This window comes from Chiloscyllium punctatum, chromosome 36 (genome assembly GCF_047496795.1).
Source record: "Chiloscyllium punctatum isolate Juve2018m chromosome 36, sChiPun1.3, whole genome shotgun sequence".
Taxonomy (NCBI): Eukaryota; Metazoa; Chordata; class Chondrichthyes; order Orectolobiformes; family Hemiscylliidae; genus Chiloscyllium; species Chiloscyllium punctatum.
Genome location: NC_092774.1, coordinates 67,333,984 through 67,406,072, shown reverse-complemented (window position 1 = coordinate 67,406,072; position 72,089 = coordinate 67,333,984). Strand labels below are relative to the sequence as shown.

The 72,089-nt window shown below is 46.6% G+C and overlaps 5 non-coding genes across 5 annotated transcripts; 4 read left to right on the top strand and 1 right to left on the bottom strand.

Annotated features, from left to right (window-relative positions):
• The first annotated feature begins 41,426 nt into the window (after window positions 1–41,426).
• On the top strand, window positions 41,427–41,498 carry trnae-uuc (transfer RNA glutamic acid (anticodon UUC)). The gene has a single exon. It is a non-coding gene; the product is annotated as a tRNA-Glu (tRNA).
• Window positions 41,499–57,737: 16,239 nt separating this feature from the next.
• Window positions 57,738–57,811, top strand: trnan-guu (transfer RNA asparagine (anticodon GUU)). Its single transcript has one exon. It is a non-coding gene; the product is annotated as a tRNA-Asn (tRNA).
• Window positions 57,812–60,255: 2,444 nt separating this feature from the next.
• trnae-uuc (transfer RNA glutamic acid (anticodon UUC)) lies at window positions 60,256–60,327 on the top strand. The gene has a single exon. It is a non-coding gene; the product is annotated as a tRNA-Glu (tRNA).
• A 5,652-nt stretch (window positions 60,328–65,979) lies between these two features.
• Window positions 65,980–66,051, top strand: trnaw-cca (transfer RNA tryptophan (anticodon CCA)). The gene has a single exon. It is a non-coding gene; the product is annotated as a tRNA-Trp (tRNA).
• A 4,973-nt stretch (window positions 66,052–71,024) lies between these two features.
• Window positions 71,025–71,096, bottom strand: trnae-cuc (transfer RNA glutamic acid (anticodon CUC)). The gene has a single exon. It is a non-coding gene; the product is annotated as a tRNA-Glu (tRNA).
• Window positions 71,097–72,089: the final 993 nt, after the last annotated feature.

Here is a 72,089-nt window from a genome sequence, read left to right as displayed (position 1 = left end):
AAGTCTCAGAAAGATGTCTGCAGCTTTTCGATAAAGTTGAAAATGCTTTCATGATGCTTCTGAATATATCATTTTAGCTATTCTCAATTTTAAAGATCAGTCATTTCTCTTGAAGCCATGTCTACCAGGTCGAGTCACCAACATCCATTCTCTTTCTCTCTTCCTAGAAGGGTTTGATACAGCGATTAAAGAGGTCTTGAGATATCCTCAAGGACAGGGAGTGGGTGGAAGAGAAGGAGAGAGAATGGACGGAGGGGCAGAGTGTCAGGGGGTGAGAGTGATAATTGATAGGGGGATAGAGGGTGGGGAAATGAGAAAGACTGGGTGGAGCAGAGGGTGATGGGAATGGAGAAGATTGTGGGGACCGATGGTGAGGGAAAGTGAAAGACTGGTGGGCAGAGGTGGGGAGGAAGAGAATGCAGGGCAGAAGGGTGGGGGTGTAGAGAGAATGGACGGGGGACAGTGGGTGGGGAGTGATTGGACAGGGGCGGGGAGCAGAGTGACTGCCCAAATCCCACTTTCCCAGGACCGGTGTTGATATCTCACGAACTGGAGCCCACTCCTCCCACAGCAGACTTTGGTCAATCATTTCTCAATATATACGTGGCGAAATCAGTAGAATCATAATTCTGACAGGCAATTCGGCCCATCGAATTCACACTTACATTCCAAATAGCATCCCATCCAGACCTACATGCTGACCCTTTAGCCTGGGAGTTCCTCATGGCTAACCCACTCTAATCTGTACACTTAAGCATGGCCAATCCACCCTAAACTGCAGATCTTTGGACTGTGGGAGGAAACCAGAGCACTGGCAGGTAACCTACACAGACACAAGGAGGAGGGCGTGCCAAAGTCCACATAGACAGTTGCCTAAGGATGGAATCAGACATGGACCCCTGGCACTGTGAGGCAGTGGTACTAACCACTGAGCCACTGTGCCATCCAGAGTTAGCTTCTAACTTTTCACGCACCCTCAGCAGAGGCTCTCTCCTGACATTTGAGGACCACATCTGCTGTAACCTCCCTTTCCCACATCTTCAGCCCTGAGTACATTGGTTCCTGAATCCTGGCACCAGATAGACACCGATGTCATCTGGCCTCCTGCTACCAACTGCGGAGACCGGAGACAATCCCTGTCACTATTCTGTCTCTTACCACCACCTCCCCAATGTTTTTCGTACTCCCAGCACCCAGCCAGTTCGATCCTCCACTCTCTTGCAGCCCTCTCTCAGATCCCCTTTACCTGCCTGATCCACGCTCACACCTCCTGACCCTGTCCATTGACTCAATCAGAAGGGTCTGTCCGGAGAGGAATGACCAACTCCTGGAATAAAATGTCTGGTTATCTTTATCCCCAAAGGTCTGCAGCCTGGCTTTCAGCTCCATCGCTCTGTGCCAAATGTCCACCAGCATGTGTTTGCCCTGGATCACAGCATCCAGAGCCTCCCACCTTCTGCAAATCAACAGACAAGTCCCACCTTACACTCTCCAACGTGTGTTGTGTAACTGCTTAATCATTTCTGGTGGCCAAGCAGAGGCCAAGTTCAACTTGGATATTGATACCCAAGTTTGGAATCCATGAGGATAGCTTCAAATGGATTTTGGTTTCATGTGACACTACAGGTGACTCCACTACACTTTACAGTCTCTCTCTCTCTCTCTCTCTCTCTCTCTCTCTCTCTCTCACACACACACACACACACAGACAGACACACACACACTCATACGCACACACACACACACTCATGCACACACACATACACATAAGTCAATAGGGTGAATTTGTGGAATAAAGTGCGCAATCTGCAGGCAGTCAATGCATGTAATATTTTATAAATTCCTACTTTGGAAATAGAACCAGTCTGACTCAAGATTGGGATACTGACAGACTCAAACCTCACACCTTCCACGCATTGTCTGAGCTGTCGTTTCTTTTTATAAAATAGAGCCATAGAGTCTTAGAGATGTACACAATAGAAATAGACCCTACGGCCAAATCCGTCTACACTCCAGACATCCCAACCCAATCTAATCCCATCTCCCAGCACCCGGCCCATATCCTTCCAAACCCTTCCTATTTATATATCCATCCAAATGCCTCTTAAATGTTACAATTGTACCAGCCTGCACTACATCCTCTGGCAGCTCATTTTATCCACGTACCACCCTCTGCATGAAAAAGTTGCCGCTTAGGTCTCTTTTGTTTCTTTCCCCTCTCACCCAAAAGGAATGCCCTCCAGTTCTGGACTCCCCGATCCCAGGGAAAAGACTTTGTCGATTTATCCTATCCATGCCCCTCATAATTTTGGAAACTTCCATAAGGTCACCCCTGAGCCTCCGATGCACCAGGGAAAACAGCCCCAGCCTGTTCATTCTCTTCCTATAACTCAAATCCTCCAACCCTGGCAACATCCCTGTAAATCTTTTCTGAACCCTTTCATGTTTCACAACATCTTTCCGATAGGAAGGAGACCAGAAGTGCACGCAATATTCCAACAGTGGCCGAACCAATGTCCGGAACAGCTGCAACACGACCTCCCAACTCCTGTACTCAATACTCTGACCAATAAAGGAAAATATACCAAACGCCTTCTTCACTATCCTATCTCCCTTAAGTTATCTCGAGGATATGACTTAAAAGAAGTTCTAGGATTTGCATATTAATGAACTGAAACCTGCAACCCATTCTAAAAGATGAAAGACTTAACAGCAATCTTGGTTTGTTCAATATATCATTTCAGTTGCATGACGCTGATCTTTTGCATAAATTCTGTGTCTTATGATCCTGCTCCACAGCTACCTGCTGAAGGAGCAGCGCTCCTAAAGCTAGTGCTTCCAAATAAACCTGTTGGACTATATCCTGTTGTTATGTGATTTTTAACGTTGTTTCTCATGAACACAGCCACAACACTTCCGGCTGCTGCCAGTAAACATTACAATGCTGATGAAACGATGCAGTACCTTCAGAGATGAACATCTTAACAGTTTCTAACGATACTTGCTACTGATTCACTGCTCCTTCTGATACACGACTTTGGTAACTTAGTGCTGGAAGCTGAGTGAGCAACTTTAAATTAGAAGCCTGTTGGATTTTATATCTTTCAATATCTGAGTCCGAATTTAGGTAACCTTTCTTGTTGCCCAACTTTATTACGGCTTCCTGATCTCCCCAGCAAAAAAAGATTACGAAAAGTAGCTTTTCTTTTCATCAACAGCTGAAGCTCAAAGCACACACACACACACACACCTGACCTCCCTTGCCACCCCAGTTGCCTTACTATTGGGAAGCACTGAGGTGTCCCTTTGTAACTGAATCCTTGATACAATCTTAACCCGGAGGAAATAATGCCTCACTCAGCAATTTCAACCCATACACTGTATCCAAGTAAGTTTCTCCCCACTCATTCTCCGGGTACAGGGGTGGAGACAGGGGTTTAAAGTCGACCAATATGCTGAGAGTCTGGAGTCATGTGTAGGCCAGACCGGGTAAAGGATGCATCTGGGACGACTGAGTGAATCCTTTCCCACAACAGCAGTTTCCTTCCCTAAAACAAACCATGAGTGAATCAGATGAGGATGCGTTCCCCCTGAAAATGACTTCATCATTAGATTCTGAACTGCACATTTCTGACCAAATTCCAATACCCCCTCTGCCGTGGCGAGATTCAAACCCGGGAGTTCCTAGAGTTGAATCGGTCATCTAGTTGACAATACCACTTGGCCATTGCTCCTTCGAGCCCAGCGATGGCACATGAACTCACGAGTGCCTCCGGAAGTTGTCCACCCAACCAAATCCCTTCTTGCACTCAGGGCAGGAGAACAGCCTCACCCAGTGTGGACCCAATAGTATGTCTGCAGGGTGGATGAACTCATGAACCCCTTCCTGCAGTGACAGTAGGTGAACAGCCTCTCCCCAGTGCGGACCCAAGGATGATTCAGCAGGCCAGGAGAATTGACGAATGTATTCCTGTACTTGGAGCAAGTGAATGGCTTCTCCCCGGTGTAAACATGCCAGTGCATCAGCTGGTTGCAAAGCCAACTGAATCCCTTCCCACACACAGAGCAGGAGAATGGACTTTCCCCTGTGTGAATGCTTCTATGAGTCTCCAGCATTGATGGGGAAGGGAACCCTTTCCCACAGTCCCCACATTTCCACAGTTTCCCCATTGGGAGAGCTTTCCTTGTGTCGCTCTGGGTTTGAAATTACCAACAGAATGGGTACACAGTCTCTCCCCACCGTGAGGGATGAGACTTTGATTCCCCAAACTGAGTAACTGGTTTCAAGCACTTTTCACAGTCAGTGCACTGAATCTCCCTCACTCGGGTATCTCTGTATTCTTCCTGCTAAAGTGTCCAAAATCTCTCAAGCAGAGAAAAGCCAACATTTCTTCTCAATTGGAACGGTTGCTGATATTCAAGTCCCAATGAATCAAGTGGCTCTGTCAGAAGTTGATGTATCATTTGCTTTCAGATTTCTTTCTACATGTCTTCCTGCAAAAATAAATTCACAAAATACGTGATCACAGTCAGTACTGTTAAATGAACATAACATAGGTGACAATTCCTGTAGTTTTTCAGATGCCTGATCGCATATTATCCAGGACACAGAAACCCGAAAACCCTCATGCAGCCAGATAGCCTTAAGTGTGTATGGAGGAAATCTTCATTTCGGTGACAATAACCTGGAACAAGCTGCCTACAAAGGCGCTGGAAATGGAGCTGAATCAAGGACAATGTAATTGAAATGTCAAGGCTACTTGAGAAAGCAAACCAGTAAAGTTGCTGAATGACTTTCTGCTGTCCTACTCAATAAAAAAAAGACAAGAAATACAGAATATAACTTCAGTGCTAAATGAGAATGTGAAAAATAATAGCCACAAAGCTTTTATACCAGCGATTAATATCAGACATATACCAAATGAAGCAACATATGTCTAAATTTTATATCAACGTGCCAATCCCTTAGATTCTGCTCCATCTACCCTTTTAATTCTGAACAAGAGGAAAGAAGCGATCTTTTTCCACAATGCAAATTGTATTTAAATAAATGTGTTAAACTGAGTGGAAAAAATTCATATACCGTTAAGAAGGACAGAGAGCATCTGACACCTTTGCTGAGTCTGCTCCCTCCCTGGATTCACTTCAGTTGCTACAAGTGAATAGAGTTTCCTCCCTCTCTCGCTCCCTCCCAAATGAGGAATGGAAAGGGCGAAGATATTGCTTTGCTCCCACGATTTCTCCATGATGTGGGAATCCTTGTCTCTCTCCAGCTTTGACAATCGGTTGAAAGACCACTCATGTACGGAACGTGTTCCATCTATTGCTGCTGCGAATGGGGTGTTGCTATTGCAGGCTGTGTACCCGCTTAAAGCTCATCCCACAGTCAGTCCATTGGAACACTCTCACTCAGGTATGCATACCTCAGTCTCACTGATGTTTGAAACCTTGTGAAGCAGTACAGGACAGGAGAGAAATAAAAGAATTCGACTAGATTCAAAGGCCGATGATATTCCCGTGCCAATGAATTGATTGTCTCGATCAGATCTTGTTTTGAGATTTCTGGCTGTAAATCCTCCCTTTCTCGTATCCTGTAAAAGGAGATTACAGAAGACATTGCTGTCTAGACAGTATAGAAATTCAAAACAGACAATTCTGGTTTCTGTGGAACATTCTTTCTTTCCTCCTTCCCTCAAAAATGTGAATCTTGTTGCGGCAGTCTCCCTCCATTCTTACTCTGCTGTAGCTATTATCACCCTCATTCCCGTTCTCCTAACAATGCTGAAAAATGTTGACTGACAGATCTATACTCGCCTTCTCCAGTCCTGGACACAGGCCGTAAGAGACTGGGCCAGGAGTGGGCCATTCAGCTCATGGGGCTTGTTCTGCAATTCCACAAGATCATGTCTGTGCTGCTGTGGCCTTAACTCCATTTCCTGCCTGCTGTCTATAACCTTTCAAATACCTGTCACTCAAAATTATGTTCAATTCAGCCTTGAAGACATTCCATGGGCCAGAATCCATTATTCTCTGAGGGGAAGCATTACACAAATTAACGAGAGAATCAAATTCATCATTTCTGCCTGATATTGGGAGAGCCCTGATTTGTAATCTGTGTAAGTGAGCTCTAGACTTTCTGACTAGGAAGCATTTTATCAGAACCTGTGTTGATGAGAACCCTCAGGGTTTTATTGGTTTAAAATGACGTCACCCCTCATTTTTCTCAAAGCCAGTGACTGCTTACCTAATCTGCTCAACCTCTCCTCATAAGACAATCCTCTTCATGCCAGGAATCAGTCGAGTGAACCTTCTCTGAACTGCTTCCAATACAAGTACATCCCTCCTGAAGGAAATGACCCAGAAATTCACGGAATATATTTGAGCTGTGGTCTCACCAATACCATGAGCAGCTGGAACAAGCCCTCTCGTCCTATAAACCCTACCCCACTTTCATCTCCTGCAAAGTCAACAAGTTAACCTCAGAATGAGAAAATAAATGGAAAAGGAGAGGGTGAGAAAAGAGTGTGTGGTACTCACAGAGATCATATAGAGGAAGGAAATTGCAGTCTGGGGTGAAGCTCAATCTTCATTCATAGAGAGCAACAGCTTCAGGAACTCATGGTCCAACTTCTGCAATCAGACATAGGGGGTTCTGATTGACAGGAAGACCTAACAGCCTTCCGGTCCTTCAGGAATTCCAATTGGTCAATCGCCAGGCACATGCGAGGGCGGTTGACCAATGCGAGACAGGCAGTTTAAAACACACGCACATCACTGGCTGGTACTGCGGCTCCAAGGCCCTCAAATTTCTTCCTCCCCTAGGGTCCCCACTGGTACCCCTCCAATGACACACTCATTCATTTGCCTGAACTGGTTCTCACCCTCAATAATTTCTCCTTTGAATCCTCCCACTTCTGCCAGACCAAAGGGGTAGCCATGGGCACAGGCATGGGCACCAGCTATGCCTGTCTCTTCATCAGGTACATAGAAAGGTCAGTCTTCCGCAGCTACACCGGGACCATTCCCCACCTTTTCCTCCATTACATTGATGGCTGTATCGGTGCCACCTTGTGCTCCCACGAGGAGGTTGAACACTTCATCAATTTCACCAACACATTACACCTTGACCTTTAGTTCACCTGGACCATTTCAGACACTTCCCTCCCTTTCCTGGACCTCTCCCTCTAACAGTGACCGATGCAACACGGACATCTTCTACAAATCCACCAACTCCCACAGCTACCTGGACTCCAGCTTCTCCCATCCTGCCTCGTGTAAAAACGCTATCCCTTATTCCCAATTCTTCCGCCTCCACCACATCTACTCCCAGGAGGACCAGTTCAACCACAGAACACACCTGATGGCCTCTTTCTTCAAAGACCACAATTTCCACTCCAATATGGTCGATGATGGTCTCCAAGCGCATCTAATCCGCTTCCCAACCCAACCCACTCTCCAATCTTGGCACCTTCCCTCACCACTGCAAGAATTGGAAAACCTGCGCCCACAGCTCCCCTCTTACCTCTGTCCAATGCCTTAAAGGAGCCTTCTACGTCCATCATAGATTCACCTGCACTTCCCCACACATCATTTACTGTATCCATTGCTGCTGATGCGGTCTCCACTACCTTGGGGAGATAGGATAACTACTTGCAGAACACTTCAGAGAACATCTCCAGGACAGATGCACAAAGCAACCCCACTGCCCAGTGTTTGAATGCTTTAACTCCTCCTTCCATTTCGCCAAGGACATGCAGGTCCTGGGACTCCTCAATCGTCAAAACCTAACCACCCGATGCCTGGAGGAAGAACGCCTCATCTTCCACCTTGGGACCCTCCAACCAGACGGGAGTGGTGTGGATTTCACCAGTTTCTTCATTTGCCCTCCCCCACCTTATCCCAGACCCAACCTTCTAACTCAGCACCGCCCTCATGACCTGTCCATCTTCCTTCCCACTTTTCCGTTCCAAACTCCTCTCTGATCTATCGCCATTACCCCACCTTCACTACCTGTCACACTCTCAGCCACCTTCACCCACCCACCCCCATCTCCACCCCTCTCTCATTTATTTCTCTACCCCCTGGGCTCACAAGCCTCATTCCTGAAACACGAATTCTCCTCCTCCTCGGATGCTGCCTGACCTGCTGTGCTTTATCAGCACCACACTCTCAATACTGCGGCTCCGATTGGCTCCTCCAAGAATTCTCTGCCATGATTATGGACGTCACAACGCAGAAGCAGCCCTATCAGTTTCAGAGCGAAACTCCGTACCTCTGCGTGACATCTGGGTGAAAAACAACATTTCTCCCTTCCCATTCCTCACCCTGGGAGGGAAAGAAAGGGGGATGTAAAACCATTGTTCACTTGTAACAACTGGAGGCCGAGGCTGTGAATCCAAGGGTAGGAATTTCACATTCTCTCTCTCCAGGCTTTAAGATCCTCACAACAATTATCAGTACTGGAACTTAAAAAGGGACACAGATCTGTCTTGTGTTACTGAAGCATTTAATGCGCCATTCGTGGTTCTGTAAGATTAGATGATAATTATTTGTTGTAATATTGTGTTTTAGATATGTCAAAATACTTCCAATTATACTGTTATTGAAGGGGACAGTAAGTGAGCATTGGACGGAGAGTCACAAAGATGTACAGCACGGAAATAGTCCAACACATTCAGTCCAACACATTCATGGCCAGCAGCTATCCTGGACAAATCTAGTCCCATTTGCCAGCATTTGACCAATATCCCTCTAAACCCTTCCTATTAATGTCCCCATCCAGACGTCTTTTAAGTGTAGTAATTTTACAAGCGTTTACCACTTCCTCTGGCAGCACACATTAACCTCTGTGTGAAAAGGTTCCCTCTTTATGCCCCATTTAAATTTTTTCCCCCTCATCTGAAACTTCTGTCCTTGGACAGTTTTGCACACCCCACTCTGGGAAAAGACCTTGTCTAATTGCACTACCCATGCCACGCATGAGTTTATAAACTTCTATTAGGACACCATTCAGCCTCTGATACTTTTGCAATTCTGAGAGCAATCTCAAATGTATTTCATACTGAGCATGTCTCAGGTCGTTCAAGAGGTGTGGGGCATTGGCTGCGTGCGTGCGTTCTGGCTCGTTGGTCTAGGCGTATGATTCTCCTTCAGGGTCAGTTACTGCGCTAACTTGCGAGAGGTCCCTGGTTCAAATCCCGGACGAGCCCGCGTTTTTTAACTTGACTTGTGCAAAACTGCCTGATGAACTTTCTCAAAAAGCACCTTCGTGAAACGAGCGTGGGCTGCCTGGAGAACGAATGAGGAAGAAAACAGAGAAATGAAATGGTTGGAGATCGTGTTCAACAAGCTACTTGGATGCTGCCTGAACTGCTGTGCTCTTCCAGCACCACTAATCCACAATCTGGTTTCCAGCATCTGCAGTCGTTGTTTTTACCATCGTGTTCAACAGGTTGACGTGAGTGGTGCGGTGTTGAGGAATGTCAGCAATCAAGGTAGATTGGAAAATTGGGACAGCTCTCCTCGGAGAACCGAACTTTTCCAAGTCATGAGGGACCTAGAAACAGGAAATAATGTTGTGAAAATGCTCCCACGCCTGAAAGGATCCATAACGATTCGGCAGAATTTTAAGTCACGAGGAAAAGAAGTAAAAATGACATTAGGAAGAACGTTTTCGTACAGGGAGTGGTGAGGGTCAGTAAGTCCCTGTCTGACATTGACAAAGAGGAAGATTCAATGAACCCAAAAGTGAATTCGGTGGTCACGTTCAGATGTACAGATTTACGCTGAGAAGGCGAGAGAAGGAAACGACTGGAGTCACACGTTTACTTAAGTGTAGAATCAACAGAGCGAAGGTGGGCTGCAGAGCCTCCGTCTGCGCTGTGACACATGTTGTGATTTAGTGTGAAATTACAGTTCGACCGACAGAATGTGGGAATTTAGAAAAAAGTTGATATTTACACAGCCTCCATACGTCTGCGAAACAGCATATCACACGACAGCAGTGGAGGTCTTTGACATCAGGCTCGAAGGTGCCTGCCGCGTGCCAGACAAAAACCTGAAGTGTTCTGTGCAACGAGCTCTGCAAGCGGGAGCAGAGTGGCGCAGCGGGAGCGTGCTGGGTCCGTAACCCAGAGGTCGATGGATCGAAGCCATCGTTTACTGTCACCTTGATCTGCTTCTTTCAGCAATCTGCTTTTGCATCTCCTTGCCATGTTCATATGATGATATCAGGATGTAGATATCATCATATCGATGCACTCCACTCCATTCCAGCGACATGGTTTTAGAGGTCTCAGTGATATTCTGTTATTGGTCGGTTTCCTCTGAACTGAATCGCAAAACCAGTTCTCTACGATGCTAATGAGCTGGTAAAGTTGAAACCCATGCCTTGTGGTTTCGGCCATTCCCTGCAGTAATTCGCCACCCTGGTTCAGACGTGAATGACAAGCATGTCAGAAACCGCATCACGACTCAGACATCGTCCCCCACTCTTAGGTCGGATACCACCGATTGTGAATAACCTCAGAGAGAGAGAGACAAGTGACAGACAGGAAACAGATGCAGGACCAGGAAACAGATGCAGTGGAACAGGGAAATGTGGCGCTTGTGATGTCACATGGTTAGGCCAGCAGAAGGCGGCATTGTGTTACTGTCCTTCTCAGAAAGAGAGAGAAACTCTGACTTTGAAAGAATGAATTATAAATGTGATGAATCAAAGTTTGTCCCATTGCAGGCAGGACTGGGCACACACCAACACTCACAGGCACAAAATCAGATTCACAGATAGCTATAAAGAAACTTTCAGACACACGCTTCCGGGACAATGTGTGCCACCGCAGACAGTTTGTCATTCATACACAGACAGACACACTCAAACTTCCCTCCGACATAATCTGAGTCCCATTGCTTGCAGAGATAGTCATATCAACACAGAAAAACAGACATTAACACAGAGATGGAAGCGCAATACGGTCAGAGTGAGACACAGAATCACTGACTTGTACAAACATGTCCAGAGATATACTCAGACAATGTTGTGTTTAGCTGTGTGAAAATCCTTGTTTCCTTGTGAAATAAATTAGTGTCCTTTGGGTGCAGAATTCTGTGTTTTGTTGTCTAAATGAAAGTGTGTGTGGCTGCTGCTGGTTTGAAACTGCAGCTTTGTCTCTGTGTGGATGTTAAGTCTGTAATCTGTGTGTGGGGTGAGGAGACGGGGGAAGGAGGAGAGGGACAGACTGACAGATAGTTTGGACTAAACTATTGAGCTGCTGCTTTCGCTCACACCACCCCCGCCTTCCTCTCAAATCGCAACTTGTAATGCTCCATCCCTGGGGGAGGTATACTCTCGGTCGAAGAGCTGGGTTTGGGCACAGAAGGGTCTTTAAGTCATAGACCTGAAGGTATTTAAAGCAAGTCCTGTCAGCCACACTTCCCTTTGCCATGTGGAAGGAGCAGGAGGTGAGTATCAAAGGGTTTGTGTGTGTGTGTGTGTGTGTGTGTATGTGTGTTTGTGTGTGTGTGTGTGTGTGTGTGTGTGTGTGTGTATGAGTGTGGGTACTGTTAGAGTCTCAGTGTCAGTTTTGATCGATTAACCACCGTCCATCACCCCCACACCGTCCCTGAACCATCCAGACTGACGTAGATTCTAGGAGCAGGGCCTGTCTCTCATGGATGAGAGGGAGTGTATGAAACCACAGAAAAAGCTGGGACCCATTGGAATTGTATCCCTTCCTCAGTCTCTCTATGTTCTTCCTTAACTTCTGTTTTAATGACTTTTCTCCCTTTTCTCGCTCACTCTGTGTCTCTCTTTCTTCTTGTCTTCCACTCCCATCCGTCTGTCCTATGGGTTCAGGAACATAATTGTTTGAAGTTTGCGTCACCTACTGACCCTGATCACTCCCTGTACGCAAACGTTCTTCCGAATATCACTTTTACTTCTTTTCCTCGTGATTTTAAAACTCTGCTGATGGTCCTCGATCCTTTCAGGCGTGGGAGCATTTGCACTACATTATTCCTGTGTCTAGACCCTCATGACTTGAAAAACGACAATCAGGCAGCTTTCCAATCTACCTCCAAGGAGAACTGTCCCAACTTTCCAATCTACCTTCATTACTGACAATCCTCATAAACGGCACCATTAACGTCAACCAGTTCAGCGCTGTCTGCAATCACTTCACTTCCCCGCTTCCTGAAATTTCACGCTCACAATTGAGCAATAATGCAACTGGAGGATTCATTCAGAGTCGGACTGCGCGGGCGAACTACGTGCAATACTTGTTTTCACTTTGAGCAAGTGTTTCATTTTACCATGTTCACTGTAATGGGAGCTCGACCCCACCCCGATCTCGTTTCATTAATGTGCTTTTTGAGAAAATTGCGCTGGCATTTCTGCACAAAGCAACGAGGGCTCGTCCGGGATCTCTCGCCAGTTCCCCCAACTACAGGCCCGAAGCGAGAATCATACCGCTAGACCAACGAGCCACAGGCCCAACAAGGCGCGAGCTGCCTTGACCCCGGACGCTCCAAGTGCCCTCCCCTGAATCAGCTGAGACTTGCTCAGTGTGAAAGACGTTTGAGTTGCTCCAAGAATAGCAAACAGCAAAGGGATTCCACAATATTTGCTTCTCATTCCGTCTCCCTGCGCCCAGGACGCTGCTGTTTGTCCGGTTCCCAGTAACTGGACTCTCTCCACTGGCGGATAATTAAACCATTTTGTTTCTACTTGCAAACTGTTCTGGGGGAGGGTAGAGCCCATCCGATCTTCTGCTCTCTCGCAATCACTTGGGATGGGAGACGTCAGTTCCACTAATGCGTAGGAAATGGGCAAGTTTTAACTACATTACAAAGGTCTGTAATCAAAGAGACAGAAAGATGCTGTGATGGTGGGACAGAGCGAAATGGACACCAGAAACTGTTCCCTCAGGTAAATTCATATGAGTGTATTTGTGTGCAGCCTGCTCGGTGCACAGAATTCGTCTTCACACAGCAATCCTGCAGAATGTCTTTTCTAACACGGGCGTCTGTTTCTTTGCTGCGAACGGGCAGCAGTGAACATCTGAGCCCCAACTGTCCCAGATGAAGTTGAAAATGAGCCATTGTTTCTCCCTCAGCCGCTCTGTCCCAGAGACAGGGAGAGGGACGGCATCAACGCGTGACGTCATTCCGCCGCAGCCTGAAGCCGTTCAGTCCATCATTTCCATGTGACTCTCTGTCACTTGTATCTCTCCGAGATGATTCCCAATCGGTGATATGTGTCCTCATCATGGGAACTGTGTCTGTGTGGTGATGCTGCTTTCGAAATGCTGATCGTCCTGTCATTCACGTCTGAACCGGAGAGGGGAATTATTGCAGGGAATGAATACGACCGCAAATAATGTGGCTTTGTGGCTCAGTGGTTAACCCTGCTGTCTCATAACGGGACCTGAATTCGATCCTACCCTTGTGCGGCTTGTTTGTGTGGAGTTTGTTCAATCTCCCAAATGTCTGCGTGGGTTTCCTGCGGTGCTCCGGTTTCCTTGCACAGTCAAAAGATGTGCAGGTTAGGTGGACTGACCATGCTAAACTGCCCCATAGTGCCCAGAGGTCGGTAGGTTGGGGGCATCAGTCAGAAGTAAATGTCGGGTCTGGGCGGGTTACTCTTCGGAGGGTTGATACGGACTTGTTGAGCAGGAGGGCCTGTTTCCACACTGGAGGGATTCGAATTCGAATTGTTCCAACTTCCCCAGCTCATTCCCATTTCAGAGAAGAGGTGTTAGGATTCAGTTCAGAGCAGACCGGCGGGAAACAACTCAAATCTGCACAAGCACTTCCCCTCAATTGTGTAAATTGGGCCCGTGTTTAGTGACATATTCAGCTCAGATGCTCGAAGATTTGGGAAGCCGAGGCAAAGGCAAGATATAGAACAGAGTCCCGTTACAAAGGGAAGCAATAGCAGACGATAGTTTCGATCGAGAGACATGAACCCAGCACCCTCCCGCTGCGCCACTCTACTTTCCCACACGGAGTGTTTTCCATAGATCCCTTCAGCCTTTCATCTGGCGTGTGACAGGCAAGTTCGAGACTGGTGTCAAAGATCTCCACTGCTGTCGTGTTATATGGTGTTGCTCAGATGTATGGAGGCTGTATGAATGTGAACTGTTTTCTAAATTCCCACATTTTGTTGGTCGAACTGTAATTTCACTCTGAATCGTAACATGTGTCACAGCGTAGATGGAGGCCATGCGGCCCACCTTCGCTCTGATGGTTCTACACCGTAAGTAAACGCGTGTTTCAATTCGTATCATTCTCTTCCCTTTTCCGTGTAACTCTGCGCATCTGAACATGACCACAAGCATTGCCCTCCTCAACAGAGAACAGGAGAAGACCACGCAGACCTCCACGAGTGTGTCACCTCAACTGTGCACATGGGGCCAGTATATCAATGTGAAATATTTATGTTGAGTTTTTTGGGAAGCAGATGAGAAGGCGAGGTGCAGAATAGAGCGCCCTGATACGGGTAAGCTGCGAAAGACGACGTTACGTGAATAGGAGAGAACAGGGCATGGGGGATTTCAGGCCCTAAAGTCATGGAACTCGATATTGAAGACCGGGGGCATGTAGGGTCTTCAAGTGGAAAATGAAGCGTTGTTCTTCCATCTGGAGCTGAGCTTTGCTGGAACACTGCTGCAAGCCTGAGACAGAGATGTTGGCCAGGGAACAGGGTGGCGTGTTAAAGTGGTGGGCAACCCGAAGCTCAGGGCCTTTTTGCGGGCAGAATTGAAATGTTCTGCGAAACAGTCACCCAGTTTATGCTTCTTGCTACTTTGGGGAAACCACACTGTGAGCAGCGAATGCAGCAGACTAGTTTGTGGCAAATGTGCAGGTAAAGTGCTGCTTCACCTGGAAGATATGTTCGAGCCCTTGGATATTCAGAAGGGAGCAGGTAAATGGGCAGGTGTTACACATTCGGCGGTTACAGGGGAAAGTGCCTTGGGACAATGGGAGTTGGGTGTGGGGTGTTGCGAGTGAAGGAAGAGTGGACCCGAGGTGTAAGCCCTGCCCATTTACCTCCTCTCATATATAAATCCGTGAAGTTGAAAGAACATTCCATCCAATGATTCAGTACCACGTGACTCACGAACTAATTCGTATTCATGTTGCGGGACCAGCATCACTATTGTGTGAAAGCAGCTGCAGGCCATCAGCGGGGGCTCGCCCTATGACGTCACGGTATGGCTGTAAGCCCCCGGGACAGTTTACCAAAGAAACCTCCCGGTGGGTCAGGGCAACCCTGCATCGGGAAGCACTGGGATGGTCAACCACTATCAGTCAACATGGGGAACACATCTCCACGTTGAACAGTCTCGAGGCAAATTTCACGTTGTTTCACTTAAAGTTCAAGAGCCCTCAGACCGAAATTCCCCAGGTACGTTTGGAAGAACTTTTTCCAGGTGTTCGCAAAGTATATCTATGAGCACTTTGTTAACGTTTGAATTTTGCGTGTGTTGAACTTTTGCGTTTTTGAGCGAAATCACAGTTCGATAAAACAGAATGTGGGAATTTAGACAGAGTTTATATTTGCGCGTTGGCGATATGTCTGCGGGTGCAAGATAGGAGCATAACCCAGGCGGGAAACCATCTCTCCTATTCACTCAATGTCCTCTTTAGTAGCTTTCCCGTATAAGGGCGCTCTGTTCTGCATCTGCTTCCCAAAACATTTTGACACATATATTTCACATTGTTATACTGGCCCAATGTGCACATTTGAGATGACACACTCGTGGAGGTCTGCGTGGTCTTCTCCTGTTCTCTGTTGAGGAGAGCAATGATTGTCACTGATCACTCAAGTGTCAGAGAAAAGTTTCGAAATAAAAAGGTTAAATTTTCTGCCAGTAGAAAGGGCCCGGTTCCTGAAGACGGGACAAACTTAAGCAGAGAGACAGAATGACAAGCAGATGTTCTGGAAATAGTTTGCTGGACCCCATTAAAAGCGTCCAGTTTCGAAGCCAAGGAAGAACAGCGAACACATCGCCCCTGGGTGGGTTCGAACCACAAACTTTCCGGTTAAGGGCCAAACGCGGGGAACAATTGCGCCACAGAGACAGGCAACAGCGGGCTGGGGGCATCATCACAGTGGGGAGGCTATTAGTGAATTCATAATTCAGCCTGCCCCGCCTAGAAATACAATTGTCGTCTATAAGTATTATTTTTCAAAAATAAAGCCTGGGATATTCATTGTGGAGACACCGGGGACACTCTGATACCACTCTCTGCTGACACATCCATGTCACGAGGAACTACCTTTCTTCCTCTGATGCCGTCGCCCTTCGAGCCTTTCAGTGTTTTGCCTGTTCCCGAGTTCTCTCATTGGCTCGGAGGCGAGAAGGGGTTTGAATTCCTGATGTGCAAGAACGACAATTCTTTCAATGTCTCAGATCAGTTCATGTGCCGAGAACATCAGAGTCAACCTCCCGGCCTCTTCAACAAGGGGACGGTGTCTGGACTGTCTCTGCTCAATCGGACCGGTCATCTTTCATTCTCCTCTAAATCCGCTTCCCAAAGTGTTTCTAAAGGTTCACAAAGCTGGAGACTGGGATTTCTGTTTTGCTTCATGAACATTTGAGCATTTTTCCATTTCCTAACTGACAATATTTTGCCAAAATCTCATGTCCAGGGATGAGGAATTTCCATTCTGGGGAAACATTCCCAAGGTGTTCTCAGGGACATTTACTGACGCGAGACAGTGAAAGGATTCTCATTCCCGCAGATCGGGAATTCAAACCGTATGCCGGCTTCAGGACAATGAGAAGATTAAATGGGGTGTGTGAAGAAGCTTTGAGCTGCATTTCAAACAGGTAGGTGGAGTCAGATGCATCATCCTTTGCGCCCGGCCCGGTGCGTATCTCACGCCACCATGCTGCAGAGTTCTGACGTTAACACGGACATGCGCAGCAATGGGTTCATTCACAAGGTGAACAACCAAAGATAATCACCGTCACTGATTCCCTTCCACAGGCCCAACTTTGTGAAGCAGTATCTTTCACTGGCAATGGAAACACCCTTGTCCTCAGGTGCCTGCTTCATTTCGATCACGATTTCAAGCTCCTCACTCTTCTTGTCTCATTTCCAAACACTTTGCTCATAGCCTCAAAAGAAGCTCTGCGGGTATCTGCTTGTTCCACCCGAGCAGGCAGTGGGTTGCAGATTCCCACCAGTCCCAATTTGAGTGAAATATTTTTCCCCCTCCACTGATTTGAATCTTAAAGAAGAAGCCGGGGAGTAAGCTCCCTTTCTTTTCGACGACATTTCTCATTTTGTACTCGGAAGGGTTCACACCTGCGTGGGGAACCCGCAATGGATTTCATGTACATCGCATCAACCACTCGGCCCACGAATACAGAACCACACTGACAGCTTGACTTCCCAGGTCTGTCTGCCTGTGGAGCTGAGAAAGAGTGAATCATCGCAGAGTTTGTTTGAATCCAATCACTTCACAGTGATTCGAAAGGGTTAAATATCTGCACATGGTGTTTGCAGATATTTAGGTGTTTCACCCCAAAAGATGAAATGAACTTTCAGTTAGAAATTGCAGGATGAACTCAGCAGGTCAGGCAACATCTGTGGAAAGAGAATCAGAGGCAACATTTCAAAATTCTTTTTTCTCTTGCAGGTCCTGTCAAACCTGCCTAGTTTCTCTTTTGGTCTCGTCTTCTCAGCACGCAGTCCCTTACGTTCGACATTAATTCAATTCAGAAACCACTTTGTGGAGAAGATTTCCGTTTGGGGAACATTTTCCTGACCCCATTAAAAGCGCACAGATTCGAAGCCAAAGAACGACGGCAAATAGACCGCTCCTGGGTGGGCTCAAACCACCAACCTTCCGGTTAACAGCCGAACGCGCTGACCAATTGCGCCACAGAGACAGCCGTAAACCGGAGCTGCACCATCGCTTCATGATTTTATAATTCAGCCTCCCCGCTCGGAATTACAATTGTCGTCTATCTGTTTTACTTTTCCATAATCAAGCCTGGGAGATGTGTTGTGGAGATTCCGGGGACAGTCTGCAGACACATCCATGTCACGAGGAACTAGCTTTCTTACTCCGGGGCCGTCGCCCTTCCAGCCTTTCAGTGTTTTGCCTGATCCCGAGTTCGCTCATTGGCTCGCAGGGGAGAAGGGGTTTGAATTCCTGATGTGCAGGAACTACAATTCTTTCAATGTCTCAGATCAGTTCATGTGCCAAGAACATCAGAGTCAACCTCCCGGCCTCTTCAACAAGGGGACAGTGTCTGGACTGTCTCTGCTCAATCGGACCGGTCATCTTTCATTCTCCTCTAAATCCGCTTCCCAAAGTGTTTCTAAAGGTTCACAAAGCTGGAGACTGGGATTTCTGTTTTGCTTCATGAACATTTGCGCATTTTTTCCATTTCCTAACTGACGATATTTTGCCAAATTCTCTTCCCTTGCCTCATGTCCAGGGATGAGGAATTTCCATTCTGGGGAGACATTCCCAAGGTTGAGAATGTTCGCTTTGGAGCAAAGAAGGTTAACTGGAGATTTCCTGGGGCTGTTGGTAATGATGGGAGAAGAAGCGGTGGGAATGGGCAGATTAATGATCAGAAGAACCAATTGCCACTACCAGAGTCAGTTACCTGAGGACAGGGATTGAAGTTCTTGAATGAAAAGCAGCACTTGTGCCTAATAAACACAGAGAATACTGCAGAAAGCCAACAGGTCGAACAGCATCTGTGGAAAGGTAAACAGAGCTGACGTTGTGAGTCTGATACGTTGTTTGTTCAGAACCCGAGTTTCCTGCATGGCAATCAATTCCCAGACATGAGAAAACGGGACTTAATTGAGACGGGTTTTGTGAAGTTTGAGCGATAATGCAACCAACAGAAAGTCATGTAAAATCGCCAGCGAAGAAAGCATAGCCAGCAGGTTAGCACCCTGGGCGGGGAGCCCCAAAGGATCTCTACGCCAACACCTTAAGTGTTCGGCCACAACTATACGCCCAAAATTGTGGTCTAAACTTTCTCATGGAATAGTTCTAACAGGAACGGTAAGTATTGGGATTGTCCTGTCCGCGCCATAGCCCCAATGTTTCCTGTTCCCCTGGATTTGATCAGGACAGAACGCGCTGAACAATTGCGCCACAGAGGCAGGGTATGGGCTGCGCTGCACCATCGCTTAGGGTCGGCTTTTAGTGTATTCATAATTCAGCCTCCCCGCCGAGAATTATAATTGTCGTCCACCGCGCAGTCTTGCGTGTGATCCCCGCTCTCTTAACTTGACTTGTGCAAAAAATGCCCGATTAGTCTTCTCAAAAAGCACCTTCGTTCAACGAGGCTGGGCTCCCTGGATTACCAATGGGATTGGAAGCGTGGAAGTGATATTTTTGGAGACAACATTGAACAGCTTGACGTGTTTGCTTCTCTAATTTTCTTATCCGTATGCCAGTTGGCACGTGGCTTGGTCAGTAATGTTATTACACACACTGGCGCAGTGGGATTTGAACCTGAACCTCAGGGCTCTGTGGGAGACGACAGCTGCACCACAAAAAAATCTCTCGTAAATAGGTCCTCTTCTATTGCATGAGAGGAAACAGCTTCCTCCTCGATATGAGACACGACCACTGTACCCTCCGTGCCCATTACAATAAATTGAGCCGTCTCCTGTTGAATGAATGAGTGGGAACCCCTCTCCGAGCTCCAAGAAGCGGGGGGCCAGGCTGGAGGCTGGATTTGCTCAAGGCTTGTGTCTATTAACTTATTTAAATGGTACCTACTGTATGGGGCTATGGTTTACATTAAAACTGGAGGATCATGTCAGAGTGTTTGTTTATATTCAGCAGTTGTAGTTTGTAAAATACACTCCCTGAAGGAGCACCTTCTACGATGCTGCATTTCTTGCCTTCTGCCCTTCCCCCATTTGTTATCTCTCATCTCGATTTTACATTTTCGGTCAAATTTAATTTCACATTAATCAGCCTTGGTATTCACTGTGTATTATTAATTAATCTGTTGGATTGTTGAAAAACAAGATTAATGGTGTAATTTCAGTTATGTTGTCTGAGTTTGACATTGAATGTGCAGGTGTGAATGCCAGTAAGTTGTAAAAATAAATCAAGAACTCGTGCTTTTTAAACAAAAAGACGAGTTCAAGAGTATTACTGGCATTGTCTCCTTTGAGGATGATGAATATAGTCTGACCAAATAACCATTTCATGCAGTCACCCAGTTTAATTAAAGTCTTTTGGAATATAATTCTGGCAGGCAAAGATTTATACAATCCAAGATACGGTTGGAAATCATGTGTATTCTTATCTTTTAAGCCGTAACAGATGGTATTGCGTGGCGGTTTGAGACTGAAACTTCGTTGGAAAGAATGTAGATTGATGAGGAAAATCAAAGTGGCAGAGTCTGGGGCCACAATGTATCAGTCTGGCTTGATTGCATGAGTGGTGGTTCTTCAAAAGCACCTTCCAATCCATGACCTCAACCACCAAGAACAGACAAGTGTGAACACAGGATTCCGACTGCAAGATATATCGCATTGTTTCTTTGTTATTTACCAAAATGCTGGATCTCACTCCTGAACATTGTTGCAGTCCACATCATATTTATGAAGCAATTTAAGAGGCAGCTCAGCGCCACCTTTTCAAGGTCAATTTGGGAAGGGTTGTTGGCACAGCCAATGATAGTCACATCTCATGAAATAATCAAAGAGCCCAGGGTGTTGGAGACTGTATGTTAGCATGGATAGAGGATTGGCTAACTACCACAGTTGTGGTAAGGGGCATGATCAGGATGGCAACTTGTAACTACTGGTGTACCACAGGGATCAACGCTGGGGCCAACATTATTTACAATATATATACGAATTACTTGGATAAGTAAAGTGAATGTACTATTGCTAAATTTGAAAAAGAGACAGTTGATGTGAAAGCAGATGGTGAGGATGACATTAGATATCTGGAGAGGGATAAAGACAGGTTAAGCAAATGAGCGAAAGCTTGGCAGATGGGAAAATGAGGTAATGCAGTTTGTCAGGAGGTGAAGAACTGAATATTAAATGGAGAAAAGTTTAGAATAGAGGGATTTGGAATCACGTCCACGAATCTCTTCATCCAATTTCAGTGAGTAATAGGGAGGCAAATGGGAGGTTGGCCTTTTCAATAGAGTATAAATGTAGGAAGGTTATAGTGAACCTATGTAAGGCATTAGTCAGGCTACAACTGAATACTGTGAACAGGTTAGGGCCCTTTACCTGTGGAAAGATATATTGGCATTGGAGGCAGTCCAGAGGAAGTTCACCATGATGATACCAGGGATGGAAAGAATGTCTTATGAGGAGAACTGAATAGGTTGGGCCTGTGCTTATTAGAAGTTAGAAGAATTAGAGGTAACCTTATTGTCACGTACAAGATTCTGAGGAGACTTGACAGGCTAGGCGTAGAACAGTGGGTGAGTCTGGGACCAGAGGAAGTAACCTCCAAATAAGAGATTGCATGTTTCGGACAGATAGGAATTTCTCCTGAGGGCAGTAAATCTGTGGAACTTGATATTACAGAGGGCTGTTGAGCCTGGGTTGTTACGTGCATTCAAGGCTGAGATAGTTGGTTTTTTTTAATCAGTAAGCGAATTGAGGATTATGGGACAATGGCAGCAAAATGGAGGAAATGTTTCCCAGAATAATCGTGATCTGAATAAATGGCAGAGTCAACTCAATGGGCTGAATTGAATAGTAAATTGTAAGGAGAAAAAGGATGCAACTGGCAATTAGAGACCAGTCAGTGTTGGGAAGCCTCGAAATTGTAGGGAGTTGGTGGCATTTGGGCATTGTTACTGGATTTAACATCTGGAGTTTCAAATTGATGCTGCTATGGCCCCAATGCAATTTGAAATCAATTTATGTATCTGGAATATAAAGCTCATCGCTGCTTTGGTGATTTAATCAATTGTCATAGGTAATTATCTTGTTCACTAATAACCTTTTTTTTAATGGAAGGAAATCTTCAGTCCTTTCCCAGTTTGGTGAATGTGTCACTCTTGATCCAAACTCATGTGGTTGACTCTTAACTGCCCTCTGAATTGGCACTTGGTTTTTTTGGGAGACAATGTGTCACGTTCCATGAATGAATAAAGAAAAATATTCAGGACAAGGTTGTCAATGTCACTGTCAGTGTAGGGAAGATTGTGATCTAGTGATACTGGTTAAGCAGCCCTGAGATCTCGGTCTTCTGAGAACAAAATTTAAAATCCCATCATGGATGCTCGTGGACTTTATTTTCAACGAATAAAAAGATCTGGAAGTGAGAGTTTGTTTCCGTACTGGCAACCAGGAAACCATTATTGGCTAAGACAATGAATTACAGATGTTGGAGATCAGCAACAAAAGGCACAATTGCTGGGGAAACGCAGCAGGTCTGGCAGCATCTGTGGAGAGAAAACAGTTAATGTTTTGAATACAGCCTAATTTTGAAGAGCCACCAGACTCAAAACAGTAACACTGTCGTCTCCTCATAGATGCTGCCAGAACTGTTGCTTTTATCCAATCATTACTGATTGTTGTGAAAGTGTTCTTTAAGGGAGGGAAATCTGCCATTCACAACCCTACACACGTGTGTGCACGCTCACATCATGTGACTCCAGACCTACGACAATGTGGTTGACTCTCAACTGCCTTCTAGAATGTAGCCAATTGCTCGGTCCAAAGACCATGAGGGATGGTGAGCAAATGTTGGACGGGCTAGCAACAATCCCATGCCTCAAAATATTTTCTTATATTTTATAAAGCATAGGTTAATGAAGGACAAACAAAATAAACTGCTATGGGAATGTCATGCCCAACTAACCTGATTTGCTTGTTGTTATAAGTATTGTTTTAATATCCTCTTCAGAGAGGATATTGGTTCCATCATTGTTGCAATACTGCATGCAATTCTGTGCTTTCTGCTACAGGAAGGGTGTTGTGAAACATGAAAGGGTTCAGAAAACATTTACAAAGATGTTGCCAGGGTTGGAGGGTTTGAGCTACAGGAAGAGGCTGAATAGAGTGGGGCTATTTTCCCTGGAGATTTGGAGGCTGAAGGGTGACATTGCAGACATTTATAAAATCATGGGGGGCATGGGTAGGGTAAATAGGCAAGGTCTTTTCTCTTGGGTGAGGGAGTCTAAAATTAGAGGGCATAGGTTTAAGATTAATGACAAATGGAGTTTAATATAGATAAGTGTGAGGTCTTACATTTTTCATAGTCAAATCAATGTAGGAATTTCATGGTGAATGGTAGGACCTTAAGGAGTGAAGTGGAACAGAGGGATCTTGGAGTACAGGTTCACAGTTCTCTGAAAATTGAGTCACAGGTTGAAATGTTTTGCCACACTGGCCTGCATCAGTCATGGCATTCAGTGTAAAATACCGAATTAGAGTCGAGATAAGCACACATACCAACAAGCACCAAATCTGTTTCATATACAGTATTTCAAAACAAGAGATGTCGGTTTGCAGGTTCATAGCTCCTAGAAAGTGGAGACATGGATAGACAGGGCGGTGAAGAAGACTTTCAGCATGCTTGCTTTCATCAGTCAGAGCACTGAGAACAGGAGTTGGGATGAATTGTTGCAGCTGTCACAGATTCCACACAACAACATCAAGACGTGACCCTGTCCTCCCCAGACTGACAGTCCCTTTGCAGATCAGGGGGAAGACACCCCTTTAATTGTGATGAACAGAAAGCATGCCATCCTTCAAAAAAAGGGCTGTGTTCACAAATATTTGGACAGAAGAAGGAAGTTGCAGTCTGGGTGAAGATCAATCTTCATTCAGAGAGAGAGGAAGAGCAGCAGCAGCTTCAAAGTTCATGGTCCAACTTCTGAACAGACCTTGTCTGATTTGCAGATGTTTCTGCTTGTAATATCGTACTGCAGCATATTGTAGATCTTCAGTAAGAGTGTCAATACTGCACTACAGAGGTCCATTCAACAACTTGAGTCCATGTGAACTCTTCGTGGAGGTATTCAGTCTGCCCAATAACCCTGTTGGTTGACAGTTACATATATATCTACACAAAGATCTTTGGCATTGAGAGGAAATAATGTTCCACAGTAACTAGAATTACGTTCAGATTTTCTATCATGGACTGACTGTGATGACCTTTGCAATCACTTCACAGGAATATTACAAGAGAAGAATTTGGCGGCAGAAATCTCAGACCAAACATCACATCAAAGTCTGACAGTCACTTGATTTACGAGGACGTGGATATTGATGGCCTTGAAAACAAAGGGGAGAAGGTCTGTCTGCTTAGTTAGGTTTTAGACGTCAGTGTGACAGGAAACTCAGAGTCTCACATACCCACACACCAGACTAGTGAGTGGAACAAGCTTCACAGACTGAATGAGAGTATTCCAATTATCAGCGGGTTCACCAGTAACACCACACACATGCTGTAAGCGTGAGCGAGTATTCAACTGATTGTTAAGGTCTGAGACAGACGAGGGCACCTGCCCCATGGAGAAACCGTGGAAATGTGGGGAGTGTGGGAATGGTTTCCCTTCCCCGTCTGCGCTGGAGATTCATCGGCGTTTGCACACTGGGCAGCGGCTGTTCACCTGCACTCAGTGCAGGAATGGCTTCACTCAGTTACACCACCTCCTGGCCCACCAGCGTGTCCACACCAGCAAGAACTCGTTCATCTGCCCTGTGTGTTGGCAGGGCTTCACTCAGTCACACCACATGCTGCCGCACCAGCGGATCCACACCGGGGAGAAATCGTTTGCCTGCTCTGTGTACGGGAAGGGCTACACCCAGTCGTATCACCTGCTGCTCCGATTCCGCGTCCACACTGGGGAGAAGCCGTTCACCTGTCCCATGTGGAGCAATGACTTGTGCGATTCCTCCACCCTGCGCAAACACCAGCGCATCCACACCAAGGAGCGGCCGTTCACCTGTCCAGTGTGTGGGAAGGGCTTCACCCAGTCGTGCAACTTGTGGAGACACCAGCAACTTCACAAGCGAGATGGCGCAGGGATTCGGGTTGGATTCTGCTGTTACCATTGCCGAGAGTCACATCTTGAACGCTGTTTCGTGGGTGAAGTGGGAAGGGCAAGGGGTTTCTTTATGCTGACGGGCCGCACCCTCACCCACTTTACTTCCAGTGGGCGCTGACCCTCTCTGAGCCTGGGATTGCACCTTCCCTACGGAAACAGTCCACAAAAGCGGCTGAAGTGCAGGTAGATCTGAAATAGATACATTTGTCTCTGTCCCATTGAGTCTCCAGCACAGTCGATCCAATTGGGCTCTGTCAGTGTTTATGCTCCACCTGAGCCTCCATCCACCCCTTCATCAGCATACGCTTTACCCCCTACTCCTCCCCGCCCAAGCCTGTGCCAATTCCTAATCCTAACTTAGACCTGCTATTTATTGCCAATGCATGGTTTCGGTCCCTGTCTGCACCCCCCATTCATGTGTCTATCCAGATACACCTTAAGTGTTGCTAAGGTGCCTCTTTCCACCACATCCACTGGCAATGCATTCCAGGCATCTACCATCTGTGTGAAAAATCTTCCCTTTCAATTCTCCCCCTGACTGTCCCCCTCTCGCCTTAATTATACCAGCCTCCACCACTTCCTCTCGCAGCTCATTCCATGCTCGATTCACCCTCGGTGTGATATAGTTGTCCATAAGGTTCCTTTTAAATATTTCCCCTCTCACCTCAAACCTATACCCTCTAGTTTTGGACTCCCCTACTATGTGGAAAAGCTCTTGGCTATTCACCCTATCCATGCTCCTTATGAACTTCTAAAAGTCACCCCTCAGCCTCCAATGCTCCAGGGAAAATAGCCCCGACTTATTTAGCCTCTCCATATAGCTCAAACCCTCCAACTCTGGCAGTAGCCTTGTAAATCTTTGTCAAACCCTTTCAAAGGTTCACAACACTTTTCCTGTAGCAGGGTAACCAGAACTGAACACAGTATTCCAAAAGTGTCCGAATCAATGTCCAGTACAGGGGCAACATGACCTCCCAACATCTGCACGGAAATGCACTGACTTATAAAAGCAAGCATAACATACTACATTCTTCGCTATCCTGTCTACCTGCGACTCCACTTTCAAGAAAATATGAAGCAGCACTCCAAGTTATCTTTATTCAACAACACGCCCCATTAACTTTGCAGATCTGTCTTTCCAAAATCCAAATTTCAAAATGGGGCTGAAAATCTTAATTGACGTGATTGAATGGTCGAGTAGATCTGATGGGCTGAATGGCCGAATTTCAGCACCTATGTCGTATGTTCTCCAGTTGTCCTGGACACAGAGGGAGAGAATTGGGAGCAGAAATAGGTCATTTGGCCGTTCCAGTCAGCACCAGCATTCAACAGTTCATAACTGGACATGAGTATACCTGCATCCAGGTGGATAGGCTGGGATTTTTTTCAGGATAAAGTGAGGACTGCAGATGCTGGAGATCAGAGCTGAAAATATGTTGCTGGAAAAGCGCAGCAGGTCAGGCAGCATCCAAGGAACAGGAGAATCGACGTTTCGGGCATCAGCCCTTCTTCAGGAATGAGGAAAGTGTGTCCAGCAGGCTAAGATAAAAGGTAGGGAGGAGGGACTTGGGGGTGGGGCGTTGGGAATGCGATAGGTGGAGGGAGGTCAAGGTGAGGGTGATAGGCCGGAGTGGGGTGGGGGCGAAGAGGTTAGGAAGAAGATTGCAGGTTAGGAAGGCGGTGCTGAGTTCGAGGGATTTGACTGAGACAAGGTGGGGGGAGGGGAAATGAGGAAACTGGAGAAATCTGAGTTCATCCCTTGTGGTTGGAGGGTTCCCAGGCGGAAGATGAGGCGCTCTTCCTCCAACCGTCGTGTTGCTATGGTCTGGCGATGAAGGAGTCCAAGGACCTGCATGTCATTAGTGGAGTAGGAGGGGGAGTTGAAGTGTTGGGCTACGGGGTGGTTGGTTTGGTTGGTCCGGGTGTCCCAGAGGTGTTCTCTGAAACGTTCCGCAAGTAGGTGGCCTGTCTGCGTTTTGGCTGAAAAAACTATTCCTTATCTCATCCCAGCATTTCTTGCCTCAGAGAACTGTGTGCAGAGTTCATGTATATAATTCCCTGTATGGTATTTTGTAAATAACATTCGTTTGCTGGTTGTTTGTATCGTGTATTTCAGGTTCATTAGCCGCTGTTCAAGTGTGTTGGGAGGTTTATGGGCTACCATGATGCTGAGAGGTTTAAGTTGTCTGGACGTCATTTCACAGATGTATTTAATGTAAAGTAATGTGGCTAGATTTTCTGCAGACGTTGTGTCTACTTGTGTCAGTTTGTTGATGTGCAATCATCACACTGGGTTTATTGGGTAGGCAAAAGTGAGGACTGCAGATGCTGGACACCAGAGTTTAGATCAGAATGGTACTGGAAAAGCACAGCAGGGCAGACAGTTTCCGAGGAGCAGGAAAATCGACGTTTCGGGCAAAAGCCCTTCATCAGGAATAAAGGCAGGACGCCTCCAGGTTAGAGAGATAAATTGGGGGTTGCTGGGCCGAAGGTAGCAAGGAGGACAATAGGTGAATGGGGGTGGGGATGGAGGTAACAGGTCAGCGAGGAGGGTGGAGCGGATAGGTGGGAAGGGAGATTGACAGGTAGGACAAGCCATGAGGATAACGCTGAGCTGGAAGGTTGGAACTGAGGTAAGGTGGGGGAGGGGAAATGAGGAAACTGCTGAGGTCCGCATTGATGGCCTGGGGTTGAATTTATCTGAGGTGGTCTCGTGGTTAGGCTTCGGCGCTCTTACCGCCGCTGTCTGGTTCGATTCCCCGTCAGGGAAGCAATTTATGGGGGGTTTATTGGTTGCCCGTTCTTCTTAAATGCGCTGCACAGTTATTTATTGATCTTCGTAGTTCCTGGGTGCTGCAGTGTGTCGTGGCTCGTTGAGATACTGTCCTAATTCAGATTTGTTTGTATGTGTAGGGATGATTGCTTCTGTCGTTAAGTTCTTGGTTCGCGTGCGTGGTTTTCCTGTAGACGCTGTTTTGAATTTACCATTGACTGTTCGCTCTACTGTGACATCTAGAAATGGCACTTTGTTGTTGTTCTCCTCTTTTGTGAATTTTATGCCAGTGAGGAGATTGTTGATGGTGTTGTAGGTTTCCTCTAATTTGTTTCATTTTCTGATGACAAAAGTGTCATTGCTGTAGTGGTCCCAAAGTTTGGGTTGGATCGTCGAAAGGGCTGTTTGTTCGAGTCTCTGCATTATTGCTTCTGCTCGGAATCCTGATACTGGTGGTTTCATGGGTGTTTCGTTGATTTGTTTGTCGGGTTTGTAACGGAATATGAAGTGGATGGTAAGGCACAGTTCCACGAGCTTGACAGTGCTATCTTTGCTGGTGAAGTTGGTGCTGTGTTTGTATCTTTGGTTCTTCGAGGAGTGTCTTCAGTTTTCTTTGGCCACGTTGATGTTAATGGATTGAAAAGGACTGTTATGTCAAATGACATCATTATTCCATCCTCTTCTATCTCAGTGTCTTTGGTGTTCAGGAATTCTTGGATGGAGTAAATGGAGTGGTGTGAATCTTCGACTTGGTGTTTTAGTCCTCAGTTGAGGCCTTTGACTAGTCTGTATATTGGTGTTCCAAGTAGTGAGACTATGGGCCTGAGGGGGCGGGGGGGGGGGAGCTCCTGGTTTGAAAAGGAGGAGAACAACAACAATTTGCCATTCCTAGATGTCACAGTAGAGCGAACAGTCAATGGGGAGATTCAAACTAGCATCCACAGAAAAACAACACACACAAACCAAATACTTAACCACAGAAGCAATCATCCCAACACCCACAAACGAGGCTGCATCAGGATATTATTTCAACGAGCCGCTACACACTGCAGCACAGAGAAACTATGAAGAACAGAAGAGAAATACATATATAGTGTATTTAAGGAGAACAGGTACCCAATAAACGCAGTCCGCCAATTTCTCATTGATGCTTCCAAGCTGACTCTCAAAAATTCGGTTTTCCCTCCATTCTTTCCTGTTTGTTTTTTGTGGGTTTTTAAAGCTTTCGTAATCCTCCGACTGAGTTGGGAAGTTATGTTGTGGCTGTACAGGACATTGGTTAGACCACTTTTGGAATATTGTGTGTAATTCTGGTCTCCCTCCTATCAGAAGGATATTGTGAAATTTGAAAGGGTTCTGAAGCACAAATGGGTCCACAGAGGGGAAGAGGCCCTTCTGCTCCCCTGAGTGTGGGAAGGCCTTCAGTGATTCCTCTGCCCTGCTGATACACCTGTTGGTCCACACCGGGGACGGCCGTTCTCCGACCCCAAGTGTGAGATGACCTTCAGCAGTTCTTCCCACCTGCTGAGACACCAGTGGGTCCACACTGAGGAGAAGCCGTTCTTCTGTCCCGAGTGCAGGAAGGGCTTTGCTCTTTCCTCCGAATTGCTGGCCCATTGGTGGGTCCACATCGGGGAGAGGTCTTTCAGTTGCCCGAAGTGCAGGAAGGCCTTCAGAAATTCCTCAGCCCTGCTGAGGCATGAGTCCATTCACATCAGGGAGAAGCCGTTCTCCTCCCCCGGGTGTGGGAAGGGCTTTACCCGCTCCTCCACACTGCTGAAGCACCACCTGATCCACCCGGGGAGGGTGGGGGCGGAGGACGGTCGGAGGGGGGAGGCCATTCTGCTGCCGTGAGTACGGGAAGTCCTTCAGCAATTCCTCCGCCCTGCTGAAGCACCAGTGTGTCCACCCTGGGGAGAGACCCTTCAGCTGGCCCGAGTGTGGGAAGAGGTTCATATTTTCCTGCAACTTGTGGAAGCACCAGCGGGGGCACCAGCGCTCCCAACAATCAGATCCCACTGGTCACGCTGCCTTGGGTCTCACTCCAGGACTGAACATTCTGCCAGTTCTGACAGTGAGTGCAGTGGGAGAGTACGTGGGCTGTTTTTGTTTTCTGCTGGACTACAATTGCATCCCCCAAAACCTCACAACCATAACCCCATGGTGGCTCACGGATTGCACTGCTGCCTAATGGCACCAAGAACCCAGGAATAATTCCACCCTTTGGGGTCTGTGTGCAATTTCGGGAGGGTAGGAAAATGGATCTGACTGGGTTACTCTTCGGAAGATCAGTGCAGATGTGTTGGGCTGAAGGACCTATTTCCACACTGTAGGAGTTCAACCGTCCTATGAGCTTTGCTTTCAGTGGACACTGCTGCTCATTGAGCCAGGGACTACACATTTACAAATGAAATGATCCAAAGAAACCTAAGACTGCAAGACCATCGGAGCAGAAGTTAGGCCATTCGGCCTGTCGAGTCTACTCTGTCATTCGTTAGTGACAAAAGTAGCGCAGATGAGATTAGCTTCAGTGTGAGCACAGGCCATTTGTCTCTACAAGTCCACACCAACCCCCCGAAGATTAACCCATCCAGACCCATTTCCCTCTGACTGACGTACCTAACTCTATGGGCAATTAAGCATGGCCAATCCACATGACCTGCACATCTTTGGTTTACGGAAAAAAACAGGATCACCCAGAGAAAACCCGCACAGACGCTGGGAGAAAGTGCAAACTCCTCACATACAGTCACCCAAGGCTGAAATCAAACCTCGGCCCCCGGCACTATGAGGCTGCAGTGGTAACCACTGAGCCATTACATACTGCGTGCCAAAGAAGGAAAGCAGGAGTTTGGGAGAATACAGCAAGCCAGGCAGCACCAGGATGTGGAGTAGTCAGCGTTTTGGGTATTAACCCTTCTTCAGGACTGAAGCGTTGACTTCTCTATGAGAAACGATTTACGGGAATGTTGCTGGGGTTTGGAGGATTTGAGCTACAGGGAGAGGCTGAATAGGCTGGGGCTGTTTTCACTGGACCATCAGAGGCAGAGGAGTGACCTAATAGAGGTTACAAAATCATGAGGGACATGGACAGGGTAATAGACAAGGTCTTTTCCCTTGAATGGGGGAGTCCAGAACTAGAGGGCAGAGGTTTAGGGTAAGTGGCAAAATATATTACATGGACAATATCTTCATGCAGAGGGTGGGATATATATGAAATGAGCTGCCAGAGGATATGGGTCAGGTGTTGTCAAATGGGACTAGATTAATTTCGGATATCAGGTCAGCATGGACAAGTTGGACCGAAGGGTCTGTTTCCATGCTGTACGTGTCTCTGACTACTGGTCCTGATGTAAGTTTCAAATAGAGTCCAAGTAACTTTGAATAGTTCAATCTTGTTGAGCTCACCTCCTGAAAAGTTTCAGATGAATCCCTCTGAGCGATACTGTTTAAACATGCTGAGTTGGACAAAGTATCCCATCAAGTTCAACACAAACCCAGAGTTGAAGAAGTCAGAAGTCAGAACACCAAGGGAACCAGAACTGAGAGAGATCTAGGGTTGCGGGTTATTAGCTCCTAGAAAATGGGGTCGTGGGTAGACAGGGTGGTGAAGAAGGCTTTTGGCATGCTTGCTTTCATTGGTCAGAGCATTGAGCACAGGAGTTGGGACGTCTTGTTGCAACTGTCACACATGCCACACAACAACGATAGGGGTGGCCCTGCCCCCCTCTGACTGGCTGTCCCTTTGAATATCTGGGGGACGATTAGACCCACCTGCCTGTGTTTGGCTCAAACGTACTTATCCAAATAATTTTAAACATTGTAACATTACCTGCATACACAACTTCCTCTGACAGTTCATTCTTCACACGAACCACCTTCAATGTAAAAAACGTTGCCCCCCTCCGTCCTTTTTAAATCTTCTCCCTCTCATCTTAAAAATATACTCCCAAACTTTGAACTCCCCTATCCTTCAGGAAAAGACACTGGTTATTCACCTTATCTTTGTCCCTCATGACTTCATAAACCTCCATAACCTCCACCCCCAACCCTCTGCACTCCAGTGAAAAAAGTACCAGCCTCTACCGTCTATAAATCATTCTGGCAACATCATAGTTTAAAAAAGGTGAGCTTTAAGAATTGACTGAAAGGGCAGTGAAGATTCAACCAGCTGACAGTGAGTCTGAAATCACATGGAGATCAGGTTCGGACAGCAGGAAACCAGATAAGATTTTCCCACAAACCACAACAGTTTCATCATTAGACTCGTAATTCCAGATTTATATTGAATTCAGATTCCGCCATCTGCCGTGGTAGGTTTTGAACCCAGGTCCCCAGAACCTTACCTGGGTGAATAGTCTGGTGACAAGAAAGCCAGCCATCACCTCCCCTGGACACATTGGCATATTGTGTTTAGAGGTAACAAAGGAGCAAGAGGTTTCAGCAGCCGCCAAGGTGTTTGATATTACACAAGGGAACATCAGCACTCTTCGTAATGGCACATACTGAAGCCAGGACCCTGTTTCAGAGGTAAGGGCTCGGGAACCATAAGAAATAGGAACAGGAAAATGCCATTCAACCCCTTGAGCCCGCTTCTCCATTCAATTGGATTGTGGCTGATCTGACATTCTCCACATGCACTTTCCTGCCCTTTTCCTGTGACATGAAGGCTGTCAACAGAGTTACTTGGATGGCGGAGGGGGGAGTTCAGGTCGAACTTGGAGACTAAAACAATGGCTTCACACTTCAAAATATTTAACTCAGGGAATGTTTATAGTTTATAGTAAAAGATTCCTGAAGAAGGGCTCATGCCCGAAACGTGGATTCTCCTGCTCCTTGGATGCTGCCTGACCTGCTGCGTTTTTCCAGCAACACGTTTTCTGGTCTGATCTCCAGCATCTGCAGTCCTCACTTTCTCCTAGAGAATCCCATGGAGTCTCACAGAGTGACACAGATGTACAGCACGGAAACAGACCCTTCGGTCCAACTCGTCCATGCAGCCCAGTTATCCTAACCTAATCTAGCCCCATATGCCAGCACTTGGCCCAAATCCCCATAAAACCTTCCTATTCATATACACGTCCAGATGCATTTTAAATGCTGTAATTATACCAGCCTCCATCACTTACTCCAGCAGCTCATGCCGTACATGCATCACCCTCTGCGTGAAAAGGTTGCCCCTTAAGTCCCTTCTATATCTTTCCCCTCCCCTCCCTAAAACTATGCCCTGTAGTTCTGGACTCCCCCATCCCAGTGAAAAGAACTTGTCTATTTGCCCTCTCCATATCCCTCATGATTATATAAACCTCTATAAGATCACTCCTTAGCCTCCGACGCTCCAGAGAAAACAGTCTTATTCAGCCTCGCCCTATAGCAAAACCCTCCAATCCTGGCAACATCCTTGTAAATCTTTTCTGCATCTTTTCTAGTTTGACAGCATCTTTCTGATAGGAAGCAGACCGAAATTACATGCAATATTCCAAATGTGACCTGACCAATGTTCTGTACAGTGGCAATATGAGCTCCCAACATCTATTCTCGATGCTCTGACCAACAAAGGTACGCACACCAAACGCTTTCTTTACTACCCAATCTGCCTGCGTCTCTACTTTTAAGGAACTATCAACCTGAACTCCAAGGTATCTTTGCTCAGTAACACTTCCAAGGAACTTACCATTAAGTGTAAAAGTCCTGCTCTGATTTGTTTTTCCAAAATGCAGCACCTCATATTTATCTACATTAACCTCCATCTGCCACTTCTCAGCCCATTGGCCCATCTGATCAACGTCCCGTTGTAATCTGAGGTCACCTTCTTTGCTGTCCACTACACCTCCAATTTAGGTGTGATCTACAAACTGACTAACTGTACCTCCTCCGTTTACATACAAATCATTTTTATAACTGACAAAAAGTAGCGGACCCAGCATCGATCCTTGTGATACACCATTGGTCACATGCCTTCAGTCTGAAAAGCAACCCTCCATCACCACCCTCTGTCTTCTTTCTTCTCGCCAGTTCTGTATCCAAATGGCTAGTTGTCCCTGCATGCCATGAGATTAAACCTTGCTCACCAGTCTCCCATGAGGAACCTTGATGAACGCCTTCCTGAAGTCCATATAGATCACATCCATTGCTCTGCCCTCATCAATCCACTTTGTACTTCTTCAAGAAACTCAATCATGTTCGTAAGACATGATTTCCCAACCATAAAGCCATGCTGACTATCCCTAATCAATTCTTGCCTTTCCAAATGCATGTAAATCCTATCTCTCAGGATTCTCTCCAAAAGCTTGCCCGTCACGGATGTCTGGCTCACCGGTCTATAGTTCCCTGGCTTTTCCTTACCACCTTTCTTAAATAGTAGCACCACGTTAGTCACCCTCTAGCCTTCCAGCACCTCACCTGTGCCTATTGATAATACAAATATCTCATTGCGAGGCCCAGCAATCACTTCCCCAGTTTCCCATAGAGTGAAAGGGTACTCCTGATAAGGTCCTTGGGATTTATCCACTTTTATGCATTTCAAGATATCTAGCAATTTCTCATCTGCCATATGGACATTTTTTCAACATGTCACCATCTACTTTCTCACATTCTATATCTTCCATGCACTTCTCCAGAGTAAACACTGATGCATAATATCCGTTCAGTATTCCCGCCCCCCACCCCGCCACGATCTACTGCAGCTCCACACAAAGGCCGCCTTGCTGATCTTTGAGGGGCCCTATTCTCTCCCTTGTTATCCTTTTGTCCTTAACGTATTTATAAAAAAAACCCTTTGGCTTATCCTTAACTCTATTTGCCAAAGCTATCTCATGTCCCCTTTTTGCCCTCATGATTTCTCTCTTAAGTATGCTCGGACTGTCTTTATTCTCTTAGGATTCACTCGATCTCTCTGTCGATACCTGACGTATGCATCCTTCTTTATCTTAACCAAAATCTCAATTTCTCTGGTCATCCAGCATTCCCTACACCGACCAGCCTTTCCTTTCACCCGAACAGGAATATACTGTGTGTGGATTCTTGATATCTCATATGTGAAGGCTTCCCATTTTCCAGCAGTCCTTTAACCTGCGAACAACTGCCCCCAATCAGCTTTTGAAAGATCTTGCCTCATACTTGAGTCTTCCTCCAATTTAGAACTTCAACCTTTAGATCTAATATATTATTTTCAATCACTATTGTAATGTTATTAGAATTATTGTTGCTGGCCCTTAGGTTTTGCACCCTCGCCAGTATGTACATCCTCATTGTGAATTAGAAAATTTCCTTGTACACACTTAACAAATTTCTCTATTTGGCGGATAAGTAAATGAGCAGGAGTTATACCTTGGGTCAACTCTTCCTTCATTCCTATCAACCCTAACCCAATATTCCAACGGCACTTTACCTTGCAACTGCCGAATGTGTGACACTCGCCCATTTACCTGCTCCCTCCTCACGATCCAAGGGCCCAAACTTACCTTCCCAGTGAAGCAGCACTTTACCTGCTCTTCCCACAACCCAATCTACTGCATTTGCTGCTCACAATATGATCTCATCTACAATGGGGAAAACGAAGCCTAAAACTGGGTGACTGCTGCACAGAACATCGACGTTCTGCCCGCAAAAAGAACCTGAACTTCCAGTTGCCTGCCAATTCCACACCCCACCCTGTTCCCTGGCCAACATCTCTGTCTCAGATTTACTGTAGTGTTCCAGCGAAGTTCAGCACCAGCAGAACGAAGAGCACCGAATATTACACTTGGGGACCACACATCCTCCGGTCCCAATATCGAATTCAATAATTCTAGGGCCTGAAATCCATAGTATCCTCGTCCCTTCCACACACACCAAGCCTTGTTATCACACAGTCTGTCATTACACACTACCTATTATTAGCCACGAACAGTCTCCATTCATCCTCCCACGCAGATCGTTATCAACTCCCTTTCCTGTCCAACAGTTCTTCCCTCGCTTTGGGCTCAGTCCTGATCTATCATTTACTGCATCCGCCTTCCTCCCACAATATCTCCTGCAGATAAACCAACGTTTTCCCAATCACCATCAGTTCTGTGGAAGGGTCACCGGTAACTCTTATTTTTTGTTCCTGATATACAGCAACCGCAGTTCTTTCAGATTTTTATTGAGAGAGAGTTGGAAATTGTTTCGAGAGACAGAAGGAGACGGGGGATAGACAGAACAGACATAAACTGTTGATCTCCGTTGTTATTCATAACGTAAAATCATTGTAGTACGATCATTTCCCTGAAGCATGAACGTCTGTTCGGGAGCTTCTGGCGCAACGGTAGCGCGTCTGACTCCAGATCGGCCAGTTGCGTGCTCGAATCGCGTCAGGTTCACTGACGTCAGCTTCTTACATTTCAAATCAAGAAAGGAGAACGATCACTCCGGATATCTGCAAAACAACGTCTTCTTTTCGGAAACTTTCGATCACACTTGAAGCTTTGCTGTCAGTTTGATTTGTGAACACTGTGTCAGGGAGGTGGTGTGCCCATTGTTTGGGTAAATGCTCAGCTCCCTCAGTTCATCACGGGATTTAAACAGAGCCGTCTCCCTCTGGGCAGCCGCTTCGTTCAGTTGGTGACAGCGCGGTGTGAATAACCTAATACCAAAACTTGTACAACATTATCCAGAGACTCCCAGCTTTATGTTTCAATCTATCAGGAGAGTGACAGCGAGTTCAGATAGAAATGTTTCCCACCAACAGCAAATCCTTTCCTCTCACTGGACACAGTTAAAATTGTCTTTATTCAACAGAAGGAGCGGAAACTACAGTCTGACGGCCCCTCTCCACATTAACGGTGAGCCTGAATTTTATAAACGGTGTCAGTAAAATCCAATGGTGTACACTGATTTGGTTCAATCGTTTTTTTTTGCCAAGCGTAATTCACTGAGAGGATGCTGCTGTGTGAAACGGCGTGGGGAATTACTGCAGGGCCTCCTGCGCATGGAACACACCACAACTGATGAGTTTCACCTTCACCAGTTTATTCCTATCTCGGAGAAGAGAGGTTTGATGATTCGGATCATAGCAGCCAGACAGAGAACAGGAGAAGAGCACTCAGCCCTTCACAAGCTTGTCACCACAGCTGGGTCATCGTGGCCCGTGTATCAGTATGGGATAGTAATCTGCATCTACTGACTGGAAGCACAGCAAATTGGAGTGCTGGTGGGACTGTCACACAGGAGAAAACGGCTTCGACCTATCAACTGGAGTGGCTCCCAATGCGCAACTCCGCTCACCTCAACTGATTAACTGTAAACAAATTACTCAGTGATTCAAAGGGATACTCCGTTTTGAATCTGCATTGTGGCATGTACCTTCGAGAATGATGTCAAAACACCTTCATTGCTGTGATGGAGTATCCTGTTGGGCAGAATATATCCGTTGTCAATTTTCCACGTTCTGTTGGTCCAACTCTGATTTCACTCAGACTCACAAAATGTGTGACAGCGCAGACTGAGGCCATGCAGCCCACCTTAGCTCTGCTGGCTCAACACAATATGTAAATAAGTGTCTCATTCTGTCGCCTTATCCCTGTAAATCTTCACATTGTTACATTGAACATGCCCACCGAATTCCCTTTTGTGTCCATTGAATCTGCCTTTGTCACTGTCAGACAGCGACTTACTGACCCCACTCCCTGTGTGAAAACGGTCTTCCTAATGTCACTTTTACTCATTTTTCTGATGACTAAATCTCTGACAAATCATTCTCGATCTTTTCAGGACTGGGAGCATTTTCACTGCATTATTTCCTCTGTCTAAAACCCTCATGACGTGGAAAACTTCAATCAGACCAGCATTCAGCCCTCTTTTCTCCAAAGAGAGCTGCCCCAAACTTTCCAATGTCCCATCATTGCTAACATTCCTCAGGACGGCACCATTCACTTCAACCTGTTCAGCGCCGTCTGCAATGACTTCACTTCCCCGCTTCCTGAAGTATCACCCTCAGAATTGAGCGTAATACAGGTGGAGGATTCATTCAGACTCGGATTGCGCGGGCGAAAAATCTGCAATACTTGTTCTCACTTTCACCACGTGTTTCCCTTCGCCGTGTTCACTGCAATGGCAGCTTTGCACCGTCCCTAATCCAGGCAGTCCGATCTTATTTAACGAAGTGGCTTTTTGAGAAAATTCATCGGACATTTTTGCTCAGGTCAATTTAAGGAATCGACTGGGATAGGAACCCGGGAACTCTCACACGGCTGCATATGCTCGAAGACCCAAAGATAGAATCACATTCCAGACTAACGAGCCACCAGCCATGGGTGCAGCCACCTCCTGAAGCAGCTGAGACTTGCTCAGTACGAAATACATTGTACATTGCTCCCAGAAACGCAAGCAGCGAAGAGTTTCAAGAACATCTGCTCCTCAGTCTGTCTCCCTGCTCCCAGGACGCTGCTGTTTGTCCAGTCCCCAGGGACCGGGCTCACTCCACTGGTGAATAATTGAACCATTTTGTTTCGACTTGGAAGCTGTGCTGGTGGAAGGCAGAGCCCATTCACTCTTCTGCTCTCTCTCACTATGACGTGAGGCAGGAGAAGTCAGTTACAGTCATGCGTCGGAAATGGGCAATTTTGAACTTGTTCCAAAGGTCTTGTTAACGGAGAGACAGAAAGATGCTGTGCTGTCGGGACAGAGAGAAATGGACACCAGAGACTCTTCCCTCAGGTAAATTGATATGAGTGCATTTTTCTGCAGCCTGCTTGGTGTTCAGAATTTATCTTGACACAGCAATCCTGCAGAAAGTCTTTTATGACACGGGCGTTGGTTTCTTTACTGCAGGAAATGGACTAAAACGGCAAGTCATGTATTTCAACTTCACCGGTTCATTGCCATCTGAGAGAAGAGGTTTCACACGCAATCAGGACAAGACAGCACCATCACAGAAGAAAGTCGCTCAAGGAGGGACTGAGTAATAGCAGAGGACCGTTTCGAACAAAGGACCCCTCGGTTATGGGCCCAGCACGCTCTCGCTGCCCCACACGGACCCAACGTGCAACGTGGCTTTCCGCCGATCCCTTCAGCCTTTCGTCTGGCGCGTGGCATGCACGTTCGAGACTGATGTCAAAGATCTTCACTGCTGTCGTCTTGTGTGGTGTTGCGCAGACGTATGGAGGCTGTGTAAATATCAACTTTTTCTAACTTCCCACATTCTCTTGTGATTTCACTCTGAATAGACGCGATGCGGCCCACCTTCGCTCTGCTGGGTCGACACAGTAAGTAAACGTGGGTCTCTATTCGTCTCATTCTCTTGCCTTCTCCATGTAATTCTGCACATTGTTACTTTAAACATGATCACCGAATTCCCGTTTGCGTCTAATGAATCTGCCTCTTTGTCAGTGTCAGTTAGGGATTTACTGACCCCAACCACTCCCTGTACGAAAGCATTCTTCCTAATGTCACTTTCGGTTCTTTTCCTCATGACTTTTAAACTCTGCCGAATCGTTGCCGATCCTTTCAGGCGTGGGAACATTTTGACTACATTACTTTCTCTGTCTCGACTTCGCATGACTTGAAAAGCTTCAATCGGGCCAGATTTCAAACTTCTGTACTCTGAAGAGAGCTGTCCCAAATTTCCAATCGACCCTCATCGCTGACATCCCTCAAACACTGCACCACTCACGTCAATTTATTCAACGTTATCTCCAATCATTTCACTTCGCTGCTTTCTGTCCCATTGGTCCTCCAGGGAGCCCAACCTCGTTTTACGAAGGTGTTTTTTGAGAAAATTAAACAGACACTTTTGCACAACTCATGAAACGCGGGCTCGTCCGGGATTTTAACACGGGACCTCTCGCGCGTTTGCTGGGGAGTACACTGAGGGGGAAGGGAATCCTTTCCCACAGTCCCCACATTTCCACGACTTCCGCATTGGGTGGAGCTTTCCTTGTGTTGCTCTGGGTTTGAAATTACAAACAGAGTGGGGACATAGTCTTTCCCACCGCGAGGTGTGTGATTTTAATTCCCCAATCTGAGTAAATGGTTTGAAGCACTTTTCACAATCAGCGCCCTGAATCTCCCTCACTCGGTATCTCAGTATTCTCCCTGCCACACCAGTGTCCAAAGTCTCTCAAGCAGACAAAAGCAAACATTTCTTCAGGACCATGGGGGCAATGGATGACGCATCTGACTCCACCTACTTGTTTCAACTGCAGCTCACACCTTCTTCACACATCCCAATTAATCTTTCTCATTGTCATGAAACCGGCGTATGGGTACAATTCCTAATCTGCAGGAATGAGAATCGTTTCACTGTCTCGCGTCAGGAAATGTCCCTGAGAACATCAGAGTCAAGTCACAGCGCTGTCAGAGGAGGGGAAGCTGAAATAGCCCCACACGCTTCTCATGGGCACATTTCACTTTCCAACCACTGCGGCTCTTGGGAGTGGAAAGGGAACAAGCACCAAAACCCAGTCTCAGCTTTGTAAATCTTCAGGAAATAAGAAAACTGTTCATCCCTTCGGGACTTCCATCCTGGGCAGACAGCGTTGATTTTAAATGGCTGTCCAGTCAGTGTCGATTCGTTTTGGCTGAAAAAATCTTCCTTATCTCATCCCAGCATTTCTTGCCACAGAAAACTGTGCGGCAGAGTTCATGTATATATTTCCTTGTTTGGTATTTTGTAAATTACATTCGTTTTCTGGTTGTTTGTATAGGGTATTTCAGGTTCATTAGCCGCTGTTTAAGTGTGTTGGTAAATTTGTGGGCTACCATGATGCTGAGAGGGTTGAGTTGTCTGGACATCATTTCCCAGATGTCTTTAATGTAAAGTAATGTGGCTAGGGTTTCTGCAGACGTTGTGTCTGCTTGTGTCAGTTTGTTGATGTGAAATCGGCACACTGGGTTTATTGGGTCGGCAAAAGTGAGGACTGCAGATGCTGGAAACCAGAGTTTAGATCAGAATGGTGCTGGAAAAGCACAGCAGGTCAGACAGCTTTCGAGGAGCAGGAAAATCGACGTTTCGGGCAAAAGGCCTTCACCAGGAATAGAAGCAGGACAACTCCAGGGTGGAGAGATAAATTGGGGGTGGGGTGTGCTGGGCCGAAGGTAGCAAAAAGTACAATAGGTGAATGGGGGTGGGGATGGAGGTGACAGATCAGGGAGGAGGGTGGAGCGGACAGGTGAGGAGGGAGATTGGCAGGTAGGCGAGTTCATGAGCACAGCGCTGAGCTGGAAGGTTGGAATTGAGGTAATGTGGGGGAGGGGAAATGAGGAATCTGATGAAGTCCACATTGATGGCCTGGGGTTGAATTGACCCCAAGCGGAAGATGAGGCGTTCATCCTCCAGGCATCGAGTGGGGAGGGAGCGGCGATGGAGGAGGCCCAGGACCTGCATGTCCTCGGCAGAGTGGGAGGGGGTTTGAAATGTTGGGCCATAGGGCGATGGGGTTGATTGGTGCGGGTGTCCTGGAGATGTTCCTTCAAGCGCTGTGACTTGACTCTGCGAGGAGTCTCCAGTCTCCCCAATGTCGAGGAGATCGCATCAGGAACAATGGATACAAGAAATGACATTGTTGGATACACTGGTGAAAGCCTTCGACCGACCACAGCCCGGATTCGATTTCCGGGCAGGGAAGAAATTTTCAGTTGAGCTATCAGCATGCGTCCGCTTTTCCCTGGTGGTCTAGTGGTTAGGATTCGGCGCTTTCACCGCCGTGGCCCGGGTTCGATTCCCGGTCAGGGAAACGATTTTCAGGGAGTTGAAAGGTTCCACGTTCTTCTTAAATGCTCTGTACAGTTGTTTATTGATCTTCGAAGTTCCTAGGTGCTGCAGTGTGTCGTGGCTTGTTGAAATAGTGTCCTGATTCAGATTTGTTTGTATGTGTAGTGATGATTGCTTCTGTCGTTAAGTTTTTGGTTCGCGTGCGTTATTTTCCTGTGGACGCTGTTTTGAATTTACCATTGACTGTTCGCTCTACTGTGACATCTAGAAATGGCACTTTGTTGTTGTTCTCCTCTTTTGTGAATTTTATGCCAGTAAGGATATTGTTGATGGTGTTGTAGGTTTCCTCTAATTTGTTTCATTTTTTGATGACAAAAGTGTCATCGCTGTAGCAGACTCTAAGTTTGGGTTGGATCGTTGGAAGGGCTGTTTGTTCGAGCCTCTGCATTATTGCTTCTGCTAGGAATCCTGATACTGGTGGTTTCATGCGTATTTCGTTGATTTGTTTGTAGGGCTTGTTACTGAGTATGAAGTGGATGGTAAGGCACAGTTCCACGAGCTTGACAGTGCTATCTTTGCTGATGAAGTTGATGCTGTGTTTGAGTCTTTGTTTCTTCGAGTAGTGCCTTCAGTCTTCTTTGGCCACGTTGATGTTAATGGATGTGAACAGGGCTGTTATGTCAAAGGACAACATTATTCCATCCTCTTCTAACTCAGTGTCTTTGGTGTTCAGAAATTCTTGGATGGAGTAAATGGAGTGAAGTGAATCTTCGACTAGGTGTTTTAGCCTTCGGTGGAGGCCTTTGACGAGTCTGTATATTGGTGTTCCAAGTGGTGAGACTATGGTCTGGCGGGGGGCTCCTGGTTTGAAGGGGAGGAGAACAGCAACAAAGTGCCATTCCTTGATGTCACAGTGGAGCGATCAGTCAATGGGGAACTTCAAACTGGCATTTACAGAAAAACAACAGACCCAAACCAAGGACTTAACCACAGAAGCAATCATCCCAACACCCACAAACGAAGCTGCATCAGGTGATTATTTCAACGAGCCACTGCACACTGCAGCACAGAGAAACTACGAAGAGCACAAGAGAAATACGTATATAGTGTATTTAAGGAGAACGGGTCCCCAATAAACCCCCTCCGCCGATTTCTCATTGATACTTTCAAGGTGACTCTCAAAAATTCGGTTTGACCCTCCATTCTTTCCTGTTTGTTTTTGTGGGTTTTGAAAGCTTTCGCAATCCTCTGACTGAGTATTGGAGTTGGGAGGTTATGTTGTGGCTGTACAGGACAATTTTTAGACCACTTCTGGAATATTGTGTACAATTCTGGTCTCCCTCCTATCAGAAGGATATTGTGAAATTTGAAAGGGTTCTGAAGCACCAATGGGTCCACAGAGAGGAAGAGGCCCTTCTGCTGCCCTGAGTGTGGGAAGGCCTTCAGTGATTCCTCTGCCTTGCTGACGCACCAGTTGGTCCACACCGGGGAAGGCTGTTCTCCGGCCCCTTAGTGCGAAATGGCCTTCAGCAGTTCATCCCAACTGCTGAGACACCAGTGGGTCCATATTGAGAAGAAGCCGTTCTTCTGCCCCGAGTGCAGGAAGGGCTTTGCTCTTTCTTCCGACCTGCTGGCCCATTGGTGGGTCCACATGGGGGAGAGTTCGTTCAGTTGCCGAAGTGCAGGAAGTCCTTCATCAATTCCTCAGCCCTGCTGATGCACCAGTCCGTCCACACCGTGGAGATGCCATTCTCCTGCCCGAGTGCGGGAAGGGCTTTACCCGCTCCTCCACACTGCTGAAGCACCAGCTGGTTCCCACGGGGGGATGGGGGGCGGAGGGGGGAGGCCTTTCTGCTGCCCTGAATGCGGGAAGTCCTTCAGCAATTCCTCCGCCCTGCTGAAGCACCAGTGTGTCCACACCGGGGAGAGGCCCTTCAGCTGGCCCGAGTGTGGGAAGAGGTTCATGTTTTCCTGCAACTTGTGGAAGGACCAGTGGGGGCACCAGCGCTCCCAGCAATCAGATCCCACCGGTGACGCTGCCTTCAGTCACCCTCAAGGACTGAACCTCTGTCAGTTCTGACAGTGTGTTCAGTGGGAGTGTTTTTGTTTTCTACTGGACTGCAATTGTCTCCCCCACCCCCCACAACCACAACCTCATGGTGGCTCACGGTTAGCACTGCTGCCTCATGGCACCAGGAACCCAGGAATACTTCCACCCGTGGGGGTCTGCGTGCAATTTATGGAGGGTAGGAAAATGGATCTGAGTGGGTTACTCTTCGGAGAATCTGTGCAGATGTGTTGGGCTGAAGGACCTGTTTCCACACTGTAGGAGTTCAACCATCATATGAGCTTTGCTTTCATTGGATACTGCTGCTCATTGAGCCAGGGGCTGCACATTGCCAAATGAAATGATCCAGAGAAATGTAAGACCAAAAGACCATCGGACCAGAAGTAAGGCCATTCGGCCCATCGAGTCTACTCAGCCATTCGTTCGTGACAAAAGTAGTGCAGATGAGTTTGCTACAGTGTGGAAACAGGCCATTTGTCCCAACAAATCCACATCGACCCTCCGAAGAGTAACCCATCCAGACCCATTTCCCTCTGAGTAATGTACCGAACTCTGTGGGCAATTAAGCATGACCAATTGACATGACCTGAACATCTTTGGACTATGGAAGAAAACAGGACCACCCAGACAAAACCCACGCAGACACTGGGAGAACATGAAAACTCCTCACAGACCCAACACCCAAGGCTGGAATCAAACCTGGGTCCCTGGCTCGGTGAGCCTGCAGTGGTAAACACTAAGCCACTACATGTTGCAACTCTAAGTAGGCAAGCAGGATGTTGGGAGAATACAGCAAGCCAGGCAGCCCCAGGATGTAGAGTAGTCAGCGTTTTGGGTATTAACCATTCTTCAGGACTGAAACGTTGACTTCTCCATGAGAAACGATTTACGGGAATGTTGCTGGGGATTGGAGGGTTTGAGCTACAGGGAGGAACTGAATAGTCTGGGACTGTTTTCACTGAACCATCAGAGGCAGGGGAGTGACAAAATAGAGGTTACAAAATCATGAGGGGCATGGACAGGTTAATAGACAAGGTCTTTTCCCTGGGATGGGGGAGTCCAGAACTAGAGGGCATAGGTTTATGGTGAGAGGCGAAATATATTAAAGGGACAACTTCTTCATGCAGAGGGTGGTACTTATATGAAATGAGCTGCCACAGGACACGGGTCAGGTGTTTTCAAATGGGATTAGATTAGTTTATGATATTAGGTCAGCATGGACAATTTGGACCGAAGGGTCTGTTTCCATTCTGTACGTGTCTCTGACTACTGGTCATGATGTAAGTTTAAAATAGAGTCCAAGTAGCTTTGAATAGTTCAATCTTGTTGAGCTCACCTCCTGAAAAGTTTCAGATGAATCCCTCTGAGAGATACTGTTTAAACATGCTGAGTTGGACAAAGTATCCCATCAAGTTCAACACAAACCCAGAGTTGAAGAAGTCAGAAGTCAGAACACCAAGGGGACCAAAACTGATCACAATATTCCAGGTGCAGCCTCATCAACGTCCTGTATAACTACAACATAACTTGCCAACATCTATACTCAATTCCCTAACTGATGAAGGCCAGTGTGCTGAAACCTTTCTTCACTGCCTTGTGTACCGATGTAATCAGAGATATAGGACCTACTTTAAACTGATCCACAATCCTGCTTCTGGGAACACAGTGACTAATAGGGAAGGCAAAAGGGAGATTGGCCTTTAAATGGAGTATAAAAGTAGGGAGGTTATGGTGGAGGTATTGATTGAAAGTACAGTGAAGATTCAACCAGCTGACAGTGGATCTGAATCACATGTTGATCAGACAGGTTCGGACAGCAGGAAACCAGATAAGTTTTTACAACAAACCACAACGATTTCATCATTAGACTCTTAATTCCAGATTTATATTGAATTCAGATTCCACCATCTGCCGTGACAGGTTTTGAACACAAGTCCCTAGAACATTACCTGGGTGAATAGTCTGGTGACAATAAAGTCGGCCATCGCCTCCCCTGAACACATTGGCTTATTGTGTTTAGAGGTAACAAAGGAGCAAGAGGTTTCAGCAGCTGCTAAGTTGTTGATATTACACAAGGGAACATCAGCACTCTCAGTAATGGCACACACTGAAGACAGTGTCCTGTATCAGAGGTAAGGGCTCGGGAACCAGAAGAAATAGGAACAGGAATATGCCATTCAGCCCCTTGAGCCTGCTTCTCCATTCAGTAGGATTCTGGGTGATCTGGCATTCCCCACATGCACTTTCCTGCCTTTTTCCTGTAACTGTTCATCCCCCAACTCTTCACGAATCTTTCGATCCTAGTTTTAAAGTGACATGAAGGCTGTCAACAGAGTTACTGGGGTGGGGTGGGGGGGGGGGTTGGGCACGGGGTCTCAGGTCGAACTTGGGGACTAAAACAATGGCTTCACACTTCACAACATTTAACTAAGGGAATGTTTATGGTTATCCAAAGCTGGAAATTGGGCAGGCATTCAGATGAAATTATTGGTAAATTATGAATGATAGAGGAGTCGGGGGGGAGAAGTGGTGTTCAGGCACAGTTGGATATCATTAGTATAGATGCCAACACGAGCAGCTACGGTTAAACAAATCAGAACGGAAGACGCTAAAAGCAGACCCTCCCAGAGGATAGAGTGATGCTGGAGAGGGTCAGTACTGTCATTAACTCTGTTCAAGGCTGTCCGCAGGTCGACGAGGGAATGTTCATCCCTGTCACCGTTACAAAGGATGTCAAACATGACCTTCATAAGAACTGTTTCAGGGGTAGAAACCAGACTCGAGGGCTTTAAACACAGAATTCTGGAAAAGATGGGAATGGCTAATTCAACAATGTTGCATCCAAACCAACACTTCCATTGGTGCGATAATAATAGAAGTGTTTTGGTTTTTATTTAGAAGATTCTCAGCAACACTGAGTAAGAAGCAACAAAATTAACACAAGAAATAGTGCAATTGCTACAATGTACCTGCTCCCAATTGGGGGCCATCGGTGTGAAATTAACTGAGTACAAGGGGCAATATTGGAACGGAATTACCCAGTTCATAGCTGTAAGAGGGGAGACACAGACTGCTTGATACAAACATATAATGGGCGGGAGTAGGCCACTCGGCACTTCGAGCCTGCTGCAGCATTCAATAATATCATGGCTGATCTGAATTCAACCTCAACTCTACATTCCAACACTTCCCCGACAATCTTTCATCCACTTGGTGATCAAGAACCCATCTACCTCTGCCTTAAAGATTTTGAATCCACTGCCTTTTGAAGAAGACACACAACCCTCAGAAAGAAAAGAAATCATCCTCATTTTTGTCTTCTACATTTAAAATATGACCCTGTACTTTCAGATATTAAGATAGGGACACAAGCTGCATTCAAATAATACCTGTGGGTACAGTTAACTATCTCAAAGTGCTTCACATGAACATAATGAGAATTCCTTTAAAAATCACAAGACCGGAGCACAGATTAGGACAGGTGACCAAAGACTTGGTCAAAGGGACAGGTTTAGGGAAATCTTTTAAACAGTTTCAATTTCCCAAACATCAGAGGACAAAGACGTGAACAACAAACACAAAATAGCAAAGAACGGGAAACAACAGTGTAGTCATAATGTCACAGGATGAGTAATCCAGGGAACATGAGTTCCAATCCCACCACAGCAAGAGGTAAGATGTGAATAATTCAAATTATAAATGGGGAACACAAAGTTAGTCTCAGTATGGTATCGATGGCACTGACGTCAATTGCCAGTCTGGCAACACTGGTGGAGAGAGAGAGAAAGAAACAGAGACAATATCCTGGCTTGAGTCCAGAACAGTTGTGAAGAAGGGTCACAACACTTGAAATGCTAACTCTGCTTCTCTCTCTAGTTTCTCCAGCATTTGACTCATTTTTGTGTTTCAGATCTCCATCATCTGCAGTTCTTCATTACACTGACTTAGGGAAGCTCAAATCCCATAAAAGGGTAGAGCAGAAGGGCTGGAGTTACTCAGCAAGTATGGCACCGGCTATGGAGATAAAAATAGTTCGTACTTCGGGTCATTGAATGATCTTACATCAGGGACAAACTTTTGGGGAAGCTGCAAGAGTAAAAGGCATTGGTGTAACTTCAACATCTGGGTGAACTCTCTCAGCCTTGGGGGTCAGGCTGATTCAGCATTCTGGTCCTGCTCATTACCTGTTAAATTCTCCATTTGTTCTTCTTATTATATTTCTACATGGTTGACACATTCCTATGTTTTAAAATGAAATTACAAACAGACAGGAATTTTCCATGTAAGTAATTATACATTAGAGGGTTTGGAACGTGAATGTAACTTTTAAACTATTTATTCATGCATGGGGCATGGGCATCGCTGGCAATGCAGCATTTATACCCATCCTTAACCACCCTGTGGTTGGTTGGAAAAGTGCATGAAGGTGTCTGAGATTGTCTTGATCAGCACAGCAATCTCAAAGATGGTTGTGCTCAGGTAGAAGTACCCTCCACACCCACAGCCAAGTCTGCACTCACTTCAATGATAGATGCCATCTAAACCTCCCAGGACAAGGACAGCATGGGATGACAATCAAAATAAAGCTTCCTCTACTCTTCAATTACAAGTGAAGCTACCTCAACACTGTCCCCGACAAACACTGCCAAGACAGACACAACATTGGGTTAGATACAGAGTAAAACTTGCTCCATACTTCCCCATTCATAAAGTCCCAGGAGAAGGACAGCAAAGGGTTTCATAAGCAGTAGAGCTTCTTCCGTTCTGACTGACACTTAGTCCGTTCTACACCAATCCTCAACGAAAATTCAGAACTGAGATTATTATCTGGTACTGAATTCACACATCCTAATGGGAATGACAGCAACAGAAAATCATGCAGTGAAACACAGATAAAACACACACAATGTACAACAAAACTAGACTGTTCTTGGGATCAAAGACATTTAAATGACAGGAGACATAGTCCCTGCAGTGACCCGAATGTGAGCTGAACAAATATCACACTTGAACAATATTCTCTGGGAATGCAATGTCCACCTCACTGCTGTCTATTCAGTTCCTCTGCTCTCGTTCAGGGCTGAGTTGCGGCTGAACACATTGTGGCGTAGGGGTCAAGAGGTTGGACAGTTAAGGTCAACTTGGATTGAGGGGATCCTTTGTCATGCCAGTGAGGTCGAGGATCGCTCATTTACTCAACTTATAATCGGGGACAAGGGGATGTCAGGCTGGGCTTGTATCAGTTTGAGTTTAGAAGAAACAGATGATCCGATGGAGCTGTATAACATCTGGAGAGGACTTAATGTAAATGTAATGTCAACTCAATTCTAGCCGGAGACTAGTCTCTCATTTAAGAGAGGAGAGTTTTGTTTTTCTCTCAAGTGTTCTCGAGTCTTTGAAATTCACTTCTTTAGAGAGCAGCATGTGGTGGTGGCACGGTGGTTAGCACTGCTGCCTCACGGCATCAGTGACCTGGGTTTGATCCCACCCTCGGGCCGACTGTCTGTGTGGAGTTTGCACATTCTCCCCTTCTGTCTGCGTGGTCTTCCTCTGGTGCTCTGGACTCCTCCCACAGTCAAAAGGATGTGCAGTTGAGGGTGGATTGACCATGGGAGATGAAGGGTTACAGGGATAGGGTAACGAACTAGGTCTGGGTGGGACGGTCAGTCAATGTTGACTCGATGGCCTGAATGGCCTATTTGCACGCAATTGGCCTATATCAATCAATAGTATGCACTTGCTTTATGGTTACCGACATCAAATTACATGATTGGTTTTGGTTAATTTATCTCTTATTATCGTATTCAACCAACTACAGCATCTAGAAACTTGCTTAATTACAATATCCAATATCTGCAGAGTACTTTTGCTTTTAGTCATGACCATTATCGTGAACTCTGTCGTGTGACCTCCTCATTGCTGTCAAAGTTATTTATTTGTCTCTACATTGTCATGTTTTTACTTTGTCGAATGTCTTCCTGGCTTTTGCAGTTAAGACCCTATATTCTGCCCTCGTCAACATTTTCCCTTAAAATTCTATACTAAAGATTTCATGAAAATCCCCAGAGTGTGGTGAGACTGCGGAACTCACTACCATAGTGAATAGTTGGAGTGGGAGACACTACAACTAAGGTTAAGCAACCCAATACAAATGAATGTCACTGTCACTAGATTCACAACACAGTGAAATTTAAACATGCAATGTTCCTCAATTTCTCAACTGTTCCGGACCAGACTTGATGAGGAACAGATCTTGCACAACTACATTATAATTTAAACAACAACCAATAATTATAAATATGGGAAGTTTGCTCGGGCAAAGTTAAAGAAGATAATCTAATTAATACCACTGATTTAAACCCTTTGATCAAGTCCCCCACCATCTCAGAGACTGAAACTTAAGCGGCAAGTTAAGAAATATATTTTTTTTAAACTTACCAATTCAAGCAAACAGTTTCCAACATGGATTGCCAAGCCTTTGTGCAATCTTTGGACTATGACTGTTTCACAGACACGTAACTGTAAATCTAATTTAAAATTCACTGCTGAACACCTCAGTGTTCAGCCATTTTTTACAGGCTGGGACTCATTCCCAGAGAGAGCCAACAATGCTTTAACTGGACAGTAGAATCTAGAGAGAACAGCTCCTGGTATCAACGAGCAGCAGCGCCCACTGGAAGCAAATTTGCAGGGGTGGGGGAGCACGACGGCATAAAACAAAAAAAATCCGACCGACTCTCCCTTTATAAGCAATGTCAGAATGTGCAGGGGTTCAGTCCTCGCAGTGGACAACAGCAGCTTCACCAGCAGAATCAGATTTTTGGGAGCACTGGTGTGCCCGCTGGTGCTTCTGCAAGGTGCAGAATGATGAGAACCTCCGCTTCCACTCGGGGCAGGTGAACGGCCTCTCCCCGGTCTGGCCCCACCTGTGCCTCAGCAGTTGGGAGGAATTGCTGAAGGCCTTCCCGCACTCTGGGCAGGGGAAGGGCCTCTCCCCCGTATGCACCCTAAGGTGGGATGCCTGAGTAAAGCCCTTCCCGCACTTGAGGCAGGAGAACGAGCTCTCCACGGTGTGGATCCGCTGTTGCCATAGCAGGGCAGAGGTATCGCTGAAGGCCTTCCGGTACTTGGAGCAGCCGAAGGGCTTCTCTGATATGTGGACCCGGCGGTGGGTCAGTAGGACGGAGGAATAGCTGAAGGCCTTCCCGCATTCGGGGCAGGAGAATGGCCTCTCGCCTGTGTGGACCCCCTGGTGCCTCTGCAGTACAGAGGAATTGCTGAAGGTCTTCCCGCACTCAGGGCAGGAGAACAGTCTCACTCCGGTGTTACTGCGCCCATGAGTCTCCAGGTCAGATGGGAAACGGAAGCCTTTCCCACAGTCGCCACAATTTCATGGTTTCTCCACGGGACGGGATTCCTTGGGTTTCTCCATGACCGAAGCTTCAGCTGCACACAAACGCGAGTACAGCACCTCTCTGCCGTGAATTCTCTATTCCCAGTCTGTATAACTTTTACTGGCTCCACAATCAGAGTGCTGCAACAGTCGGGTCTCTCATCCAGTCTCACTGATGCTGAAAACGGACTGAAAGAGGAACCAAAAAGCTTGGTTCCTTCTCACAGAATCAGAGTCGAAAATTGTTATAGTCCCGATGGATTCAGTGACTGCCAGACATTGACGTGAAATTGAGGACTGCAAATGCTGGAGAGTCAGAGTCAAAGCACAGCAGATCAGGCAGCATCTGAGGAGCAGCAGAGTCAATGTTTCAGGCAAAGTTCTTCATCTATTGATATTGAAACGTCCGTCTTCAGATCTTCAAATAATCTGTAAAAAGAGATGACAAAAGTCATTACTGTCAGTCCAGGTTAGAAATTCCAAACAAGTAATTCTACTTTCTGCAAAACATTCTATTCTTTTTCCACAAAATTGAAAGCACCATCCCACCCCCTCTCACCCCTCTATTCTCACTCCGCTCAAACTAATTCTCACGATACAGGACCTTACAGACACCGAAAAATGAAAACATCAAGACAGACACCTCTGAATTTTGGATACCTCCACCTGAAAGTTAGTATCTTTCATGACATCTAGGAGTGAGTAAGTCTGATTTTGGGAAGCACAAAAAAGTGTTAATTCAGAATGAACCTTCAATGCAGCTTCTTGAGAAACAACCAGACACGAAATGGTTAACATCTGGGGAGGTGGAAGTGGGGAGATGGAGGAAATGAGATATCAAGGCATTGACACCGACACCAGACAGAAGCTGAACATACAGGCATGGCAAACATTACGGGTAAGCCAGAGTCACAGAGATACACAGCACAGCACAGGTCCTTCAGTCCAACTCATCCGTGCCGACCAGATAGCCTAAATTAATCTCGTCTCATTTACCAGCACTTGGCCCATATCCCTCTGAACTCTTCCTATTCATATACCCATACAGATGCCTTTTAAATGTTATAATTGGACCAACATCCATCACTCCCTCCGGCAGATCATTCCTTACACTTGCCTCCCTCACCTCAAACATATTATCCTCCTGTTCTGGAGTTCTCCCATCCCAGGGAAATTACCTTGTCTATTTACCCTGTCTATGCCTCTCATGATTCTATAAACGTCTGTAAGATCACCCCTCAGCCTCTGGTATACCGGGGAAAACAGCTCAAGCAATGCACTGCGTTTCCTTTTAGCTTCACACTCACAGAACCTTACTCCCGTGTAAAACATTGTTTCCCTCCCCCACACTGACCATGGGAAAAGCCAAGAGTGCTGAGACTCTGGAGTTGGGGGAATGCCACGTAGAATTCCTGCAATGTGGAAACACGCCATTCAGCCCAACAAGTCCACACCGACCATCCAAAGCGTAACTCACATGGACACATTCCCCTATCCCATTCCACTACACTTCCTGCACACTATGGGCCCATTTAGTATGGCCACTTCTCCCGAAACTGCACACCTTTAGATGTTAGAGGAAACCAGAGCACCCGGGTGAAACCCAGCAGACCCGGCAGAGAGAATGTGCAAACTCCACACAGAGAGTCGCCCCAAGGCTGGAATCGAAAGTGGATCCCTGGCGCTGTAAGGCAGCAATGCGAACCACTGATTCATCGTGCTGCCCATGTGTGCAGAAAGAGGTGGGGCCTGGGAACTTTGTTAATTGTACCACACAGTGGATTGTTGTGAAAGGTTAAATCTCACGGGATCCAGGGAGAGCTAACCAACTGGGCACAAAATTTAGAAGCGCGTTGTTGGAGATGCTGGAATCCTTCCTGAAAACAACAAATGCTGGAGATCACAGTGGGTCAGGCAGCGCTGTGCTACTCTATGCCTGGACAGTGTGGACGTGGAGATGATGTTTCCACTCGGAGAAGGGTTGAGGATGCCAAGTCATTGAGGGCATTTAAGACAGAGATAGGTTCTTGATTAGTAAGGGGTCAAGGGTTATGAGGAGAGGGCAGCAGAATGGGATGGAGAAACGTATCAGCCATGATCGACTGGTGGAGCAGACTCGATGGGCCAAATGGCCTCATCCTACTCCTGTGTATTATGGTCTTAAAGCTGGGCAGATGACTTAAGGGGTTCTCACAAACTATTTCAGAATCCTGAAGAAGACTTGTTGGACTCGAAACTTTAACTCTGCTTTCTCTCCACAGATGCTTCCAGTCCTGCTGAGTTTTTCCCGTGTTCTCAGTTTTTGTTTCAGATTTCCAGCATCCACAGTTCTTTGTCTTATTTATCAAATTCATTTCTTGCCCTTCCCAAGTGTCTGGAACTTCATCTCCCTGATCTACAAACTGTTCACTTACCCTAGAAATGACCAAACCTCCTTATCAAAGAAGACCCCTTTGTGGCAAAATGATTGTTCAATTCTGTGACCAAAATTATTGCATTCGTAATTACTTACACCAGGGACTCACAATATCTTAGGCCAGAACACAGCTAGATTGTTTCAGACAGTACATTTATGTGATTTGATACAATTCCCTATTCGCGACATTACCAGCGTGTTGCAGGGAATGGCGGGTTTGAGTTAAGAAGAATCTGGGACATTTTTCCAATGGAGCCGAGGAAGTTGACAGTTAACCTTATAGAGATTTTTAAAATCAGAAAGGGTATAGATAAGGTGTCATTTCCAGGAGGCTCAGAATATTTTATTGCTCCAGAAGGTGTAAAAGGGGGTCAAAGCTTCAACAGAAATCGAGCAGAGCTGAGAACAGACAACATTTAACACTGTGGGAACAGGGAGACCAGAGGACAGAGAAATCAGGACCTGAAATCCGAGCTGACACCAGACTACCATGCTATCAGTGCTTTGATTAGCAGTGACCACCCTCTACCTTTACTGAGCCTCTCACTCGACTTGAATGCCACGTATCCCCTCGATATTCCGGATCCAATCCTTGTCATTCTGAAGCCATATCTCTGTAAGGAGTCTCAGATCATAATTGTTCTCTACAATGTGTGCAGTCAATTAATTCGCTTTTGTTACAATGCAGCACACATTCATATACTGAGCTTTTAGTCTTATTTTTTGTGATGGTTACAATCCAGTTTTGATTGCTAGTACATTTATTCTTCTTGTCCCTTTCTATCATTCTCTGGTGTTTGGTTTCCACATCACTGCATTGCTCACTGGCCTTGATTTGGATTGGCTATGCTAAATTGCCCAGTGTTTAGGGATGTGCAGGTTAGGTGGGTTGGCCATGGTAAACGCAGGGTTATCGTTTCAAAGTAATAGAAGGAGTAGGCCATTTGGCCCATTGACCCTGCTCCGCCATTCATTAAAATCATGGCGGATCGATCAATCGTCTCAGCTCCTCCAAGTTGCATCATCGCAACTACCCTTAATTGCCCTACCACGCAAAAGCCCATCCAACAGTGTCTTAATGAAGCTGCCTCTACTGCTTCCTTGAGCACAGAATTCCATTAATTGACCATTAACCACATTGGTACTGCCCTGAGTTGCCTCATCAAAATGCAACAGCTCATATTTGTCTAAATTAAACTCCATCCACTACTCCTTGGCCCACCGGCTCATCTGATCAATTATGATCAATTTGCCCCCCACCTTACACTATGGGCAATTGACCTGGCCTGCACATCGTTGGACTGTGGGAGGAAACCGGAGCACCCGGAGGGGACCCACGCAGACACGGGGAGAACGTGCAAACTCCACACAGTCAGTCGCCTGAGGCGAGAATTGAACCCGGGTCTCAGGTGCTGTGAGGCAGCAGTGCTAACCACTGTGCCACCGTGCCGCCCACAATTACAAATTGTAATATAAATTATAATTTATATTAAACTTTCTTTCCTACCTTATTCCCTAAAAGCTGAAAATCTCCATCCCACGCTTTCACCCTCCATTCTCACTTTGTTGAGTCTAATCACGGATGTCCTCATTCTGAAGGGTTTGGTTCATGCTGATTAACAGGCCCACATTCAAGGGGGATCTAACTGAACCGTACAGAACATTGAACGGCCTGAACAGAGTGGACATTGGGAAGATGTTTCATTGGGAGGAGAGACTAATACCCATGGGCATAGCCTAAGCATAAAGGGAGAATGGAGATTAGGAGCAATTTCTTTAGCCAGAGAGTGGTGAATCTATGGAATTCATTGTCACAGAAAACTGTGGAGGCCAGGTCACTGAGTATGTTGAACATTGAGATAGAGATGTACAGCACAGAAACAGACTGTTTGGTCCAACTTGTCCATGCCGACCAACTATCCCAACCCAATCTAGTCCCACCTGACAGCACACGGCCCCATATCCCTCCAAACCCTTCCTATTCAGACACCTACCCAAATGCATTTTAAATCTTGCAATCGTACTAGCTTTCACCACTTCCTCTGGCAGACCATTCAATAAACTTAAAAACCTCTGCGTGAAAAAGTTGCCCCTTCGGTCTCTTTTGTATCTTTCCCCTCTAACACGAAACCCATGCCTTCTCGGTCTGGACTCACCCACCCCCGGAAAAGACTTTGTCTATTAATCCTATCCATGCCCCTCATGATTTTATACATGTACAGTTACAACGTTTAAAAGATATTTGGATAAGTACATGAATACGAAACTTTCGAAGGTTTATGGGCCAAACACTGGGAGGTGGGCCGAGTTTAGTTTGAGAACATACTCAGCACGGACTAGTTGGATGAAGGGTCTGTTCAGTGCTGTCAGACTCTGTGAATGACCTGTACTGGTCTTAAAACCATTTTCTTACCTCCCCCGATAAGCATCCACTTCTTTGTTGTTCAAAACTCAGATGAACTTAGCCTTGAATATGTTCAATGACCCCACTTCTGAACTCAATTCCTCTTCGTAATATATCACTTGCCTCGCTCATTGCCTACTGCATCTGCCCGACAACTGGCATTGACTGGTGTGGAGGGACTCTGAGACACCTTAGTACATCCATACATCATTCCTGATGAAGGGCTTGTGCCCGAAACGTCCCCTGTCCTGCTCCTCAGATGCTGCCTGACCTGTTGTGCTTTTCCAGTGCCACATCTTTCGACTTTCACCTCCAGTCCTCACTTTCTCCACATTCCAATATATCACCATTTCAACAATGCACTGCTTTTTTTTTAAACAGCAAAGGCTATAATTTCACATTGCGTCACTGCACTTGCCATGTGTTTGCCAATTGAGACACAGACCTGGACCAACTTCGGGAAGAGGCAAAAGACTGAGTTCTGAACAAAAACCGTAGCACACTCAAAACGTCGGCTCTGTTTACCTTTCCACTGATTCTACTCGACCCGTTGGCTTTCTGCAGTATTCGCTGTGTTTGTTCTACACAAATGCTGCTTTCCATTAAAGAACTGCAATCCCTGTCCTCTGGTAACTGACCCTAGTCAGTGGCAATAGGTTCTTCTGATCATTAAGGTAAAAACGATGACTGCAGATGCTGAAAACCAAATACTGGATTAGTGGTGCTGGTAGAGCACAGCAGTTCAGGCAGCATCCAACGAGCAGCGAAATCGACGTTTCGGGCAAAAGCCCTTCATCAGGAATAAAGGCAGTGAGCCTGAAGCATGGAGAGATAAGCTAGAGGAGGGTGGGGATGGGGAGAGAGTAGCATAGAGTACAATGGGTGAGTGGGGGAGGAGATGAAGGTGATAGGTCAAGGAGGAGAGGGTGGAGTGGATAGGTGGAAAAGAAGATAGGCAGGTCGGACAAGTCAAGGAGACAGTAACTGAGCTGGAAGTTTGAAACTAGGCAAATGTGGCTGTGGTACCGAGTTTGTTTCATAACATGGTTGAAGAGCTTCAGAGCAGAGGAAATGACCTGGGAGTTGCAGTGGGAGAGGGACTCCCTGAGATTCTTGTAGAGAGAGGAGGAAAACTTCTTCAAGGCAGGCATCCTTGCAAGAGGATTCGCAGTAGGGTTAAAATCAACAAGGTAAAAACAATGACTGCAGATGCTGAAAACCAAACACTGGATTAGTGGTGCTGGAAGAGCACAGCAGTTCAGGCAGCATCCAACGAGCAGCGAAAACACCACGTCTTCTCCCAACATTGACAAAAACCCCTGGAAATCTCCAGTTAACCATCTTTGCTCCAAAGAGAGCATTCCCAAACTTGGGAATGTCTCCACAAAATGGAAATTGCTCATCCCTGAACATGATGCATGTGTTACAATGGGGAAGAGGTTTTGGCAAAATATTTTCAGTTAGCAGGTGGGAAAATGTTCAGGAAGTAAAACACAAATCCCAGTCTCCAGCTTTGTGAATCTTTAGAAACTCTTTGGGAAGTGGAATTCGAGGAGAATGAAGGATGAACTGTCCGACTGAGCAGAGACAGTCCAGACACCGTCCCCTTGTTTAAGAGGCTGATTGACTCTGATATTCTCCGGAGATGAACTGACCCGAGACATTGAAAGAATTCTCTGCACATCAGGAAGTCAAACCCATTCTCGGCTCGGGGCCAATGAGAAAATTCGGGAAGAGGCAAAATCACTGAAAGGCTTGGAGGGCGATGGCCCCGGTGTAGGAGAGCTCGTTCCGAGTGTCATGGATGTGCCTGCAGATGGTGGGATCAGACTGTCCCCATGTCTCCATAATGAATGTCCAAGGCTTTATTATGGAAAATTAAAACTGATAGAAGATAATGGTAATTTTGGGCGAGGCGGGTTGAATTATGAATTGAATAGTAGGTTTCTCAAAGACACTTTGCCGGTCGCGCTGGGACTTGTCTCTGTGGCGCAATTGGTCAGCGCGTTCGGCTGTTAACCGAAAAGTTGGTGGTTCGAGACCACCCAGGGACGGAGTGCTTCTTGTTCTCGCTCCTACCGCTTTCTTGGCTGCGAATGTGCACGTTTTTCATGGTTTCAGGAAAATGTTTCCCAAACGGAAATCTTTTCCACTGAGGCAGCACAAAGGGGTTTCTGAATTTATTGAATTTCTAACGTAAGGGACTGCGGATGCTGAGAATCCGAGACAGAAAGCGAAACTGCTGGAAAAACTCAGCAGGTTTGGCTGTACTTGGATGAGGTAAAAAACGAGTTCTGAAATATTGTCTCTGATTCTCTTTCCACAGATGCTGCCTGACCTGCTGAGTTGCTCCTGCAATTTCTGTTTTTGACTGAACGTCCATTTCATCTTTCGGGATGAAACACCCAGACTCGCCATTTGCAGATATTTAACCCTTTCGAAACCTGTGAAGTGATTGGATTCAAACAAACTCAGCAATGATTTACTCTTTCGCAGCTCCACAGGCAGATAGACCTGGGAAATGAAGCTGTCAGTGTGGTTCTGTATTGATGGGCCGAGTGGTGAATGCGATGGACATGAAATCCATTGCGGTTCCCACACGCAGGTGTGAACCCTGCCGACTACAGTTGAGAAACGACATCAAAAGAAAAGGGAGATTGCTCCACGGTTTTTTTTTAAATGCAATCAGTGGACGGGTTGAAATATTTCAATCACATTGGCACTGGTCGGGAATCTGTAGCCCACTGCCTGTCAGGGTGGAACAAGCAGATACCCACAGAGCTGATATTGAGGCGATGAGCCAAGAGTTTGGAAATGAGACTAGAACAGTGAGGGGCGTGAAGTCGTGATCGAAGTTAAGCAGGCACCTGAGGATAAAGGTGTTTTATTTACCAGTGAAAGATACTGCTTCACAAAGTTGGGACTATGGAAGGGAAGCAGTGACGGTGATTATCTTTGGCTGTTCCTCTTGTGAATGTTCCCATTGCTGCGCATGTCCGTGTTAACGTCAGAACTCTGCAGCATGGTGGCGTTAGATACGCACAGTGCCAGGGGCGCAATGGATGACGCATCTGACTCCACCTACCTGTTTGAAATGCAGCTCACAGCTTCTTCACACACCCCAATTAATCTTTCTCATTGTCCTGAAGCCGGCACACGGTTTGAATTCCCGATCTGCAGGAACGAGACTCTTTTCAATGTCTCGCGTCAGGAAATATGCCTGAGAACATCAGAGTCAAGTCATAGCGCTGTCAGAGGAGGAGAAGCTGAAATAGCCCCACACGCTGCTCACGGGCACATTTCACTTTCCCCAACACACCGCCCCAACCAATGCGGCTCCTGGGAGTGGAAAGGAAACAAACACCAAAACCCAGTCTCAGCTTTGTAAATCTTCAGGAAATAAGAAAACTGATGTCCAGTCAGTGCCGACTCGTTTTGGCTGAAAAAAATCTTCCTTATCTCATCCCAGCATTTCTTGCCAGAGACACCTGTGTGGCAGAGTTCATGTATATATTTCCTTGTATGGTATTTTGTAAATAACATTCGTTTGCTGGTTGTTTGTATCGGGTATTTCAGGTTCATTAGCCGCTGTTTAAGTGTGTTGGTAGGTTTGTAGGCTACCATGATGCTGAGAGGTTTGATTTGTCTGGACATCATTTCCCAGATGTCTTTAATGTAAAGTAATGTGCTAGGGTTTCTGTGGACGTTGTGTCTACTTGTGTCTGTTTGTTGATGTGAAATCGGCACACTGGGTTTATTGGGTAGGCAAAAGTGAGGACTGTAGATGCTGCAAACCAGAGTTTAGATCAGAGTGGTGCTGGAAAAGCACAGCAGGTCAGACAACTTCCGAGGAGCAGGAAAATCGACGTTTCGGGCAAAAGCCCTTCATCAGGAATAGAAGCAGGACGCTTCCAGGGGTGGCGAGATAAATTGGGGGGTGCTGAGCCAAAGGTAGCAAAGAGTACAATAGGTGAATGGGGTTGGGGACGTAGGTGACAGGTCAGAGAGGAGGGTGGAGCGGATAGGTGGGAAGGGAGATTGACAGGTCATGAGGACAGTGCTCAGATGGAAGGTTGGAACTCAGCTAAGGTGGGGGGAGTGGAAATGAGGAAACTGGTGCAGTCCACATCGATGTCCTGGGGTTGAACGTATCCGAGGCAGAAGTTGGGGCGTTCTTCCCCCAGACATCGGGTGGGGAGGGAGGTGCGATGGAGGAGGCCCAGGTCCTGCATGTCCCTGGCAGAGTGGGAGGGGAGGTTGAAATGTTGGGCAACAGGGCGATGGGGTTGATTATTGCGGGTGTCCTGGAGATGTTCCCTCAAACGCTTTGACTTGATTCTGCGACGGGGCTCCAACCTCCCCAATGTAGAGGAGACCGCATCGGGAGCAATGGATACAAGAAACAACTTTGGTGGAAGCCTTCGAACTCCCGTGACCCGGGTTCGATTTCCGGGCAGGGAAGCAATTTTCAGTAGAGCTGTCAAACCTCACTGCTATCTCCCTGGTGGTCTAGTGGTTAGGATTCGGCACTTTCACCGCCGCGGCCCGGGATCGATTCCCGGTTAGGGAAGCAATTTGCAGTGTATTTTGTGGGCTGCCCATTCTCCTTAAATGCGCTGTAGAGTTACTTTTTGGTCTTCGTCGTCACTGGGTGCTGCACTGTGTTGTGGTTCGTTGGAATAGTACCCTCGTTCAGATTTGTTTGTAGGTGTAGGGATGATTACTTCTGTAGCTAAGTACTTGGTTCGTGTGTGTTGCTTTCCTGCAGAGGCTGTTTTGAATTTATCATTGACTGTTCGGTCTACTGTGACATCCAGAAATGGCATTTTGTTGTTGTTCTCCTCTTTTGTGAATTTTATGCCAGGAAGGAGATTGTTGATGGTGTTGTACGTTTCCTCTAATTTGTTTCATTTTTTGATGACAGAAGTGTTTCATGGGCGTTTCGTTGATTTGTTTGTAGGGCTTGTTACTGAATATGAAGTGGGTGGTAAGGCACAGTTCCACGAGGTTGACAGTGTTATCTTTGCTGCTGAAGTTGGTTCTGTGTTTTTGTCTTTAGTTCTTCGAGTAGTGTCTTCAGTTTTCTTTGGCGACGTTGATGTTAATGGTTGTGAACAGGGCTGTTATGTCAAAGGACAACATTATTCCATCCTCTTCTATCTTAGTGTCTTTGGTGTTCGGGAATTCTTGGATGGAGTAAATGGAGTGGAGTGAATCTTCGACTTGGTGTTTTAGTCCTCAGTGGAGGCCTTTGACTAGTCTGTATATTGGTGTTCCAAGTAGTGAGACGATGGCCTGAGGGGGGCTCCTAGTTTGAAAAAGAGGAGAACAACAATAAACTGCATTCTTAGATGTCACAGTAGAGCGAACAGTCAATGGGGAACTTCAAACTAGCATCTACAGAAAACCAACACTCACAAACCAAATACTTAACCACAGAAGCAATCATCCCAACACCCACAAACGAAGCTGCATCAGGACATTATTTCAACGAGCCACTGACTAGTCGGTATATTGGTGTACCAAGTGGTGAGACTTTGGGTCTGATGGGGGCTCCTGGTTTGAATTGGAGGAGAAAATTCACACAGTGCCATTTCTAGATGTCACAGTAGAGCGAACAGTCAATGGGGAACTTCAAACTAGCGTCGACAGAAAAACAACACACACAAATACTTCACCACGGAAGCAATCATCCCAACACCCACAAACGAAGATTCAACAGGACATTATTTCAACGAGTCGGTCCACACTGCAGCACAGAGAAACTACGAAGACCACAAGAGAAATACGTATATAATATATTTAAGGAGAACCCGTCCCCAATAAACCCATTCCGCCGATTTCTCAGTGATGCTTCCAAGCTCACTCTCAAAAATTCGGTTTGTCCCTTCATTCTTTCCTGTTTGTTTTTTGTGGGTTTTGAAAGCGTTCCCAAAGCGTTCCCAATCCTCTGACTGAGTATTGGAGTTGGGAAGGTAAAAACAATGACTGCAGATGCTGGAAACCAGATTCTGGATTAGTGGTGCTGGAAGAGCACAGCAGTTCAGGCAGCATCCAAGTAGCTTCGAAATCGACGTTTCGGGCAAAAGCCCTTCGTCAGGAATAAAGGCAGTGAGCCTGAAGCATGGAGAGATAAGCTTATCTCTCCATGCTTCAGGCTCACTGCCTTTGTTCCTGACGAAGGACTTTTGCCCGAAACGTCGATTTCGAAGCTGCTTGGATGCTGCCTGAATTGGAGTTGCGAAGTTATGTTGTGGCTGTACAGGACATTGGTGAGACCACTTTTAGAATATTGTGTGCAATTCTGGTGTCCCTCCAATGAGAAGGATATTGTGAAATTTGAAAGGGTTCTGAAGCACCAATGGGTCCACAGAGGGGAAGAGGCCCTTCTGCTGCCCTGAGTGTGGGAAGGCCTTCAGTGATTCCTCTGCCCTGCTGACGGACCAGTTGCTCCACACCGGGGAAGGCTGTTCTCCGGCCTCAAGTGCGAGATGGCCTTCAGCAGTTCTTCCCACCTGTTGAGACACCAGTGGGTCCACACTGAGAGGCCGTTCTTCTGCCCCAACTGCAGGAGGGGCATTGCTCTTTCCTCTGACGTACTGGCCCATTGGTGTGTCCAAATGGTAGAGAGGTCGTTCAGTTGCCCTATGTGCAGGAAGGCCTTCAGCAATTCCTCGGCCCTGCTGAGGCACCAGTCTATCCACACCGGGGAGAAGCCGTTCTCCTGCCCCGAATGTGGGAAGGTCTTTACCCACTCCTCCACACTGCTGAATCACCAGCTGGACCACACGGTGGTTTGGGGGGGGGGGGGGAGAGTGGCGGAGGAGGGGAGGCCATTCTGCTGCCCTAAGTGTGGGAAAGTCTTCAGCAATTCCTCCGCCCTGCTGAAGCACCAGTGTGTCCACCCTGGGGAGAGACCCTTCAGCTGGCCCGAATGTGGGAAGAGGGTCATGTTTTCCTGCAACTTGCGGAAGTACTAGCGGGGGCACCAGCGCTCCCAGCAATCGGATGCCACCAGTGACGCTGCCTTCGGTCACCCCCCAGGACTGAATCTGCTGCCAATTCTGACAGTGGGTGCAGTGGGATAGTAGGTGAGCTGTTATTGTTTTCTGCTGGAATGCAATTGCCTCCCCTACGCCACACAAACCCAACCCCAAGGTAGCTCAGGGTTAGCACTGCTGCCTCATGGCACCAGGAACTCAAGAATAATTCCACCCTTGGGGGTCTGTGTGCAATTTATGGAGGGTTGGAAAATGGATCTGAGTGGATTAGTCTTCGGAAGATCAGTGCAGATGTGTTCGGCTGAAGGACCTGTTTTTCCACATTGTGGGGGTGCTATGATTCTATGAGCTTTGCCTTCAGTGGACACTGTTGCTCATTGAGCCCGGGACTGCACATTGCCAATGAAATGATCCAGAGAAACCTAAGACCGCAAGACCATCGGAGAAGAAGTTTGGCCTTCTCTGCCATTCGTTAGTAACAAAAGTATTGGATGAGATTAGCTACAGTGTGGAAAACGGCCGTTTGTCCCAACAAGTCCACACCGGCCCTCCGAAGTGTAACCCATCCAGACCCATTTCCCTCTGACTAATGTACCTAACTCTATGGGCAATTAAGCATGGCCAATCCACAAGACCTGCACATCTTTGGTTTATGGAAGAAAACAGGACCACCCAGAGAAAACCCACGCAGACATTGGGAGAATGTGCACACTCCTCACAGACTGCCACCCAAGGCTGGAATAAAACCTGGCTCCCTGGCACTGTGAGGCTGCAGGTGTAACCACTGAGCCACTACATATTGCAACCAGAGTTTGGCAAGCCGGGGGTTGGGTGAATACAGCAAGCCAGGCAGCACCAGGATGTGGAGTAGTCAGCGTTTTGGGTATTAACCCTTCTTCATTACTGTAAGAGTGACTTATCTATGAGAAACGATTTACATGAATGTTGCTGGGGGTTGGAGGGTTTGAGCTGCAGGGAGCGGCTGAATAACGTGGGGTTGTTTTCACTGGAGCATCGGAAGCAGAGAAGTGACCTAATAGCGGTTACAAAATCATGAGGGGCATGGACAGGTTAATAGACAAGGTCTTTTCCCTGGGCTGGGGGAGTCCAGAACTCGAGGGCATAGGTTTAGGGTGAGAGGCGAAATATATTAAAAGGGACGACATCTTCATGCAGAGGGTGGTACTTATATGAAATGAGCTGCCAGAGTATGTGGGTCAGGTGTTGTCAAATGGGAGTAGATTAATTTCGGATATCAGGTCAGCATGGACAAGTTGGACCGAAGGGTCTGTTTCCATGCTGTACGTGTCTCTGACTACTGGTGCTGATGTAAGTTTAAAATAGAGTCCAAGTAACTTTGAATAGTTCAATCTTGTTGAGCTCACCTCCTGAAAAGTTTCAGATGAATCCCTCTGAGAGATACTGTTTAAACATGCTGAGTTGGACAAAGTATCCCATCAAGTTCAACACAAACCCAGAGTTGAAGAAGTCAGAAGTCAGAACACCAAGGGGACCAAAACTGATCACGATATTCCAGGTACAGCCTCATCAACGTCCTGTATAACTACAACATAACTTGCCAACATCTATACTCAATTCCCTAACTGATGAAGGCCAGTGTGCTGAAACCTTTCTTCACTGCCTTGTGTACCGATGTAATCAGAGATATAGGACCTACTTTAAACTGATGCAGAATCCAGCTGCTGAGAGCCCAGAAGCAGAGTAGTGCTGAGTGAGTGTGCTGGGCTTTAGATTTTGATACCACCTCCCCACACCTCTAGAGACCTCAGGTCTGTAGCTTGCCTTCTTATCTTTGAGGGTTTTCCACCTGTTTGAAACAGCCTGTCCTGCAATTAACCCCTTTATGCCAAGGCCTTCCTTCTACAGGCAGAATTAATTGTCCTTTTGTCACACAGTTATTAAACACCATTATCTCATCTGTCCAAAGGAACTGCTCATTGTTTTGCCTCCTCTTTCCCAGCGATAGTTAATGTATGTTATTTGTTAACTCCCTTGTAGCAGTTTCTCATTGGCCCTTTCGTTTCTTGGTCCAGAAATAGTTATTGCTGACTCATGAAGTTTTCAAAGTTCTGGAGTATACAGGACCACACCACATTCCTCTCTGCCTCCCCCAGGAATAACGATTGCTCCTGAGATACTCACAGTTCCTGACGTTCATTGTTATCCCCAAATACAATCCATATGTCAGGAAATCACTGGTGCTGCCCTGACATAGATAGTCAATGTTTGAACAGAAGATTATGGGGAGAAAATGCAGAAATCCGAAATGCAAAGAGACTTGGGAATTCAAGTCCAGGATTTTCTCAAAGTAAACTTACAGGTTGAGATGCACTTTCCCCTGCAAGTGCCGAATGTGTGACACCAGCCCATTTACATATTCCCTCCTCGCTATCCAAGGAGCCAAACTTACATTCCAGGTGAAGTGGCCCTTTACCTGCACTTTCCACAACCCAGTCTACTGCATTTGCTGCTCACAATGTTGCCTCATCTACATTGGGGAAAACGAAGCCTTAACTGGGTGACTGCTGCACAGAACATCTACGTTCTGCCTGCAAAAAAGACCCTGAGCTTCCAGTTGCCTGCCAATTCCACACCCCACCCTGTTCCCTGGCCAACATCTCTGTCTCAGGTTTGCTGTTGTGTTCCAGCGAAGCTCAGCACCAGCAGAACGAAGAGCACCGAATATTGCACTTGGGGACCATACATCCCTCTGGTCCCAATATCCAATTCAATCATTCGAGGACCTGAACTCCATAGTATCCTCGTCCCTTCCACACACACCAAGCCTTGTTATCACATAGTCTGTCATTCCACGCTACTTCGCCACGAACAGTCTCCATTATTCACCCTCACAGTTATTCACCCTCCCACGCAGATCGTTGTCAACTCCTTTTTCTGTCCAAGAGTTCTTCCCTCGCTTTGGGCTCTGTCCTGATCTTCCCTTCCTCCCACAATATCTCCTGCATATAAACCGACATTTTCCCAATCACCATCTGTTCTGTGGAAGGGTCACCGGCAACTCCTGTTTTTTGTTCCTGATATACAGCATCCGCAGTTCTTTCAGATTTTTATTGAGAGAGAGTTGGAAATTGTTTCGAGAGACAGAAGGAGAAGGGGGAGAAACAGAACAGACATGAACGTAAAATCATTGTAGTGCGATCACTTCCCTTAAGTATGAATAGAGCGCCTGGGTCATCTGTGAGCTTGTGGCGCAACGGTAGCGCGTCTGACTCCAGATCGGGTGGTTGTGTGTTCAAATCACGTCAAGCTCACTACAATCAACATCTAACATTTCGAATGAAGAAAAGAGTCCGTTGTATCGAAAGTTCTTTGTGGAAACTTTCGATCACACGTGAATCTTTGCTGTCAGTTTTATTTGTGAACACTGTGTCAGGGAGATGGTGTGCCCATTGTTTGGGGAAATGCTCAGCTCCCCGCAATGTGAGAAGTCGAACACAAACTGTTTATCACGGGATTAAAACACACAGCCGCTTCGTTCAGTTGGTGACAGCGCAGTGTGAATCACATTATACCGATATTTTTACAACATAATCTAGAGATTTCCATCCAGGTTTTAGTCACATCAAACTGCCACGTAATGATGTTATGGCCTCAGTAAACTATAATAACGTGAAGATCGCTGGGATGATTTTCTACATCCGACTGCAATATAAACACAGATCATTGTTTCCAATTTTGGTGGAACAAAAGACATCATATTGGTGGATAATTACAGTTAGTACAAACACAGCTAGCCATCGATAAATATTAATCCTGTTCCCTTCAATGGCCAAATTTCAATTCAGAAACCAAGTGCACTCGGCTGCTTGTAACATAGACAACATGACAAAATGGCTCATAGGAGGAGAAATGGGGCATTGAGAAGGAGTGAAATGTTTGCTTTTGGTCACCTCGACAATTGTTAGAAAAACAGGTTGAAAGGATTCTTAAAAGGTGTCTGAAGGAGTGGTGAGGGATAACACTTCAGACAGCGCCAAGTGGAAGACCACTTTCTAGTGGAAGGAAAAGACATTCCTTATTTCTGAAAGAACTGGGAAACAGAAGAGGGGATGAAATCTGACTTGGGAGCTATTTCCTATTTGTTGAGGATGTCGCTTCATCACAGTCTTGGTTTAGAGCATAATCTCTTCATCAGGAATAAAGGGTGGCCCAAGGGGGCTGAGAGATAAATGGGAAGGAAGTGGGGCTGGATTGAAGGTAGATGGGAGTACAATAGATAGATGGAGGTAGGGATTGATGGTGATAGGTCAGAGATGAGGGTGAAGTAAATAGGTGAGAAGCAAGGTGGACAGGAATGACAGGTCAAGAGGTTGGTGTCGAATTGGAAGGTTGGATCTGGGACAAGGTGGGGGAGAGGAAATAAGGAAACTGATGAAATCTGCATTGATACCATGTGGTTGGAGGGCCCTAGAGCAGAAGTTGAGGTGTTTTTCCGACAAGTGTCGGGAAGCAAGGATTTGGCAGTGGAGGAGGCCCAGGACTTGCATGTCCTTGGTGGAATGGGAGGGGGAGTTAAAGTGTTCCGCCACAGGGCGGTGTGTCGGTTAGATTTAGAGTCCCAGAATTCTTCCCTGAAATGTTCCGCTAGTTGGCGTCAAGTTTCCCCAATGTGGACGAGACCATATCACGAGCAATGGGCATAATCTTATAAATAGATTGCATAAATCTTAGCCCGCCAGAGTTATTTTCTTTAATTAAATTAAAGAAAATTTTTATTCAGTTGGATGACTGCATGAAACGGTTTGTTGGTCCGATTTGAATCATCACACCCAAAAGAGACAATGCCATGAATATCAGTGAACTGCTCTTTTTGTTAAAAACCACAAGTTCTTGATTTATTTTCACAACTTACTGGTATTCACACCTACATATTCGATGTCAAACTCTGACATCAGAAATTAAATTACAGCATTAATTTTGACTTACAATATTCGAGCAAACAAATTAATAGCACACAGTGAATCGCAAGTCTGATTAAAATGAAATTAAATCTGACCAAAAAAAATATAAATTCAAGATGGGAGATAAGAAATGGGGTAAGGGCAGAAGGCAAGAAATGCAGCATCATAGAATGTGCGCCTCCAGAGAGTGCATTTTACCAACGACCACTGCTAAATATAAACACTCTGATATGATCCTCCGGTTTTAATGTAAACCATAACCCCATACAGTAGGTACCCTTTAAATGAGTTAAAAATACAAGCCTTGAGCAAATCCAGCTTCCAGCCTTATTCAGCCGCTCCCTGTAGCTGAAACCCTCCAACCCCCAGCAACATTCCCGTAAATCGTTTCTCACAGAGAAGTCAACGGTTCAGTCCTGAAGAAGGGTTAATACCCAAAACGCTGACTACTCCACATCCTGGTGCTGCCTGGCTTGCTGCATTCTCCCAACCTCCTGCTTGCCTACTTCGGGTTGCAACATGTAGTGGTTCAGTGTTTACCACTGCAGGCTCACCGTGCCAGGGACCCAGGTTAGATTCCAGCCTTGGGTGGCTGTCTGTGAGGAGTTTTCATATTCTCCCAGTGTCTGCGTGGGTTTTCTCTGGGTGGTCCTGTTTTCTTCCATAGTCCAAATATGTTTAGGTCATGTCGATTAGCCATGCTTAATTGCCCATAGAGTTAGGTATATTAGTCAGACGGAAATGGCTCTGGATGGGTTACTCTTCGGAGGGTCGATGTGGACTTGTTGGGACAAATGGCCTGTTTCCACACTGTCGCTAATCTCATCTGCACTACATTTGTCATTAACGAATGGCTGAGTAGACTCGATGGGCCGAATGGCCTAACTTCTGCTCCAATGCACTTGCAGTCTTAGGTTTCTCTGGATCATTTCATTTGGAAATGTGCAGTCCCTGGCTTAATGTGCAGAAGTTTCCAATGAAAACAAAGCTCATATGATGGTTGAACTCCTACAGTGTGGAGACATGTCCTTCAGCCCAACACATCTGCACAGATTCTCCGAAGAGTAACCCACTCAGATCCATTTTCCTACCCTCCATAAATTGCACACAGACCCCAAAGGATGGAAGTATTCCTGGGTTCCTGGTGCCATGAGGCAGCAGTGCCAACCGTGAGCCACCATGAGGTTGTGGTTGTGGGGGGTGGGGGAGGTAATTGCAGTCCAGAAGAAAACAAATACAGCCTACCTACTCCCCCACTGCACCCACTGTCAGAACTGGCAGGAGGTTCAGTCCTTGGGGGTGACTCAAGGCAGCGTCACCGGTGGGATCTGATTGCCGGGAGCGCTGGTGCCCCCGCTGATGCTTCCGCAAGTTGCAGGAAAACATGAACCTCTTCCCACACTCGGGCCAGCTGAAGGTCCTCTCCCCGGTGTGGACACACTGGTGCTTCAGCAGGGCGGAGGAATTGCTGAAGGACTTCCCGCATTCAGGGCAGCAGAAAGGCCTCCCCCCTCCGACCCCATCCACCCGTGTGGCCAGCTGGTGCTTCAGCAGTGTGGAGGAGCGGGTAAAGTCCTTCCCACATTCGGGCAGGAGAATGGCATCTCCCCGGTGTGGACGGACTGGTGCATCAGCAGGCCTGAGGAATTGATGAAGGACTTCCTGCACTTACGCAACTGAGCGACCTCTCCCCCATGTGGACCCACCAATGGGCCAGCAGGTCGGAAGAAAGAGCAAAGCCCTTCCTGCAATCGGTCAGAAGAACGACCTCTCCTCAATATGGACCCACTGGTGTCTCAACAGGTGGGAAGAACTGCTGAAGGCCATCTCGCACTTCGGGCCGGATAAACAGCCTTCCCCGGTGTGGACCAACTGGTGCGTCAGCAGGGCAGAGGAATCACTGAAAGCCTTCCCACACTCAGGGCAGCAGAAGGGCCTCTTCCCCTCTGTGGACCCATTGGTGCTTCAGAACCCTCTCAAATTTCACAATATCCTTCTGATAGGAGGGAGACCAGAATTGTACACAATATTCCGAAAGTGGTCGAAAAAATGTCCTCGAGAAACACAACATAACCTCCCAACTCCAATACTCAGTGAGAGGATTGCGAAAGCTTTCAAAACCCACAAAAAACAAACAGGAAAGAATGGAGGGTCAAACCGAATTTTTGAGAGTCAACTTGAAAGCATCAATGAGAAATCGGTGGAGGGGGTTTATTGGGGACCCGTTCTCCTTAAATACACAATATACGTATTTCTCTTGTGCTCTTCGTAGATTCTCTGTGCTGCAGTGTGTAGTGGCTCGTTGAAATAATCTCCTGATGCAGCTTCTTTTGTGGGTGTTGGGATGATTGCTTCTGTGGTTAAGGATTTGGTTTGTGTGCATTGTTTTTCTGTAGATGCCAGTTTGAAGTTCTCCATTGACTCTTCGCTCTACTGTGACATCAAGGAATGGCACTTTGTTGTTGATCTCCTCCCCTTCAAACCAGGAACCTCCCTTAGACCAGAGTCTCACTGCTTGGAACACCAATATACAGACTAGTCAAAGGCCTGCACTGAAGGCGAAAACACCTAGTCGAAGATTCACTCCACTCCATTTATTCCATCCAAGAATTCCTGATCACCAAAGACACTGAGACAGAAGTAGATCGAATAATGTTGTCCTTTGACATGACAGCCCTGTTCACATCCATTAGCATCAACGTGGCCAAAGAACACTGAAGACACTACTCGAAGAACCAAAGACACAAACACAGCATCAACTTCATCAGCAAAGATAGCACTGTCAAGCTCGGGGAACTGTGCCTTACCACCCACTTCATATTCAGTAACAAGCCCTACCAGCAAATCAACGAAATACCCTGAAACTACCAGCGTCAGGATTCCTCGCAGAAGCAATAATTCAGAGACTCGAACAAACAGCCTTTCCAACGATCCAACCCAAACTTAGAGTCCGCTACAGCGATGAAACTTTTATCATCAAAAAATGAAACAAATTAGAGGAAACCTACAACACCATCAACAATCTCCTTCCTGGCATAAAATTCACAAAAGAGGAGAACAACAACAAAGTGCCATTTCCAGATGTCGCAGTCGAGCGAACAGTCAATGGTAAATTGAAAACAGCGTCTATAGGAAAACAACACACGCGAACCAAGAACTTAACGACAGAAGCAATCACCACTGCACATAGAAGCAAATCTGAATCAGGACACGATTTCAACGAGCCACGACACACTGCAGCACCCAGGAACTACGAAGATCAAAAAATGACTGTACAGAGCATTCAAGAAGAACAGGTAGCCTGTAAACCACCTGAAAACGGTTTCCCTGACCGGGAATCGAACCCAGGCCGCGGCGGTGAGAGCGCCGAACCCTAACCACTAGACCACCAGGGAGATGCAAACAGATCCTAATAGCTCTACTGAAATTTTTTTCCCTTCCCTAAAATCGAATCCGGGCCGTGGTCGGTCGAAGGCTTTCACCTGTGTCTCCAACAATGTCATTTCGTGTAAATATTGCTCCTGATACTGTCTCCTCTACATTGCGGAGAGTGGAGACTGCTCGCAGAATTAAGTGACATCGCTTGAGGGAACATCTACCGGGCACGACACCAATCAACCGCATCGCCCTATGGCCCAACATTTCAAACCCCCTCCCACTCTGCCGAGGACATGCAGGTCCTGGGCCTCCTCCATCGCCGCTCCCTCCCCACCCGATGCCTGGAGGATGAACGCCTCATCTCCCGCTTGGGGTAAATTCAACCCCAGGCCATCAATGTAGACTTCATCAGATTCCTCATTTCCCCTCCCCCCACCTTACCTCAATTCCAAACTGCCAGCTCAGCGCTGTGCTCATGACCTCGCCTACCTGCCAATCTCCATCCCCAACTATCTGCTCTACCCCCCTCTCTGATCTCTCACCTTCATCCCCAACCCCATTCACCTATTGTGCTTTTTGCTACCTTTGGTCCAGCACACCCCACCCGCAATTTATCTCTCCACCCTGGAGGGGTCCTGCCTCTATTCCTGATGAAGGGCTTTTGCCCGAAACGTCGATTTTCCTTCTCCTCGGAAGCTGTCTGACATGCTGTGCTTTTCCCTCACCACTCTGATCTAAACTCTGGTTTCCAGCCTCTGCAGTCCTCACTTTTGCCTACCCAATAAACCCAGTGTGCCGATTTCACATCAACAAACTGACACAAGCAGAAACAACGTCTGCAGAAACCCTAGCCACATTACTTTACATTAAAGACATCTGGGAAATGATGTCCAGACAACTTAACCCTCTCAGCATCATGGTGGCCCACAAACCTACCAACACACTTAAACAGCGGCTAATGAACCTGAAATACGCTATACAAGCAACCAGAAAACGAATGTAATTTACAA